At 41.3% G+C, this 61,161-nt stretch overlaps 3 protein-coding genes across 7 annotated transcripts in view; 2 read left to right on the forward strand and 1 right to left on the reverse strand.

The window, feature by feature from the left end:
* Positions 1-3,480, reverse strand: part of rhbdd3 (rhomboid domain containing 3) — a 4,198-nt gene extending 718 nt beyond the window's left edge. The window contains exons 1-4 of the mRNA XM_012863586.3: positions 2,927-3,480; positions 2,464-2,847; positions 1,817-1,943; positions 1-198 (exon numbers count right to left, since the gene is read on the reverse strand). The exon at positions 1-198 is cut by the window's left edge and continues 60 nt beyond it. Coding sequence (XP_012719040.2) covers positions 1-198; positions 1,817-1,943; positions 2,464-2,847; positions 2,927-3,092 — 875 coding nt within the window. The 5' untranslated portion in view covers positions 3,093-3,480. The remainder of the gene's footprint in view (positions 199-1,816; positions 1,944-2,463; positions 2,848-2,926) is intronic.
* Positions 3,481-5,601: 2,121 nt separating this feature from the next.
* Positions 5,602-16,527, forward strand: ewsr1b (EWS RNA-binding protein 1b). Of its 5 annotated transcripts, none has more exons than XM_036143689.1 (15): positions 5,602-5,706; positions 6,178-6,214; positions 6,798-6,849; positions 6,998-7,145; positions 7,381-7,579; positions 7,669-7,922; positions 8,011-8,167; positions 12,704-12,741; positions 13,297-13,326; positions 13,728-13,843; positions 15,009-15,138; positions 15,251-15,358; positions 15,478-15,604; positions 15,685-16,038; positions 16,157-16,527. In XM_036143689.1, exons 1-15 carry the CDS (start codon positions 5,691-5,693, stop codon positions 16,191-16,193), a joined length of 1,803 nt encoding a protein of 600 aa, XP_035999582.1. In that variant the 5' UTR covers positions 5,602-5,690; the 3' UTR covers positions 16,194-16,527. The 5 variants fall into 5 exon arrangements, with proteins under 5 accessions (XP_035999582.1, XP_035999583.1, XP_035999584.1 ...); XM_036143690.1 differs by having other exon boundaries at positions 12,707-12,741; XM_036143691.1 differs by having other exon boundaries at positions 7,001-7,145.
* A 4,613-nt stretch (positions 16,528-21,140) lies between these two features.
* gas2l1 (growth arrest-specific 2 like 1) lies at positions 21,141-60,369 on the forward strand. Its single transcript, XM_012863534.3, has 5 exons — positions 21,141-22,457; positions 37,561-37,668; positions 46,815-46,911; positions 50,435-50,756; positions 55,074-60,369. The coding sequence occupies exons 1-5, from the start codon at positions 21,756-21,758 to the stop codon at positions 57,070-57,072; spliced, it is 3,228 nt and encodes a 1,075-aa protein (XP_012718988.2). The 5' UTR covers positions 21,141-21,755; the 3' UTR covers positions 57,073-60,369.
* Positions 60,370-61,161: the final 792 nt, after the last annotated feature.

Here is a 61,161-nt window from a genome sequence, read left to right on the forward strand (position 1 = left end):
GCGTCCTGTAAGGAGGCCAGTATCCCCGCTCGTAGCATCTGCTCCTCCAACACTTCTGCCTCAGACACAGCAGCAGCCGACTGCGCCCCCATTGCCCAGGGAAGGGATGGCTCCATCCATGGGTTAGGGTTGTAAGCTGTGGGGCCCCTCACTGGCGGAGGAGTTGCACGATCAGCCACCATGAACTCAGGAAATGGTCTAAAAAAAAAAAAAAAACAATTGACAAATTGTAAAATTTTCTTGAGGGTACATTATAATATTTTCACATTTGTTCACATCAAGACTGCAATCTTCGATGTATTTAAATGGGGTGTTTGGTAAACCTGCACAAAATACCATGATGTTGCATAGTAGCAAGAAAAGGAAACATGGCTTTGTTTTTGAGTGATGTAAAAGTTTAAAGAAGAGTTAGATAGGGAAGATGGTGGAAGCAGAGAGAGCGATGTTTGGCTGATCCACCACCTAAACAGTGGCAGAAATGAGCACATAAACTTCTTTAACAATCATACAATTACTAATATGTAGATAAGATAAACTTTATCATCCCCAAAGAAGGAAATTGATTAGTTTCAGCCCCCCAATGGGTTAAAGATGTTGCTCTAGTAACATAATTTTATTGAGGATAAATACATATTAGGAAAAATATTGAATAATCATGAATAAAAAGAGGAGGATTTACAAAGAATATATATAAAAAAGAGGGGAGAACATATTTTCTATATTGCATGATAATATCAGTAGCCTAAAAGATCATCTAGAAACGTGCTTGTGGGATGCCATCTCCTCGCTTTTGATTGCTGCAGCGGTTCTCACTTTCCAGGCAAGACATGCAGAGAAAAGATGCAATGTTCTGCGGCAACACGCTTCATTAACCAAGGACCAATTTACCTTTCAAGAGTCTATTCTCCTCCTAGAAATGTGTGGATGTGCGCTGCTGTTCGGTTTTGTTCTCCATTTTATGTTGGCTGTTTTGCCAAATCCAACCACTTTATAAAAGCAGCTGATCTCAGTAAAATGCTGACAGGTGAGTCCGCATTAATATCAAATAGATGAAGTAGTAAAATGCCTGGCAAGAAAAAATAAATAAGAAAATCAAAATAACGACGAGGACGTAATAATAACTCCTGGGTAGGAATTGTTAGGTTAAAATAAGAGCACTCTGAGAATCTTTGTGGATACAGGCAGAGATGTTTATAAAAGACGGGAGAGAAGACAAGAGCTGTAGAATGAAAGCCAAAAGAAGAGTCGTTTGTAGTCCGACTCAAGCGATGTAGAGGGCACACTGCGCATAGCCTTGAGCACACTGTCCCCATGTTGAAACATGGTAGGGGCAGCAATGCAAGGTAGGGAGGCTTTTCTTCAGCGGAGGCAGAGAACCTAGTCAGAAAAAGGCAGGAAGATAGATGGAGCTTAATCTAAGGCAATCCTGGATGAAAGCGTGTAGGGTACATAAAAGGTTTGATGAAGGGTGGAGCGTTGGCTTCCACCAGGAGAACAATCCTAAGTTTACAGCCAGAGCTACATATCAAAGCATGTTCATGTGTCAGATAGGCCAAATACAGATCTAAATTCTAAAATTTAAATCAGAGATTGTTGCCAAAGAAAATAAGACTTCGGCCTCTACATGTGTAAAGCTGATAGAGACATACTCCAAAATACCTGCACCTGAAGGTGGTTCTACAAGGTATTGACTTGGGGAATCATTACACACAGAACAATTCTTACACTTTTATTTGTAAAAAGAATAAATTGTGCATCATTTTCCTTTCACTTCAATTATGTGGGGTGGTCAGATGTTGAATGTAATTTACAATACCTCTGTATGGTTGCAAAAGTTGGCAATCTGAACCTGGTTGAAGTGGGAACATACATCCAATTAGGAATGAAATCAAAGACCCCGGTCTCTTCCAGTTCCTGCAACGTCCCAATAAAGGGCTGATGATCTGAATGTTACATTAAGGAGCTAGGGGATCACTTGACAGAGACAAACCATCACCAAACCTTAATTTTTTTTTTTTTACAGATTAGCCATTAACACACCTGTGCCAGGGACACTTTCTTCTTGACCTGATCATGCTGTAATATGGGGTGCATAGATACATTGGACTCACACCTGCCCAACTGTAAGAATCAATATCTGGATTAATGAGCATGGCAACCCTGTCCTCGGTTGGCCATAAAGTTTGCCTGACCTAAACCCCATCAAGAGAGAGTCAGAGTGAAGCAAAACAACTTTCCAAATGAACTCGGCCCCTCAGCGGTGCCACAGGCTGGTCGTCTTTTCTAAGGAACTGGAGATAATCTCTACCAATATTTCCCTGTGTATAATCAATCTACACAATTTGAGTTTAACTTTTTTGAAATACTACTAAAATAAATGAACTTTTTGTTGCTGTTTTACATTGCTGAGATGCACCAGCAGCGTGACAAACATCCGCAGGCCATAGACGGCGGAAAGGATACAGTTGTGCCCGATGCATATCGCACAGAGATGAAGCAGGGCTGGTGTGTCTGGCAGCAGCAGCAAACCAGCCAGCAGAAAGAGCCATGGCAGGAACCAGACCGGTAAACACCTCAGCAGCCTCCTTTGTGTGGCCTGTCGACACTGAGCCGTAAACAGGGCGAGCTGGGTGGCAGAGAAGCCACAGATCCGACTCGCCTCACCTCCGACCACAAACAGCACCAGCGTGTAAATGAAGGACAGCAGGGCCATGGTGAGGATGGACAGGAGCAGGAAGGCCACTGATCCCCAGCGGCGCTCCTGACACGATCCCAGCAGCAACAGGAGAACCACGCTGATCAGCAGGGAGGGCGAGTCATCATGACTGAGAGCATACAGAAACACATCTGAGGAGAAACAGTTCACATGCTTATTTCACATGGTTCAGAAGCGACGTCCACTAGAATGATCTAAAAGCCTCCTTACCTCTGAACCTCGGGAAGTATCCTCCCGGACCTACGCTCAGACTTGCCTGGATGCCCCCAGCATACATCAGCAGCATCAGCGTTATCAGCGCCAACGTTACCACGCAGAATCCAGGACGACCTGCGCCGAACAAGGACCTGACTGACAGGACGAGGCCTGCCATCATTTCACGTCAGCTGCAGCTTCTCCCCTTCGCTTTCACGACATTAATCCATTTGATGGCGCTCATCATAGGAGAAATACATCCGATGAAAGACTTAAAATGTGTATACAGAAATGTTTCGCCCTAGAGTAGGGCTCTTAAGTCGCTAAAGGAAACGACTAGGATTCATTCTTGTTTTAAAATCAACGACACTGTAGATAATTAACGACAGCCTATAAATATCCCAATTTATCACACGATAAACGTGACTAAAGTGGGTAAAAAACGATGTAAGTAAGGTTAGCTTAGCCCTGGAAATTCCACAGATAACAAACTTCCGCAAACATCTTCTTCTTCGTTCTGATATTCTACGTTTTACCGCCACGCCCCCTACAGGTCATCCAGGGTTCGTGTTTTCTCTGCTCGAGGACGATTTACAATAATTTTGCTTTTAGATTAACTCTTTTTGGTATCAGATCGTTCTTTATCTGAATTGCTTGTTAACACAAGATTGTCATTTTAAAATATCTTGAAAGGACCAATTTAGCCTAGTTGCAAGTGACATGTTTTATTTTGTTGATTTTTTCCCCCAGATAATCTATTCTGCGTCATTGCTAGCTACTGTGATTTGGAAACGTTTTTTTCCCCCCAACTTTTTTAATCATTGTATTGATTAGATTTTTTTGATCTGTTACAATAACGAACTTAATTTTTTAGTGTAAGTGGGAAGAAATGTTTTTATTAATTTCAAGTGTTTCAAGCATATTTTTTATATCTTCAGTACAACATATTAATATTTCAATATTTTAACAAACTCTTGCTTTGAGTAACTTGAAGTTACAAATTGTTAAATTTTTTTTAAAAAAAGATCTACAAGAATTCAATTGCATCACACAAATTCTTAATGAAGACGAGGCTACCTGAATATATTTATGTTTTCCATTCATGTTATATTTTCCATAACTGCAGGTAAATGATCTCTCAATTTTGGATGCTATCATAGAATACACTAATAAATATTATGGATATGATAACTATATACAGATGTGTCAAAGAATATAGTGGATCAGATCAGCATAGCATACATTCTTCCTGCATTTAGAGTGAGAGTAGGGAAGAGGATAAATAATACACAGGAAAAATGGTAGCAATACTATGAGCTATTCAGTGGATTGAAGATAATCAGCCATGAAGATCAATAGTTTATTAAAATTCTAGTTCATGATTACTTACTATCAAAAACAGTTGTTCAGGAAGGAGACCAGATATCTTGATAGAAATTGTTTAAAAAATGATGGCATTAACTGTTATATTTACATCGATACCAGCTCATATTGGCATTAGAGGAAATTAAATGAAGAGATGCGCCAATCCAATACCCGAATCGGATATTGGCCCCTTTTTTAAATTTTATTTTATTTTATTAATATCATACACAGCAATACAGTTACCATGATCTAGTCCCTTCTATTCTGTTTTTGCAATGGCAATTGGCTGCACAGAGCACCCACAGCAGCGAGAGATGAGGGAACACAGAGCAACATGGAGCAAGTACGGGATCGAGCCATGTCTGCTATTTGGCAACATTTCAAACTTGATATGCCAACAAGTCTGATTGCAACATGCAATATCTGTAATGTGTAAGTTGTGAAGGGGGTGATAAGGTTGGTAGCATCACAAACTCAAATAAGCACCTCCAAAAGCACCAAGCTAAAGAACATGTAGAACTTTTTTTTAATGATGTTTATTTCAAGCCTGATAACCTCACTCACATGGAAAGGTATACGGTTTATTCATTCCACATTGGATCGGTATCGGCCGATACGCTTAACCCAGGTATTGGTGTTGGATAGGATAATAAAAACGGGATCAGTGCATCTCTAATTTAAGGTCAGAGAAAGCTGCAAAGAAGGACACATATTTGTTGAAATAGATATCCAGTTCGGTTAAGGAGAAGTAAAACACTCCATAAAGAAGAGGAGGGAAAGATGGCAAAAACAGTTGGAAGAAGAAAGAAAGGGCAAATATTTTTTTTATAGAGTTCAGTGGACAGAGGGAGAAATGAGGAGTGTTGAAAGGAACAGAAGGGAAGAAATAATAGTATGTCTTAGATTTTAAAAGCACCTTAATTATAGCACCTTATTAATTATTCATAATAGGGAAACATAATACAGGTAAATGGGATTATTGTGGAGAAGGTGAAACTGTAGAACATATTTTGTTGTACTGACAGAAATACAGAAATGAAAGAATACATACAGCTGATTAATAGCTGTCTTTCAAAAAATGAAAATAAGGTTAAATCTCGTTGTTCAATATCTGATAGGCTCAAGCTTTGATAAAGTATCTTAAACATACTCGTTTATTTGACAGTATGTGAGTAATTTTTTATTTTTTTGAGCGTCGTCTCAGTCCACACGCCATACCATCAAAACTATACGTATAATAAATGTCTATGCTCCATACCAGTTGATGGCAGTAATGCACACGCCGTTAGTCTTTTGCCTATCGTCATGTAAAGGAAAATTATCTCGCGAGACTTCGTTGAGGTTCTTTAGCGCGAAGAGGAACCTCCCCTTCTTCAGTTAGCAGCGTCTTGTCGGCTTGCACGGAATTACTAAAATGGCGTCTGCTCCCGGTGAGTAAAAAAAAAAAAAAAAACTTTGCTGCTGTATTAATGCTCTTATAACTGTAGTTCGCTCGTTAACTTCGTCAAGTTATCGTTATTGGAAGAGTAACTGTTTTGATGTAGCTAAACATTTTTAGTTTTTGATTGAATATTGTTGTACAATGAGCGTGCCCCACGCTGCGTGGAAGGCCTAGTGTTAGCTCGTCGAGTTGACCTTTTTATTTAATACAATGACGGTTAAACTAAACTAATATTTTTTTTTATTGATAGCGTTCTAAATCTTTTTGATAGTGCACCTAATGTGCGCTTGGCAGCTTTGAACCGTCGTGTAAGGTTTCCTTTGCTTGCTAGTTTTGCGGGTTTTTCAGTGAAGGCCCAACGACAGGCCTGTTTAATAGCGCGTGCGATTGCCGCGCGCGAAGAACGTTTTGTTGAAAAGACAAACCGTTATAACTGATTTCGCCCTTTTTCTGTTTGCAGATTACAGCTCCTACAACCAGAGTGGTGCTCAGCAAGGGTAAGGATTTTAAATCAACCCAATATTTACAGTACTGTTTAGGATTTGGGTTCAAAATGCCAATTAGGACCGAGGAATCCTATGCAAGACTGAAAATACATGTATGCAGATTTATTTATTTTTTCTTCAAGAAATTGAGTCATTTTAATATATACAGACAAGTTGTAGTAGATGCATACACTCAGTTTAAACGCAGTGGAACCTTACGATAAGCTATATTGTATCTTGAAATGTGCACGTTGAAACTTTTCTCCCCGTTAAAAGTAGATAATTATTTCTCTCTGCCCTCCCCAACGCATAAATCACAGACGGTACTCTAAATTTAATCATTTACAAGTGAATAGGCAGTAATCCTTTGCAATACAACACATTTTTTTTGTTTTAGAAATGCTATTGAGACAAATTGGTAAAAAATTATTAGTTTTCAAGGAACACAAATCTTTTTGAGGTTTGTGTGACAAACAGCCTTGGGGGGTCTCGGTTCTCTACACCAAGCTTGTCTTTAGTGGGGATGCAACCAGGCTATCAGAAAATCATTCATGTGCAAAAATTGAATCAATACTTTTGTTTTGTTTCCTTGCAGGTATGCATCCTATGCTGCCCAGCCATCACAGAATTATGCCCAGTCGGCACAGGTGAGTTTAAGCAAAACTTGTCTGTTGGAGTTTATCATTTGGGATACTTGATGTATTCTATCAACATACTAGATTTTTTTGTTGTTGTTGTTGCATATAGTAGACCTAGAATGTTTCTTTTTTGATGTGTGTGTGTATTTTTTTTAAGCAGGGTTATGGCCAACAGAATTATGGATCATACACTCAACCTGCTGCGGCTGCTGCTGACAGCAGTTACACCCAGACAACCCCTGCAGCTGGAGGATATCCTCAGCAGCAAACACAATATGGATCAACATATGCCCAGCAACCAGCAAGTCAGTATTTTACCCTCTAAGTATTATAGCATAATGTCTTATATTGGTCTGTAGGGCTTTTGCTTGAAATCAGTTTAAAGGGTATAAGGGAATGATGCCTAAAAACTGTTTAACCAGTAGACTTCATACAGATGACGATCCTGGAAAACGACAAACATTACACAGCTTACCATGTCTGCACAGTAAATATACCACTTCATGACCAGCGTTCTGATGGGTCTTTTTCTTTCTACAGCTGGGTATCCTCCTGCCCAGTCTACTGCTCATGGCTATTCACAGTCAGCCCAGGGTTATGGAACCACTGGTTATGATAGCACTCCTGCTACTGCTGCTGCTCCAGCTGCCTCCCAGTCTTATGGCTCTCAGCCAGGGTACACTGCCCAATCTGCTTACCCTGGGTATGGTCAACAGGCTGCACCTACAACACCTCAGAGGTATGTTTTGTGTGCTGCCAATAGTAATGTAAATTAACAACTTTTGAGATTTTTCTTTTTAAAGTTTTCTTAACCTTTTCTGGGTGCAGTGCTAATAGCCAGCCGGCTAGCTACGGCCAAAGCTCCTACTCCCAGCCAGCATCTTATGGACAGCAACAGCCTGGATACCAGGGTCAGCAGGCTGGCTACAACCAGCAGCAAGGTTACCAACAGTCGACAACACAGCAGCAGCAAGCTCCTCCTGCTTACCCTCCTCAGGGTGCTGGTTCCTATGGCCAAGCAGCTGCCAGTCAATACAACCAGCAAGGTGGACCACCAAGTTACAACCAGTCTGGCCCCTACAGTAAGTTTATCTTTGTGTCTGTGGATTGTCACTTTGATGTGTCTGCAATAGTTTTGGGCTGTAATGTTCTTGTATTGTTCTTCAATAGATAACTACAGACAGGATGGCCAAGGTGGAGGTTCTGGCTATCCAGGCTCTGAGTCTGGAAGGTACCCTGGGGGTGGAGACAACAGGGGCCCAGGAAGGGATGGCTTTGACCGAGGTGGAATGATGCATCGTGGGCGAGGCATGGGCCGTGGAATGGGGTAAGTGTGTTTCCTTAATATGTAATCTCATTTTCATTTTGATTATAGGTGCTGTTGCCATTTTGGGCAGGGCTGAGACATTCTGGGTTATTCTCGAAGGATCTCCAACTTTATTCTTCGAGCATCTGCCTTGCATCTTTTAGGTCCATTCATAATCCAGTCCACCCTGAGTTGCTGATTAGTTGATTCAGCAGGTTGATTCGGGTGTGCTACATAAGGGATTCATCTGAAAGTTGCAGGATGGTTGCTTGGAGGCCTGGAATTGGAGACCTCCGTTCTAAAGTAATACCCAAATGTTTTTTTAATTTGCTTCCTGAAATTGTCGTAATTTATTAGCGGTCAGTGCTAATATATTATGATTATCAAAGGAAGAATTTCTTGGCTGGTGTAAACAATGGAAATGGCACCATTGCAGCTGTATTCCAGTTTCTCTCAGCTCTGACCATTTTGGCTAAAGGTAAGTTGGGTGTCCCTTTTTCATATACAATAACCTGAAAGAACAACCTGTGCTAAAACTTTAGGTTAATTAGCTGACTTCCAAAAACTTAGCGCTTATGAGCCAAAACCATGTTAAGTATAGTTGGGGAAGTTGGAGAGTTTGAGATTTTTAGAGGAAGTGTCTTTTTTTCCTTCCGAGATGTCAGGATTTTATTAGAAAAGGTTTCCAGACGTTGCAAAATTGGGATGATGCAAGTAGAAATTAAGTTTTCGTTCTTTTAAACTGAACACCATGTGCTTAAGGTGTACGTCAAACAGGCTTTTTTAAGTAATATATCCCGTTTTTGTGCTGTGTTTTCGGTACTTTCTCAAATGCACGTTGGTGCTGCCTCATGACCGTTTGGTACAGTGTAATGCCTTTGAGACCTCTTTCACCGGCTCATTGGTATTTTAGGGTATAACTTTCTGATGTTATCCAGAGTGTTATCACAAAGATTAGTTTAAACCAAAATCAGATATCTTTTATTTATAAAACATGTTCAGGTACAAGTTGAAGTTCTTTGCCATTGTAGAAAGTGTACAACAAAAAACAATGTCATAAATTACTATTAAAACAGATGGCAGATAAAAATCCACCACAGAGGTAAAAAGAAAACAACAAAAGGATAATACCAACTCTAACTGTGCCTAAATACACTGGGAAACAATGTTTTTAAAACATGAGGTGAAGATGACTTATTTAAAGACAACTTGGTCCAAAGTTTGGTTTAAAAGGCTTCCTTTTAGCTTTGTCCTAGCTGTATTACCAAAGTCAACTGATCTAATGGCCAACAAACAAATGGTGATGAACCAAAGTGGGCAAGGTGGGTGTGTAATGTGCATTTACAACTAGATACAGTTTTTATTGGAGCTCAGAAAACACTGAGCCATCCTGGTAGGAGCTGCCTGGAGCTTGATGAAAAATATTCATGCCTCTGGCAGATTTATTTTACGTAATCGTTGAATTAATCACCATGGGTTTTTTTTTTTTCTGGGAGTGATATTAATGTTTTGAAGTGGCCTGACTAAAGTCCTGTAACCTGTGTAGAGGATAAGGGTGACGGCCAGGAGGCCTTCAATCCTCAAAGACTTGGAGGTCACCACCAAATATAAATCTGCAATCATATAAGGGTTTTACTTCAAGGCCAAAAAAGATTTTAGAAGGGTGTGATTGTTGATATTCCACTCATGTTCTTCAGAGTTTAACAAAAATACCATTCTGGTACCCTATAAAAACTTCTTGGTTGAGTGAAAATAACTCTAATAACAAATATCCTTTGTGTGAACAATATTTAGATCTATAGGAAATCTGCGTAGCAGTGGAAAGAGATGCTGCGGTTTCACAGTAAACCCCAAAGGGGGCGGGTACAGAAAGCGTCCCTGAGAAATTTCCCATGGGTAGCTAATATTTAGGACATTTTTAAGATTAATGGATATAAATGTAAGCATTTTTCTTTTAACTACTTGTTTTGAGGAAATTAAATAAAAGGGTAAGACCTACAAATTTTATTCCAAAGAATAATGTAGTAAAAACTGCAGTCCCAAACAAGTCAATGTTGTTAGTAAAGGGTTCTCACCAGCTGATTTCAGCGTGTCTGGTTGTGACGCTGTCAACATTATGCTGTAATTGGGCCGTCAGGCCAACGGTCAACAGCTCTCTGATTGCCATCTGGGCTCCCTTTTGACTGGTTTTCCCCATTGACTCATTCACGTTTTCCCAAGTTGTCGCACTCCTGGTAGCATCACGCAGGCGGCCTGTCTCCTCCGTGCAGCAAAAGGAAACATGAGGCCCTCTTCATTGACCGACTGAAATACAAAAGGCTTGTTTGGAGAATCACTGAACGTCTGTCTGGGCAGACGGATAACAAACTCAAAAAGCTGATTGGTGCTACATGCTAAGCTAACAGTACCACATGGGTGTTTGAGAGCTGCATAAAAAGGTCAGTAAAGCTCCTGTATCTGCGAAAGTGAAGATGTAAACCTACAGGACAACATAAGCTAATGTTGGCTGCTATTAGCTTGGAGAGGGGGTCTTAGGTGGTTGAATGAACGAATATTGAAACAACAAACCAGTGCCCGTCCCATATTTAATGTTACGCTTTAAAAAAATAAAACATCCCAGTGAGAACCCTGTAGTAGCTTGTTTTCTCCATTTTAGCTGTAAAGCTAATTGATTCCTAAATTCCAACCATTTATTGTAGCAATACTGTTTGGTACTAAATGGGGTTTGAAGTCTCTTTTAAATGGGTTTCAATGTGATCATGGTGCTCCAATGTGATCATGGTGCTCCTGTCTCTGCACTCAAATACTAAACCTTGCACTGGCTTATTGAAAACTGTCATGTTCAGACTGGTAAAGTGGATATTTGACTTTTTTTTTTTTGTTTTAAGTCCACTAAAAGTTGGTATAGTTTCCTCCAATACAGACTCAGAGCCTAATCTTTAAATTTTTACCAATAGAGCTACACAAAATCTCAGTTTTCTTCCCAGTATCAATGCGTGCTTTTATCATGGTCACAGAGGAGTGCATTATCTGGTATTATTTTGCACGTCGAGAACATTTTTGACCCGGTGGAAAGACTTCCATCAGTTTCGTTTCCCACGCCATGTAAATCTTAAAGCTGCAAAGATGCTAAATCTTATGTAGAAAGGTGGGGCCATTATGAAGAACAACAGTATGGGTCACTCAAAAATCCCTGCAATAGGATCACGGTCGCAGATTTCTAGTGCTTCTACAATGTTCTCCCTCCTAAACACAAAGTAAACACAGCTGGGTAGGTTTAAGCTCTGCAGTCCTCACTGACGGCAGCAGGAGAGGGTTATGAGGCGTAGCAGGAGGATTATGGTCATCACAGGTATTTTTTGTTTGGACTGTTCGGTGAAAAAAATAGGCATCTTCTAAATTACTGGTTGTTTTGGTTCGTCGGGATTTGTTCTCTGTTCCTGGAATTTCAGAAAGCAAACTGGTTGGTCGGTCGCTGTTAGGTGTTTAGGTGTTGACTGTCGGATCTGCTGAAACTATTCAGGACGAATTCTCTACAAATCTTTTTAAAGCAACAATATACACAAACTCATAGGTACATTTTAAATTATAAAACACACATGGCTTTTACAAGTGAACACCCATTAAATAGTGTTATAGGGCAATGTTTAGTTAATTTTGGGCTTATTCACAATTTAGCTTTGCACAGGTGTTTGTGTTCTGGGGTGGGGGTGGGGGGGGGCTACTGTATTTTTTGACATGTTTGGAATACAAATGTTGTTTCTTTTGAGCGCCTTTTTAACATGCTTTGTCACATTTATACCGTACAGGTAACAGTGAGAGCCATTTAAAACCATCTTTTCTCTATAAAGTATCTGTACTCTGTACAGACTCTCCAGCTTAAGCAGCAGGAAGGAGCTTAAACAAAGATTCGAAGAACTGAGGATGGTCTTGTTTTTTTTGTTTTTCGGAGCATGCTGGGTATACTTCAAGCTAAAGTCACGTGTTTTATTTAAATTTAACATATCCCTGGTAAATACTGTATTTGTTTTGGTGTTCTAAAAAAAACATGTAATTGTCCTTATTTTGGTGAATGTAATGATGGATTTGCTTTTGTGAAATTTCAGATGCATTGTTTCAATCTTTTTATTTTAATTTATTTATTTAGGGTTTTTTGTTTTAACTGTATAAGTAATTCGTAGCTGAAAAATGTAGAGGTGATGGTACCCGGTGTGTGCCATTGATGCATCTGAAATACTTCTACCTGTGTACGTTTGTTTTAGGTATGATCATATTTTAAAGGCCATCAAAAAAAACAATGTTTTTTTTTTTTTTTTTGTTTAAACGAATGTATTCACTCTTTCAATGTCATTGGATGTTATGCTAAGCTAAGGAGTGACACATAGTTAATATTTTCTCAATGAATTGTGCTTTTCATAGTTTTCTGGGGAGTTAAGTGAACTTGCTGTCCAGTTAGTTAGAATGTTTTGATTACTCCCCCAATCAAGCCACTTTGCTCGATCCGTGGAAGTGGCTGTAAAAGGGAACGCCTTCATATCTCCATTTATTCCCCCATAGCAGCGCTGGAGACAGAGGTGGCTTCAGTAAGCCTGGTGGTAAGTTACTGAGTATTACACTGGTTAGTCCTTTCAAAACCGTAACACTTTTTGGGTAAATAATGCTTTTCAACAATGATATCAATTGTGGTTTGCAAAGTTTATTTACAAAAACACATCAAATATATTGGATTTTTTTCTTTTTCTTATGCCTGAGACCATTTCCTCTGGGGTATTTTCCTATAATTCAATCACTGGTTATGGTTTGACAATCTTTTAGATTGGTTCATAAGAAAAGTGTTTGCTGCTGCTCTGACAAATCTGAGCCGAATTGTTTTTATTTTTATTTTTTGGAAGATTTCGCTCTGGTCTTAAAGGCTTTTCCAAAGAGTTATTTGCCAAAGGGTCTGAGGTGTTCAATTTTTCTATTCAATTTATCATTTGTGGACATTTTGTACCACAAGGTACCATATTTTTCAACTTCCCGATATCAGTCAAGTTTAAAAGCGTCTGGTTTATTGTTTGTAGTTAACAGGTTGTAGTCTACTGGATTTGTGTTGCACACACTGACTTTTCTCCATATGTTTCTTTACTTTTTGACTGGATGGACTACAGGACCCATGGGCGGCGATGATCGTGAAATGGGTAAGCTGAATCCTTAACCTGATACTCTAGTCTTTGAGGGAAACTGTCCTGCAGCCCATAGATGGATACTTGCTCCAACACAACTGACTCAAATGGCTGACTTATCGCTTCAGTGTGTCGTGCAAGGTTGCAGGAAACTGCTGCAGGACAGTGGCCCTCACTTATAAGTACCCCCTCTCACAGCTCCATTCTCCTATTTGTTGTGCCAAAGAAAGGCAACCTGCTGCTGCTTGTGTGCATCAATACAATTAAGCCAGATTAACAAGTAAAAATTGCCGACAGTGGGCACATATGAAGGCATGTCTGGTCTTATTCAGTAACATGTGAGAAAGAGGCTGTTGCACGGCTTACCAGCTATGAAGCGTCACTAGTAACGATTGTAATCCATGTTTTCCTTGTAGGACGGCCAGAAGAGCAGGATGACTCTGAGAACAGCACCATTTACATCACTGGGTTGACTGAGAAGGCCAACATAGAGGAAATGGCTGAATTTTTCAAGCACGTTGGGCCAATAAGGGTAAGAATAGTGTTTGAACTCTTTTTAGATCGGCTCTGCTCTGGGAATTCAACCAAGGACCCCCAATACAGTAACCCGGCCAATCAAATTGATCATGTGTAGCCCTCTACGTTCTGCACATCAACAATCTGTGAAAAGAGCAGAACTCTGAATGCTGATTGGGTGGAGCGATGGCCCGCGTACCAAAGGTTGTGTTTTAGCCAATCGCGATGTCAAATTAAAACTTGAGCAGCAAGACCACAAGACAATCAGCTAGTCAAGGCACTTCTCGTGCGTCCTCCTGCGCCTCCATGTTTATGTTGGTTCAGCTGTGGGCTCAGCAGCTCTTGCTGCACCAGTATGTCCCGCCTTAAACCTCAATACTGCAACGTGATTGGCCCAAACCGTTTTGGTTCGGACACAAGCGGTTTAGGCCGGAGTGCCACAAGATGGATTCTCGTGTGTTTGTGACCGCGAAAGCCCAAGTCTCACAACTTGGACCTTTTTGTAAGACTTGAGTTTTCTCTTGTGGGATACCTCCTACATCCACACTCTGATTAGTGCTGAAAAATAAAACTACTTCTGAATGTGAAGATGTTTTGCTTCCCATCCAGTAAGCTTTCTCTGATCATGACCTGGATGACAAAGCATCTTCACCAACATATGTGATTAGTTTTGTCTCTCCATCCACAGTCGGTTACCGATCCAAATAGATTCAGGTCTATAAATGAGAAGCTGTGCCGGTTTTTGCATGACTATTTGCAGCACATTTTATTAAACATCGTCTATATCAGTGAATGATAGAAAGGCACACAGAACAAGGTAAGTTTGTTGCTGCTGTGCTGACTACAGCGTGTGTTCCTCAGTCCAGTCGTGCCGCTTACAGCTCAGTGGTTATGGGTTTATGATGAACTCCCACGCTGGGTCTAGTTGACCTGCAGTTTCCGCGTTGCCACCTTTCAGTTTATCGTGAGCCTTAAATGTGTAGATACTGTAATGAAAAGAGGATCTAAAAGGGAACTTAAGTCCAGTTTTTAGTTTGGGGCTACACCAGATCCATCCTAGAAAATCCCCTTATCTCACAGGAAGACTTTGTAGCGTTTCAGTGGGCAACTAAAGACAAGTTAAGATGGTTTATAATTCACCACAACTGTTGTCAAAGCAAACTTCTGCTTTCTGTGTGAAGATGAATCGCAGACTGGGTCAGCCTGCTATCAACATCTACACAGACAAGGACTCTGGAAAGCCCAAAGGAGACGCCACCCTGTCTTATGAGGAGCCCATCTGTGCTAAAGCAGCCGTGGAGCATTTTGATGGTACGTTTTACAAAGAGCTACTTTTTATTTCCAATGTATCACTTTGTCATTTAACCTATGGAGTGTACTTACTGTCCGGGGTGACTGAAAACTGCTCGTATCTTCATTACAGGAAAAGAGTTTCAAGGTCGAAGACTGAAGGTGTCCATGGCACGCCGAAAGCCCATGATGGGTGGAATGAGGGGAGGCATGCCCATGCGTGACGGCATGATGCGGGGAGGTAAGTGTAATTAAGTCTGCTAGTTTCTATGTAATGAAGTGAGCTCAATGGGGCGGGGCTTGTTTGACGTCAGCGTGGCGTGTTGGGTCTGATGGTGTGATTTTTCACGTCACTGTTAGGTATGATGGGACGAGGAGGAGACCGTGGTGGCTTTGGACCACGAGGTGGCCCCCGTGGAATGGGCAGAGGTGGACCCACAGGAGGCAACATGCAGCAAAGAGCTGGGGACTGGGAGTGTCCTAATCCGTATGTACAGCTACCTCCTGCATCACTTCATGCCTTTTTATTGGCTTGTTCTCTAATTGTACGTTGGTATGTCTTCACAGGGGCTGTGGTAACCAAAACTTTGCCTGGAGGATGGAGTGTAACCAGTGCAAAGCTCCCAAACCTGAGGCCCTAGGTGGCGGTCCTCCCTTCCCCCCTGGTGGTGACAGAGGCAGAGGTGGACCAGGAATGCGTGGGGGCAGAGGTATGGACCGCGGTGGACCAGCAGGAGTCGGAGGCCCAGGCGGACCCGGAGGTTTCCGTGGTGGTTGGGGAGGTGATCGCGGTGGATTCAGGGGGCGTGGAGGAATGGACAGGGGAGGTTTCCGTGGAGCCGGGCGTGGAGGACCGCCCATGGACCGGATGGGTGGCCGAGGCGGAAGAGGAATGGGACCACCTGGCAAGATGGACATGAGGTAGGATTTTCCATTCAGGTGTGAGACAGTTAAAGAAAATTACAGTTTTAAAGACAGTTCTGGTCTTTTGTTAAAAAAAAACAGCTGATAAAACGGTTTATTCTGTTTTCTCCTCTAGGGACCATCGCCAGGAGCGCAGAGACCGACCCTACTGAAGGAAAACTTCTTGATTGTTCCTCTTCTGGAATTTGATTTTTAAAAAGAAGTTTTAATTTATGATTCCATATTTTGATGGTTAGAGAACTGCTTTCATACAACCTGTGCAGTTTGTCCACTCTGGTTCTTTTTTTAATTTTCTTTTTTTAGTTGGTGTTTACACTGCATCGTGTATTGTGCATGTTTTCGTTTGTTTTTAAATATGAACATTAGGTTTGACATTGTATCGTGAATGCGATCTTTTTCATTGGTTGATGTAACTGCCCCCCCTCCCTTCCCAGATCTTAGTTGTATGATGACAAACTTGGGGAAAATAAACTTTTGCGAATTTCACCTTCTGATTGTGGACATACTATATTTAAACTGAACGAAGGCTGGAACAAACATTAAATGACTCACTACTTTATTTTAGTCTGAGAATATGGATGCAAAAGCCCAGATCAAATTAAAAACACTAAAGAACGCGTTTATTCGGAGAAAGTGTCCTTGGCATCTGCCAGATAAAATCTGAGTATCAAGTCTAGAAGCATTATTTCCACATGGAGAGGTTTGTGGAGCAGCTTTTGTGGTTTACGTAAAGTTGGGCAGTGCCTGCTACTCCTATTCTGGCCAATAGGTGGCACTAATGAAAGCCTTTAGCTTTCACTATATGGTGATGTAAAATTACAAGACTAGAAATGAAGGATGTGACTTGCAGTTTAAATATAACTGCAGACCATAAATAATTTGGCAAAATGTTTAGGGTCAGTTTAAGATCATATTTTTACAGGAAATATTTAGACTTCACACCATGCCCTTAAAAATCTGATTTATTAAATGGTAAATATTTAAGGCTATTGGTAGATATACCTTATTTCTTGTAAAGGTTATTCCTATTCTCTCGTTTAACTTGGTAGTCGTCTTTCAGAATCTAAGCATTATTGAAGATTTTTGGTTTCTTTTGAAAACTTTCCCGTATTCAAATCATTTTCTCACAGAGCCCAGGAAGGTGAACCTAAATTGAAATGGTTCACACTTGATTTGGCTGCCTGTGCTGCACGCGCCTGCTCTGCTGACAGAAAAGCTGATTCATCCAGGCCCAGAAAATGATCTCATCAGCCCCTTCACGCTCCTCCTCCTGGTTCTCCCTGTCAGACATCCCCTCTTTTTAAATGAAAACAAGCTCCCCTTGCTCACGTTGGCCATGCTCCTAATTTCAGCAGGCACAGAGGAAGAGCGCGCAAGAGGCTGTCCAATCACGAGCGGGCCAGGATTTCAAAAACCCTTTCCAATAAAACTGCTGTTGGAACATTTTGAACCTTCCAAACTTCAGATTTTTTTTTTAAACTTATAAGTTAAATCAAGATGGTGTAAAAACAATAGAGGGAGTTCAGACTTATTTTAGCTTTAGAAAGTATTAAAGGACAAAAAGACATTGAAGCTAGAAAAGCATCTCTGTTCCTTTACAATTTATTTAACCTTAGACTGAATAGACATTTTTAAGTGCTTTATAGAACCAGTCATGGTTACTGATTAGATCTGCAAGAAGCCTGAGCCCAGCAGCCTAAATTAATGAAAAGGAAGAGCATCCAGTTTATTAGAACAGTTTAAAATTGAGCATCTAGAAATTTGTGAAAGCGTAACTGGATCTACGCCAGCGCTGGACTAGTTGGAGTCATTTAAGTCTTTCCTGACCAGAGATTTCTCATAGCGCTGCTCCTCAGTCACCTGTTGCTGCTCACTGCCTGTCAGCCGACTGAAAGACGACTACTGGACTTTTCCCGTACAAGAAGCAAGTGTGAATGTTTTGAAATGTCTTCAGGCCTAAAGAATACAGGCTTTAGACCCACTCTGCCAATATTGACTTGATAAAGTTAATGGGATCCTACAGTCTGGAAAAACATTTGTATTTCCCAGCTCTTTTCTCTGTACCAATGTTTAAAATGCCTTTCTAACTCATTTGTTCTTTCTTCCCCATCATCCCTCCTTTCCTTCCTCCCTCGTTGACCTTTTTCCATCTAAGTGGCCTACTTCTCTCATTCCTTTCTTCAATGTGTCCTTCCGTCCTTGGCTGCCATTTGTCCTTTCAGGACTTATCCTTGTGCCCTACCTTCCTTCCTTTTGCCTTCCATCTTCTCTTTGTCCTTGTGTTCTCCTTCCCTTCTACACTTGTGTGAATGAAAGTCTTCACTTCTTTCTTCCACTTTGTAACTCTTCCTCACTTGTGTCTTTTCTCCCATGTGCCCTACCTCCTCTCCTCCCTTGTGTTCTAACTTCCTTCTTTGCTCCCTTCTGTATTATTTCCTCTCTCGAACTTTCCCCTTTTCCTCCCTTGTGTCCCTCCTTTACTCGTTTCCTTTCCCCCTTCTTTGCAGTCTTCCTTCTTTCCTCCTCTGCGTCCTTCCAGTTTTTATATCTATAGGTTTTCATAGAAACGCCATGAAATCTCCATTTCTACTGAAGGTTTCCATCCAGGTCCTAGAGCATCACATGCTGTCGCTCTAGTGACTTCTTTAAAACATTTTTTTTTTTTTAAGTCTGACATTGATTGCTGTACTGCAACGTGTCTGTAGCGAGAGAGTTGGAGGTCTGCTGACCTGGCTGAACCGGGCAAGTTGTTTTGCTGAAAGCGTTGAATTGAATTGAGAAAGCTTTCTGGATGGGAAGCCAAACGTCTTCAACCTTCGGGAAAAAAAGTCCAGTTTTGTTTTTTTACTTTTTTGGAATGTCCCAAAGGCCCCAAACTTCTGGCTTAGCTGCAACACAATAAGTTGCAATTACAAAAACGTTTGGTTTATAGAGGGTTTAAATCTGCCTCCATCTGCAATGACTGTGGTAAACAAGCCCATTCTGGATACGCTGCACTGAAGCCAGGCTGTTGTTCCTTCATCAATACCGTTGTAGATGATTTTCTCTGAACTTCAATCAACAAATCAAGCTAAAGGAGCATTAAGGTCATCTCATGTAAGACCTGCGTGGCGTTTCTTTTTACCTTCCTACGTTACTGTTGCTATTAAATCTTCAACCGAGCAGTCAGGTGCTGAAGTCTGCTCTGCGTTTATTGGCAGCAAAGCTGTTCTGCTGTAAATGAATAACAAAAATCTTATCCTCCACGCAGAAGATCATGTGCTCAGATCATTGTAGATTTTGTTTTGTACTTTACCAGCCTGAGTAACTCTTAAATACTAGATTACTTATCTCATCAGTCGTCCTCTGTGCTAGAGTAAGAAAAGTATTGTAAGATCTTGCAATAGATTGTCCAGCTGTAACAAGCTGACAAACATTCAATCGCCCGGATAAGGTCGTCAGTATTCCACTCTTAATCAGCGATAAGACAATAAAGCGAAGTGCAGATCTGAGCCGATACTGTGCCCTGCAGAAGAATTCACATCCCTTTAGCTTTTCATACATTTTAGCATTGCAACCAAAAGCGTTGCATGTGAAGCACAAATAAAACAATCCAGTTTTCTTTTTTCTTAATATGAAAAAGAGGTGTGTATTGTATATTCAGCACTAATACGTTTAATTCTTCCCGCACTGCTGTTAGAGCTGAAAGTCTTTTAAAGGGTACGTGTATCTACCAGTTTTGTACATCTTTATACTGCATAAAAACTTTTTATTTTCTAATATAAAAAATAGCAGCAGCTCAGCTCAGGCGAGGAGTGTCTAAACAGCAGTTCTCAAGTTAATTCTAGACTTTGACTAGGCCGTTCTAGCACATGAAACATGCCTTGCTGTAAACCGTGTCACTGTTCCTTCCAGCTTAATGTTGTACGGTCGTCATCTTGCAGGAAGACGAAGAGTTTTAATTCCCCCTCTAACAAAGTTTCTTCCAGGATTGTTTTGCATTTAGTGCAAGCTGGTCTCCCATCAGCTTTGACCATCTTCCCTGTGTCTGCTAAAGGAAAGCAACTCCCCACAGCATGAGAGACCGACGTCACAAAGTTTAACCATTGCGGTGTGGTTCAGGGTGATGTGCGGTGTTGGCTCTCCTTAACACACTGCATTTTGCACACAGACCAAAAATAGAAAAAAAAAAACGTTTCATTTTGTTCCCGTCTGATCAGAGCAGATTCTCTCGCATGTCTGCCACGACTTGTGACAAATTACCAATGGGACTTCCTATGGCTTTCTTCTTGCTGCTGTGCCACGAAGGCCAGATTTGAGGACTGCACAAGTCACAGTGCTCATGTCAACTGATTCTCCGAGCTGAGCCGTGAACATCTGCAGCTCCTCCAGAGTTATTGTTAGCCTCTTGGCTGACTAATGGTCCCCTTGCAGGGCCGGTGAGTTCAGGTGGACGGCCCTGTCTTGATAGCTTGGCAGTCGTCCTGTACGCTTTCCTTTTTGTTTGGAGAGGGGTTGAACTGTGCTCTGTAAAAATGTTCAAAGCTTTGGTTTATTTTTTATGAGCTAACTTTACTTTAGGCTTCTCTACAACTCCTTGATCTGTCTGCTGCGACCCCGAAGCTGTTTGTTCTCTGATGCTCTAAGACCAACCTCTGAGGCCTTCATAGAACAGCTGCATTTACACTGAGATTAAGTCACTCGCAGATGGACTGTTTATGTAATTAGGTGTCTTCTGAAGGCAGGAGGCTGTGGCAGATGTAGCGGAGAGGGATCTGAATAAAGGGGCCTTTAGATTTAGATTTTTATTTGTGGGGGGGGAAAAGGAATTCCCCCAATAATCTCAATAAAATAAAGCTTGTTTCTGGAACGTGACAAAATCTGTCTTAAGTCACTTTAACACTGTTATAAATTGGTAATTATTCAAAATGAATGCAGTTCTCACATTTACATCCATAAGGGTATTCCCAGGGATGGCTTTCTATTATATATCAACCCGTGACTTATACCGATTGAACATTTCTGGACACGATTCAATACTTTTTCTGGCATGTTTTTGCTGATCCACACCAGCCACTTTCTGTGCCGCGCTGGCTCGGTGAACACAGGGTTAAGTTTTCCTCTTCCATCGCTTATCCCCCATAATGGGATGTGGCTCCGAGTCGCTCTGCTGGTTTAAGCTGCAGCAGGTCAACATATTCAGCTGCGGGAGGCGGCGCGACATGGGCTGAGCCTATTTGCAGGGAAATGAGCTGCGGACTGGGCGCCGCGCAGAGGTCGTGATTTCTCCCGACGAGGAGCTTGAGGAACGGGCGGGCGGGCCTCGGACAGACACGGCGACACGTGGAGATGCGTGGCCAGCGGGAACCAGCGGTCGTCGGGCGGATTAACCGGGGATCGGGTTAGCGCCGCCCGGACCAGGACTGGTCCATTTTTTTTCTCCGCGCACACTCCTTGGAAACCTTGCGATGCGCGCCGTAGAGGAAGCGGGTTTCGCAGACATCCGGAAAACGCATCCATGCGCCGCGGCCGCCCCGCATCCCGATATGCTCCCGACCACACAAAAGCCTGGCTTCAATTAGCTCCGGAACGGAACCGCACACGCGCACCGGCATGGGTGCGTCGACACGGTCACTGCGCTTCTTTTTGCGGTCGAGGCTCGTGCGTGCAGTTCTACAATGAGGCCGTCGGGGATGATCAAGTGAGACTTTTTAATTGATACATAACCTGCCAATATGGCTGATCAGAGCAACATTCAGTCCGCCGCCTCCAAGAGCATCCGGCCCTTTAAATCCAGCGAGGAATACCTGTACGCCATGAAGGAGGACCTGGCTGAATGGCTCAAGGCGCTCTACGACCTGGACGTCACTGCGGACACCTTCATGGATGCGCTGGAGACGGGCTGCGCCCTGTGTCGGCACGCCAACACCGTCAACCGCACCGCGCAGGAATTCCAGCTGGAGAACCCGGAGGCTGCCAAGTCCATGAAGGTGCCGTCTAAGGACGTGGTCTTCCAATCGCGAAACGTCATCCCCGGCTCGTTCCTGGCGCGGGATAACGTGTCCAACTTCATTACGTGGTGCCGACAGGAGCTCTGGATCAAGGACGTCCTCATGTTCGAGACCAACGACCTGGTGGAGAGGTGCAACGAGAAGAACTTCATCCTGTGCCTGCTGGAGGTGGCGCGCCGGGGCTCCAAGTTCGGCATGCTGGCCCCCATGCTGATCCAGCTGGAGGAGGAGATCGAAGAGGAGATCCGGGATCAGGAGAGCCTGCGGGCCGAGGGAGTGGAGCCGGCCGCAGAGAGCCCACCCAGCAGGAGTTACAGTCGGAAGGAGAGCTGTCAGAGTGTGGAGGACGAAGGGGAACCAGACCCAGAACCGTACGTCTGGCCGCAGAAGAGAGTTTTGTGTGACATGCGTAATTTGGATGAGCTGGTGAGTTGTTGGATGAAACCAAGATCTTTATGTACATTGTTTTCGGATATTGATAAAGGTGCATCTCTATATATAATAGCATGACAAAAAAGTTAAACTAGTACATTTTATAGATTCGTTACACATATATTGTCTGATGATAATGGCTTACAGCTAAAATTCAATTTGTCAGAAAATCATCCAACACAGAAACTGTAAGTTATGGACACGTTATGACCCATACAATCACAGGAAGATTGCTGACCAGGCAGTTTTCCAGAACGCAACCAATGACGCCCTCCATACAGAGAGTAAGCCCCAAAAAGTCATTGTTAAAGAAGCCAGCATATTATTGGAAAGTTGATTGGATGGAAAAAGTGTGGTAGAAAAAAAAAATGCACAAGCAACATAAAAAACCACAATCCTGAGAAGACTGTGAAGTAAAACCCCTTCAGGAGTTTGGAGAAGACTGACCTGGTGTGCTGTGGCCAGAGGTCAGAAGCCTCCAGAGTAAAAGTTTCCCCAGTAAGCTGCAGTAGGTTCACTTTATATCGAGCCTACAGTCAACACAGGAATCTACCAGGAAACGGTTGAGCACTTCATGCTCCTCTCTGCAGACAAACGTTATGAAGATGCTGATTTTATTTTCCAGCAGGACTTGGCACCTGCCCACGCTGCCGAAAGTGCCACTGCTTCCTATGAGACCCATGCTGTCAATGCGCTTGATTGGAAAAGCAAACTGGCCTGACCTAACCCCCACAACAAATAGTATTGTCAAGAGGAAAATAATAAACACCAGAGCCAACAATGGAGGTGAGCTGAAGGTTGCTAATAAAGTAACCTGGGCTTCTTTAACACCTCACACCCACTGATCACCTCTATGCAACACAGCATTGATGCTGAAAGAGCCCCCAGCAAGTATTAATACCACATACTGAGTAGTACTTAAACATACTTCTAAGTAAGTAGGCGTTTATGTATTAAAAATGCTTTTTTCTTTTGTTGGTCGTATGTAATATCGAAATTTTCTGAGACGCTAAATGTTATGTTTTCATTAGCTGTAAGCCGTAATCATCAGAAATAAACGCTTGAAATGTGTCACTTTGTATCCGTTGAAGCCAAGATATGAAGTTTCCTCCTGGAATTAAGTTGCTGAAATAAATTAACTTCTCAATGCTATTCTAATTTAATGAGATAGACCTGTATATTTCCCCCCACAGGCAAGCAAAATGTGTCATAACTGCTTTATGAGATGATCTCACTGCTCACATGCTTAGGCAGATAGTTGATTTGCTGGGAAGCATTCCCTCAGGATGAAAGAATACACTTTCCCAGAGAAATCTTCCCTGCTGCCTTGGCCCAAAGTAAATGCAATCCAGCGTATTCTGTCCCATACTTTGGCTTTAGCTGCTGGAAATCCTGATTTCTGCCAAGGTAAAACACAAGAAAAGCAGTAAGCAGTCTGTGTGAAAGTGTCATATCAGTGTGGTCGATTGCCTGTGGTGCGAGAGAGACCGTCCACATACGAGTAAATTCCTTTTCAACCAAGAGGTCAGGAAGCCAAATTCTTGCTTTTCCTCGCAGTCGACCTCTGAGATGTTAAGAGCAAATGCCTTTTGAGCCTCTTTCAGTCAGCCTGTCTGCATAGAATAATTAATATAAAGCTGTGCAAATTGAAGATTATTAACGTTCTGCAGCAGCGGCCCAACACGCCCTTTTTACTGCTTTGTCTTTTTTTTTTTTCTTTTCCCTAATCCGTTCTAGAAGTGGTTGGTCTTTATTAGAAGTTGCTGGACCTCAGCAGACCAGAACAAAGCTAATGAGCGAGCAGACACCCAGGCAGAACACATGCTTTTGTGGGGCGGCGTGAATAGTGGTGGAGTTAATATTTTCATGCTGATGAGAGGAACAGTGGCCGTCTTTGACACCGATGATCTGCCGGCCAGCAGAGCTGGAGGAGAGGAGACGGAGGTCAGGCACGCTCAGTCTTGTCAGGCAGCAGAGCCGAGCGCTTTTTCTGTGACCTCTGCAGACAGAGACAGGAGGGCGCACGCTGTTCTCATCCAGCGTCTGACTCCACGCACTCCCGCTCATATGACCGAGGATTATACAAGCGCCACGCATTTTAGGGACGGAACGATCAGAGGAGAGCTGCTGATGCGTATGCCCGTCTCTTCCTCCTCCGTCACCATCCCTCTGCCCCTGAGCGGCCGCAGTGTCATGTGTCAGACTCAGAGAGAGAGATGTCCCGGCTGGAGAGCGTCAGACTGATATTGGGAGCGACCTTCTCGGTTATCATCTCTCTGTTGAGTTCAGCCTCCTACTTCTTTGAAAATTGCGTTTTAGCTGCAAAGAGCAGAGAGAACAATGCAATGAGGCAATTAAAACAAGAAGCTGCGTTGGTTATTAGGCAGGAGGCTGGATTGAAGTAGTTCACTATTATCAGGGGTACTTTTAAGTGTCTGACTGAGATATTTAAGCAATCTCTGCGGATCCTATTTGTCACAGTTTACGCTGCAAATTCATTCTACTATTTAGCATATCTGCCGTAATGATCTTATTAACGCGGGTTCATAAAAATCTCACTGACTTATCGCCCCCACATGTTAAAATATACGCTATAGTGTCACTAATGATACCCGCTCCTATTTAATTACATGCTCTTCACTTTACATGCATGTATAAAAGATGTTCCTGCGGACAAAAATGCTTCAAACTTTAAGCCTTGTTTTTTAGGACACGTGCATCATTATGAATATTCACAGGAATCCAATTTAAATTTCGAGCAAAAAAAAAAAAAAAGTGAGCTGTTCTGTTAATCCGTGTGCAGCTTCTCGTTGCAAGAAAGCTCAAACTGGACTGACGCCCAGCGGTACAATCGCTCTGTTGGAGAAAGTCCTGGGTTCAAATCCCAGCCACGCCCTTTCTGCATGGAGTTTGCGTGTTCTGGCTCTGCAAGTGTGGGGTCTTCCCAGCAGCTGCAGCCTTCTTTCACAGTCCAAATATATGTGTGGTGTTGATTATGCATCGGTTAATTGGTCACTCTAAATTTCCCTTAGCTCTGTGTGCATGGTTATTTGTCCAGTTTGTCTCCTTTTTGACTGGTGACCCGTGCGTCCGACCGTTAACGTTGTGCACAAACCCGTCAGCAACCCTCCAAGGATAAGCAGCTGCAAAAAAAATAGATTGCTGGATGTTCTGTAGCTATCCTACATCAACAGCCACTTAAAATGCTAGGATGTGTTGCTATATTCTCTTATAAATTGATTTATTTTTTCACAGTCAGTAATCCTGTGCTTAAGGTTAGGAATTAATGGAGTTGAATGCGATTATTCAAGATGACTCAGAATGTGTCTTGACAGAACGCTAAAAGTTCAGCTTCCTCTTTGGACCCCTTGCATTTTAGTAATTACATGATAGTTATTGTATTGTCTTAAAATAATACAACACCTGTTACATTTTTAAAACGCTTCTGCAACCGTTAGGCGACTCAGTAAACTCTTGGTGTGTTACGTCCACACCCTGCTGGATCCAATAAGGATTAGCTGTTGACTTTCCAGGTTGCACACTTTCTTGTCAACAGCCCCAGCCTCCGTTTCTTCCTCTGATCTGCTGCTGCTCCCTCGTCTCATATTGGGACGCATGTCCGCTTTGGAGCTTGGAAAGTGGCTGTAGGTGTCAGTTCACAGCAAATGTATCAAGCTGAAGGCACTTTTAAAGGAAGGAATTTTTTTTTTATATCCAGTTATACCAAATCTAATTCAGTCCAAATTAAATGGAGATTACTCTGATTCAATTCTGTCATGTGGTCAGAATCAGATCCAATTACAAACAGCCCAATGAAATTAGGTTTATCCTTTAATGGCAGTTGGTCAAAACATTATTTATTTAAGTAAACCCATTGATTGCATTAAATTGTTGACTACTTTCTGAGCAAGCATGCGGGGACAGTGGAAAGGAACCGGCCATCATATTTGTTATTTTTTGTTATTTATTTATTTTCACAACAAAACATAAAAACAGAATCATGTTTCGTTAAAAAAAATGTGATGGATAACTGCTAAAAAACCCTCAAGGGGCTTAATGAGTGGCAGTCTCCATAATAACAAATATGTTTCAAAAACAACAACATTTCAATATATAAAACAGTTAAAAATATAATTTAGACCATAAATCCATATGGAAAGTTCAGACAACTAAGTAGCAGCAATTTTACTCTCCGTTTAAATTGTTCTTTAGAAAGATCTGTCAATGATGTGGGAAGACTGTTCCATATCTTTGATCCTCTGTATAATACACTAAACTGCATATAAGCATGATGCCGGGTTAAATATGAGAGACCATATTCTATAAGCAGCTGGAAGTGAGAGACCTAATAAACACAGAAGGACTGCTCCAGGGGCACGTTTGATAGGAAAGAAAAACAAAATGGAGCAAAAAGTCAATAGGAGCATTAGTTGATAATACTGTCCTATAAAAAGACATATCATGTCAGGGGTACTTTCTATGGAAAATATAACTAGAGAGTATAGACATTTATCAGCAATAGCACCTTGATTAGTTCTGTCTACAACAGAGACAGTTAAACACAGAAGCCCTTAGGAATCCTTTCTGTGAGGTAGAAAAACAAAGAGTATTGATGGTTAATGGCACCAATTGCATCGTCAACAGTTCTGCCTAGCAAAGAGCCTCGGCTCAACACAGAGGCACCGAGGCAGCAGTACCCGCTTTGAAAAGAACGACTGTAAGGATGACGCACATTTTACTAAATGCCTTCAGTCAGGTTCTCTTCTTCTTCCCGCTCACCCATATGAACTGCTTCATGTCTTTTCTCACCTTATGTTTCGCATTCCTCCTTGGTTTAGACATGTGAGCAGTCACTCCCATCCCCCCACCCCTCTCTCCACTGGAGACGACAGAGCGAAGGGTGGGAAACCGTATGTCTTGTTGGTTTTATTTGAAGGTAGCAAATGAATAGGGGGCCGCTGTCGGCAGGGAGGCAATCCAAAGCTGACGTCTCCATCTTTCAATGAGGACACCTCCAGAGGAAAGGCGTGATGGAAAGAAGGAGGAATCTGTCTTATCAACCCTGCTCTATTAAGCCTGTGGCTCAAGACGTGCATTCATGGAAGGAAAAAGGGGGTGCAGACAACAGACATCACGCCTTGAGTGGCTTCACTGTACACTCTGTTAAACCCGACTGCAGTGGATGCTACTCTGGGAGGCACAGTAGGGAGAGTGAAGGGGAAAAGTAGGTCATCCTGCTCTCAGATGCTTTGCTGAGAGAGCGTGGCGGCCCTCGGTGTCGCAGGCATTGTGGTGTCTTTAGTGGCGCAGTGTTTTAAAGGTTATTCTGCGCCGTAACCGTCGCTCCTTCACCTCCTCTTTGTGTTCAGGGAAGCAGGCCTGACTCCTCGCTTTGCATAGTACTCACTTTATGCCTTTATTGGAGCGTTTGATGCCATCAGCTGATCATTTGCATGATCACCATTCAATCGGTTGTCTGTCGGGTCAGTGTTTATGAACTGTTGCTCAGCCGGTGTTTTCCACAACGTCCCGACGGCAGGCGGACACACAACATGAATTCCCCTAACTTTGCTCTTTGCAAGGAGAGCGCTGAGTGCTGCTCAGCTCTTTCAACACATATTGGCAAACAGGTTAGACTCTGGACTGATATTTAACTTCCCCATATGATGGATTACATTGTTGTTTGACTGCAGAAGACAAACAAGAGATTTATAGCACTTATAGCACTTGATGTCCATCAGTTTCATTTATCTGGCCTGGACCCGACGGGCCGTTTTGCCATGTTGTCAAGAAGGCAAGTATTGATTTGCGGAGAATAGTTCTCCTTGTAACGCACCGAGCATGCTGTGGAGCAAGTATGATTACATTTCAGCAGTGTTACCTGGAGCCACACACGAAGCATGAAGCAACAGAAAAGCCTTCTTCAGATGACATGATTCTTTATCTGACAGTCACCGCTCAGGTGCCCTCACGAATGCCATGTTTTTTGTCAGAAAAGATAAAGCTAGATACCGGGTTTTACACTTAGGTTTCTGTATGGATAAAAACAAACTTCTGTTTGCAAAAGAAAACCCTTGAAATGATGGTTATCTTCTACTTTTGTTGAGACACACTTTGCACCTGTGTTTACTTGCTTTGGCCAAGGAGCTGCTGGCTGTTACATAGATGAGATTAGCTTTTTTTTTTCTTTGGCTATTTTACAAATCTGAACAGTAAACCCTTAACTCCGATAGCCTTGAAAACCACCCAGTACAACCGTTTCTTTTCAGGAGGCTCGAACATTAGTGAACACACTGCACCACAGAGACCATCGAACAGCACAGGGGGTTGTAGAGAAAGACCATGTTTCACACTGTGAACCACTGATCTCTATTTATTCACTGGAGTGCTGATTTGCCCAAAAAACTAAAGTCACTGGCCGCCATCTTGCTACTCCCTACTCTCACAGAATCCCATAGGATTTGGTTGCAACAACAAGCAGTTTTCTGGCTGCATGAAAATGATTTACATGTAATCCTACAGTCAGTGGAGGTACTAACACTATCAACTACTAGGAAATTAGGTGCTGAAATATTTTGCATGTTATTTATATTATATATACATATGTGTATATGTATATATATTTTTTTGTATATTGTTATTTATATATTTATAAATGTTATATATATATATATATATATATATATATATATATATATATATATATATATATATATATATAAATAAATAACATGCAAAATATTTCAGCACATGACTTTCTCAGTACTTGTTACTGTTAGTACATAACATAAAAGTATATGGCATTTCACATTTTAAAAGTCTTAAGCCCCCCCTGACCATGAGAAAATCCTCGTTATTCGATGCAGTAGTGCATATTCCCTAGTTACTGGAGGAAAATAGGGAGTACCAATATGGCGGCTGGTGGCTTCACAGCGACTCATTCTAACAGCGGGCTATTAGCACTCCAGTGAATAAGTAGAGATCAGTGCTGTGAACATCCCAAAGAGCACTATTCAAAAGAAAGCATCAGACCCAACAATAAACCTACCAAATTGTCACTGTCCACTTAAACTTCCAGACCAGGAAAGTAGAGCGCTGATCAGAGAAACAAGAGGGCCGTGGTAACTCTGGGAGAGCTGCAGAGATTCACAGCTCAGGTAGGAGCACCTGGTAATTGCATCCTATTAGTTAGCTATTAGCAGGCCACAAGTCTGGCCTGAAGGAAGCTTTTGTTGAAACAAAGTTCTATGAAATCTAGTTGCAGATTATGACACGCCTTTTAGGGAACACAGCAAACATGTGCAAGAAGGTGCTTTGGTCAGATGGGACTAAAAATGTCCACTATAAAGCATGGTGCTGGCCCGAATCATGTTGTGGGGATGCTCGTTTATAACAGGAACAGGGAAGAGTTAAAGGAGACGTATCAAGCAAATTCCACTTTTTTTTTTTACCCCTAAATATGTACTTGGAGTCTCTAGGAATGCAGAAATGTTGAATGTAATCTGTCCAGGTGCTGTGTAGACATCTTTCAGTTTCAGTTCAGTTTTCTCTGTTTTCTATTGCGTTTTTTGTACAACAACTGCTAAACAAGGTCATGGACTTCAGACCAAGTCACTGTTTTTATTTCTCTGAATGAGTTTGTAGTCCAAGCTCAAGGATGCCGAAGCTACAAGTGGATAAGTGAACATTTTGGGCCTATTAGTCTTACAGAATGCATTACACTGTCACCCAGCATCCTACAAAAATGACCAAACTGGGTGGAGTGGCTCTGCGACCTGGAGGGGGACGGGGTGGGAAGTGCCTCCTTTAGATTTAAAGAGACTGTTCCAAAACTAGGTGCTCTAAGACGCACCTCAGAACAGGTGGAAAAGAGGGGCTTGTGAGCTACAATAATAAGGAATTCAGACCAAAGCGTTGTAATATAGACCATGACTGGATGATTTAAATATACAAAAGAAGGCATTAAGAAACATATGTACCCTTCAGCAAGAACATGGATGAGGCTGAAAACCTGCTAGAACCAGCAAAAGAGGGAAGACTGAGGTGGAGGTTCACCTTGCAGCTGGACAAACAGCCATCATTGTGAAAAAATATGAAGGAAAATATTTAGAGTAGGTAAGAGTGAGGAAAATAGATTCATATTGATGAAGAATAAACATTTAAAATGAGATGTTGCAAATATGTTTTCTTGTATGATTAAAAAACAACAGCAGTGTCTGGCATCAGAATATTTATGGCAATCTGTTTATGTTTTACTGGGGTCCATCCTCGAACGTTTCGATCAGGCTTTTATTGAAGCATGAATAAACTTCCATGTCGGAGATTTTCTCTCGCTTAGGCAACCTTCATTACACAGTAATAGCGACACTTATCACCATAACTGTTGCCCCTGAGCTCTTTCAAAATGTGTATAATCTATTTCTCCTCCCCTTGTGGGTGTTTTCGCCGACCAGAAGCGTTCATCCATCTGTTTTTCTGTCACTTTCCTGCTGATTGGACCTGTTACCCGCATCGCACTAACTCTGTGTTTCAGCTCCGTCCCTCAGGCTCCAGCTTTAATATAATTAGACAACATTATTGTCATTCATGGTGTAATTTTGCACCTCCCTGCACCCCATGCTAGTTACAAAGTTAATTTGTTCAGAGGCTGCATGGCGTTTATGGGCAACAGTATATGAGCTGTTTATTCTGGTGTCTGTGGGGTAGAGCTCAATATGTAGGTAGGACCCCCTTCCTGCTGGGCGGTGGTCCAAAAACCTTCAAAGATTTTTGTTCTGCCAAGCAGGCGACCTCATTGGCCTGCTTCTCTCTCCTGCCTCTGCTTATCTGATGTTTTTTTTTGTTTCCTCCTCTGGGAAATTTCCAGGCTTCAGGCCATGGAGACGAGCTGAAAGAACAGTCTTGTTCTATCATTTAAAACAACAAAATGGCTTCAAATTCTCTGTGTTGTGCTTTATAACATTTTTAGAATATCTCAATCCTTATATTGCTCCACTAAAAGGAAAGAGACGTGGTAGAAATTCTCCTGGAGTGAGTTGCAATGCTTGTTCTTTATCGTCGGCGTGTAGCAGTAGTTGTGTTCCCATAAAATGAGCGAACGAGCACACCTAAGGTTGATGAAAGCTCTTGAGCAAAGTGTGCGGTCCTACGGTGAGTCATGAGTGGAGCAAAACTGGAAATGGGCTTCTCAAAGTGGCGCTGAGCCTCCAGGCGAGATCCCTGCATTGATAACGCAAGAAAACCCTGACAAGGTTTAAAGTGTGATTAAAAACAAAAAGGTTATCATTATATCCCGTGCCTCATAAATGTGTTCTTACCCCATTCATTTTCAAAACACGTGTTACGACAACAAACGTCAAGTAATTTTATTGGGATTTTATGTTATAGGACTAGCAAAGTAGTGCATGACTGAAAAGAGTGCCTCATCACGGGGATGACTCGTTAAGGACTGTGAATTTTTAATGGTCTGGGATGTTCGAAGCTTGTGAAATGGTTTAATGAACTACCTGTGCTGTCGACTTCTCCACAACAGAGAGACAGATGGACTGTTCAAAACTTTGAGGGTTTGAAATGCCTTTGCAAAGCCTTCCTAATACAGATGAACTCTGTAGAATACTACAGGCTGCTTTGCTTGGTCATAAATTTATTTTATCTGGTAATGTGAAATGTCTAATCTATATCTGAATCAATAAAGAAAATGGATAGTAAACCTGAAACAGCTTCTTATCTCCCCCCCTGTCCCGTTTCCTGTGCCCCACCCCAAGACTCTGTCTGCCTATCTGTTTCGTGAATGGACCCCTTACGAGCTTTGCAGGTCAGGAAGGAAATGAATTAAGAGATTGTTGACTCACGCTGGGCAGATATGACGTGATCGGAGCAGAGGCATTTTCACAGGAATCTTAATTGTATCTAAAACAGACTGAGGACAAACGCAGGGGCTGAGCTTAAAGGGAACGTCAGATGTTTCTCTTTCTGTTCTCGCCGAAAACATGTCCGCATTCCTTATCTTAAGATAGACACAGCAGATTCTAATGGAGGGTCGGGGGGGTGGTGTAGGTCCTTGATTCAGTCGCTCTTTTCTCTTCCAACATCTGCAGCTCTTGCTGAATGTTTCTCTCATCTGGGTCATCTAGATCTGTAATTCGTCCTTCAGCTTTTCTCAGAAGTCCTGCTCACTTCTGCATCTTTTCTTTATGACCTTTTCACACTCATCCTGCGTGCGTGTGTGTGTGAATATGTGTTTTGGTTTCTGTGTCTCCAGCCCTGTTGATACAGTGAAGACACGTCACACCAAGCGGTCCTCCATTTAAACCCTTTAACTGTCAGGGTGGGCTTCGATTAGGTTATTATTCAGAGACTCTGTTGTTCACTTTCCTGCTCTCTGCCTCATATGAGACGCTGTGTGGGTTGTGGCGCTCCTCCCTTGAGAAAAACTCATGACCTCAGTTGAGGTGAGGGCTAACTGCACAGTGAAAAAGGGAAGAGTGGGACTATGTGTGTGTCTGTGTGTTGGTTGTTATAGCAATCTTTCCATTAACTCACCGGCTGGGGTTTTTCCAAAGTGGGCTGGTCATTTTATAGACTGAATAATAGAAAAGGGTAGCAAGCAAACAACAAAAATACTATATATATATATATATATATATATATATATATATATATATATATATCAAGAGAGAGAGAGATTCAGTTGTCAGCTCCTCGTTTACTGTTCAGTTGCTCAGTCTTGTAACTCACGATAGTTATGTTCATGTCTATGACTGAAACAGGGAAATATGTAAAAACGTGTGAAGAAGAACACAAGGCAGCTGAGAAAGCAGCTGAAAGCTGTAAAAAAGTAATAAAAATCGATGACGTTATGTTTGGAACCCCAAACTCGTGCATGAGAATTAAGACAAAGTCCACCCAAGACAAAAGTAGTGATAAGAAAATCTGTAGTTTTAACTGAAGTTCATGAAGTGAAGATTTACATGGTCATGTATCCATTGAGGAGAAGTCAGGAAAACATTTCTAAGAGCAGCAGTTTGGAGTCCTAAAGAACCGTCGTCCTATGGTGGGATGTCAAAGTACCCTGAAGTGAGCCGACCCTGCCTGTAATTAACCACGGAGCTGAATAACCACTTTTAACATTAACCTAATTTAAAACACAACAATGCTGCCAGTATTTACACAGACTTAATTTTTGCTCCTATTCTGACCAGCATTGTTTCTCTGATGTGCAGGGAAGAAAGGTTACATTTGGTTAGAAAAGATCTCGTACTACAGTTTGGCTAAAGAAACTAGATAAGGCACAAGGAACATTACAGGGTAATAAACACAAAGTTAAGTGTAAATCAGCAGTAAAAAAAAATATAAAAAAAATACAGAGATTGAAGGACATTTGTATTTTGTTTTGTAGTCAGCAGCCTTCAACCTCTCCACCTCTTTACATTATCCAGCCATGCTTTGTGCAAGTCTCACATTTTTATATAATCAGTCCTCCTGTGCGTTTTGTAACATTACAGTAATGTAGCTATTTAAACATTATTCCAGGTCCATCCTCTATCACACCACACTGTCATTCTGCAGTTATTCATCATTAAAACATCTTATTTGGCTCTAAAGAGTCACTTCCAGCTATTGCTGCTCTTTAGGAATTTTATTAGAAGGAAATTAATCTAGACAGTGTGGTATGTAGATGTCTCGATATTTTTTTTATATACATTTAAATATTTTTTTTTAAATGTAGTTTTTATTAAAAGTCTAGACAAAGACTTGTGATATCAGAGGTTGTCTAGTATAAAGAGTGGACAGAGCAGGGCTTAAACTAAGGACCTATTGATCGCTGACATAGTGCCTTTACTAGCTGAGCCATGTAACGCTACACCTCCCTGTGCACGACATGTAAGACCAGGATTTTTCACGTTTGTCAGTTATGGTTTTATGGTCATTGCAATACCAATAATGCCTTTAAAGAATCAAATTAATTTCAGATTTTCTTCTGCTTCCGAGGGATCCTCTCAGCGCTGCTTAATCTGTATGTGAGGTGGGACCCAGTCATCAAGGTGCTGCCACTGCATGACTGGAAATTATCATTCATGCTGACCTGACCGAATTCTTTCGCTTATGAAAACAAACTGGTGATATCTAGAAAGGGATCTTGCTATCAATGTTAGTTAAATACTACTAATAATATTTATGCTCGTTGAATTCGCCAGTGCAGTACAAATATCTCAATATGTCATCACATTACCAGTGGTGATATAATATGATAGTGGTGATTTACCACTATTCAAATTTACCTTTAACCAGAAACACTCTCCTTTTTAATATTGATATCAACACCACAATATCAGAGCTATACATTTTTTTTTATTTGCATTATTTACAGAGCTTTTTGTGGTCTGTAAATAAGTCTAATGTAGATGACTTTTAGAGAAAATAGTTTTCCTTGATGAAAACATAGATGAAATATCTACGTCCAAACCAGAACTACATGTAGATTTAGCATTGATTCATCTCTAAATGAGGTCTAGAAATAGCCTCAATGTTGAAGTCAGGTCTTTTGCTCAGTGGGTACACATGGAGCAGATGGAAAGGAAGGTGAAATACTGACACAACAATCAGACTGCTGTTAAACGCTGTTTCATTTGGCTCAGGCACAGGGAAAACACAGTCACAGCTGATTAATAATAATACATGCAATACATATAATAATACAGCTGATTAATAATAATACATGCAATACATATAATAATACAGCTGATTAATAATTTGCTAAACATGTTAGAGGGATGTTTAGATATCGGTCCTTGATTAAAATTTTTCCTGCGGACATCATCAGATGTTTTGAATGGACAGGTCACATAAAACAGCTTAAAAAAAAAACGTAGTTTATTTTTAGCCAATAAACCTCATGCTTACAAACAATAGCTTTGGTCGCCTCTATAGCTACGCCCAGCTCAAGCTATCTATAAAAGCCAAAGCATAAATTGTGTTGTATCCTCTATCCTCAGTTTTCACTTGTTCCTGAACATAAAACAGTTTTTTTTGAGCCTGAGGAAAAAAACTATGCTCTTGTTGTTTACCTTCGAGGAATTGACCCACAATTTTTCTTTTCTGTTTAGGAAAATTACCTTTAGAGTTATCTACCTGCTTTCAAGGGCAACGGAATAGCCGAGTGGGATTTATTTGTGTTTCATACTTTCAATAGTTTTATGTTGCTTTGGCTTTAAAATGTAACAATGTATGCACTTTATGTGTAATGTTGACCCAATGCCCCTTGGTTTTCTCCTTGCATCTGCTTACCCTTGGTTCAATCAGCTATGCGGATGACTCCCAGGATTACTTCCCTCTTAAAAAAAACCTGATTAGATTCACTGTTCAAATGTCTTGATAGAAAGTCCTGCATGGCTTCAAACTTCTTAGATTTGAACAAACAAAAAACAGAGGTGATTGGTTCTCTGGCTCGATATGTTAGGCCGATCATCACAAATCTGGGAGCTAAAATAGATGCAGATTTTCAACTTGAAAGCCAGATTAGGGTGGTTGTAAAATCAAGCTTTGTTCATCTGAGGCAGTTAGCCGAAGTAAAGCCATTTATAACAAGGCAGCTTTTTTGGAATAGTGATTCATGCATTTGTTACATCTAGGCTGGATTACTGTGCCTTGCTCTATCTTTGGTTAGTGATGCATCCATCAGGCGCCTGCAGGTTGTGCAAAATGCTGCAGCACGACACAACAAAAGGTTCTGAGCACATTACCCCAATCTGAAGTCGCTTTATTGGTTGCCCGTATATTTCAGGATCCGTTTTAAAGTTCTCCTGTTTGCTTTTAAATCTCTTAATGTGTTTTACTTGTCCGTGTATTTTTATTCCACTGCTATTTTCGTATGCACAGCACTTTGTTGACCTCCGTTATTATAAAGTGCTTCATAAATACAGGCGGTACGGTTTGGTAACCAAGTAGCAAAAGAGAAACACAGATGAAAGAGCAAGCAGAAGCTTTACTGCAGCAGGTGAAACGGAGAACGTTGGGTGCAGGTGAGATGCAGAGGCTTAGTGCTTAGGGTTGCCCCTCTTTAATTAGCATGGGATTGAAGAAGGATGCCATTTTGAGAAAATAGCAAGGTGCTACATGCCAAAAGCAAAATATATCCCTCCAGCCTGATGTACTTGATGGCAGGTGGTGTAAACATCTAAGGTTTTCAAGCTCCTAACCCACAATCTCCCTCTAACATGTCATTTGATTACTTCAGTGTACCTTAGTCCTGCTGTGCTCGCACACAAAGCTAAGAGGCGTTTACTGCTCCACTCCTCCTGTGCTCTGCGCCCCCTTTTTTTTTTTTTTTTTTCCGTGCTCCACTTTCTCTGCCTCCTCGCCGACAAGTGTGCACACGCCTTTGTCTGAGAGAGAGACGCCAAGGCAAACATCGGGGCTGTCCAATCCAGACAGCGCTCAGGCATGTGCAGCAGAGGGCTGGTCTCACTCCACCCTGCAGTTGTGTCTGACTCCTCGTTGCCTAATAAGCACCCCCCTTCAACCGCAGCATAGGGCGCCGGCTCTGACTCCCAATTCAGATCTCAGCTGGCAACGCAGGCCTGCTTACATCATCGTCGTCGTCAGTCGGCTCCCTCTGAGCTTTTTAACCCTTTAGGTTCATGGTGTGACGAGCAGAGAATATGTTTGAGTTAGAGCGCTTTCATTAGTAACCACAGATATGTGTTTTTTGAGAGATGTTTTGTGTTAAGCTCAAAATAGGTTTAGGTGAGGGAAGCTTTTATTATGGTAAGCCCGTCAGGCACAGCATTATATCACCCAGGAGGTGCTTTGGAGAGGAGATTTGGCAGGAAGATGGCTCTCCCACATCCTTTTACTCTCTGGCAGCAAAGCGACTGGTCATTTCCCGCACAGTAAAGCAGAGTCATTGTATTGCTGTAGCACTCTTGTCTGGCGGCGCTTTAATCCCCAGTTACACAGCGTTATGACTAAAGAAGAACTCCTTAAAGAACAGGAAGTCATTTCAGTCAGGTTCCTCCTCATCTCTGAGTCAGATTTGTGAGCCCTTGTTGTGAAAATAATGTGCGTTGTTTTTTTTGTTTTTTTTTGTTCTCATCAGGTACGCGAGATCCTTGGCCAGTGTTCCTGTCCAGCTCAGTTTCCCATGATTAAGGTTTCCGAGGGGAAGTACAAAGTAGGAGACTCCAGCGCGCTGATCTTCATCAGGGTAGGTCTGATCTATTGGAGTTATTTTTCATTAACAGGCTGCTTTATGTTTTATTTTTCTACTTGAATGTGCAACACTTGTTGGTGTTTTTTTTTAAACATATACTGTATGTATGTATGAAAAGTTTACCTGAATAGTTACTTAGGTAGATGCATTCTTCTCGTTATAAGATAATATGTAACGCCACAATTAAACGTTTTCTTTTGAGTTTGAAACCTGGTTTAGTTTCTTCGATTTTACAGACAAACAAGCAAACTGAAACAGCAACGTGCACGTCTGCCTTTTGATAAGGGCCGAGTTAAACTGGTTAACCTTTGGACAGGGCTCCGCTAACAAATGGCGTCCAGCTCCACTCTCTTAATCTGGAAAATTTCATAAATCTTTTTCCAGATTGCTTCTGATTACAGTCTCACGAAAGAAGGCTATCAGATTTAAACCAGACTTGCAGATGTTGTAGGAGCAGAAAAATAATGTTCGGATTTCAGAACCACCGCCTTTGGGAAGTTTAGGGTCCAGTTTATGCTTTCTGCCCCGGCTGGCGGCCCATTTTTCCACAAGAGTTGCATTGAAAGAAATTCCAAAATCGAATGAAAATGTTCGTTCGGATAAAAGCCGACAAAGTAAAGCCTCGCTATTCATACTCGGCATTATACATGCAGATCAACGAATACTTAGCATCATCAGTGAATTGGCCTGCCAGCGGATGTTTGGCTGAAAAGCACAAACACATTTGGCAGGATTTTAGGTCCAGATCCATTACCTCATGGTTGTTCTCTTTCGATTTTCTTCCAGGCCGTTTTTGCAGAGAATTTCCTCTTCATGGCTGTATGAAATATTGTGCAATATTGCAACTCTTGCAGATGTCTTTGTTTCGAGCCTTGTCTGTACACGCACTGTGCTGCTGAGGTTCACAAATTGTTTACAGCCCCAGCTGAGCATATGTGGGAGTTATGCGCTTCAGCGAAACAGTAGGGCAACCTCGAGTGACCTCGTTGTGTCCTGACGTCTAGCTGGAAAGGGAACGTGGGACAGAAGTACAGAAGTAGCTCCTGCGGTTTAAAAGTGAATAGACAGAAGCAGCGTGTTTCTTAAAAAGCTTAGAGGTACGTGGAGGTATGGTGAAGGAAGCAATCTGTGAGCTATACTCCAAAATGTGCTCCTCATTGCAGTAAAGTTTTATTTATTTGAAAAAGTATTTACCGTTTTATACGTATTCCTGGCCTTTCATACTGACAGCTATCAGAAGTATGAAGGAGTTTTAGGGTCTGAATGAAAAAAAAACCCAGAATGGTAGATTTGTTTCTTCTTCTCTGTTACAGACTAAAGTTGAAAAATTGAAAATAAAGTTGAAATGGTAAGCAAAGCATGTTCTGGTTTGGGATTAAAGGCAAGGTATTGACATTAAAGTGAAAATAATATCGTAAAGAAAAGGCGCCACGCTTTGTTTCCTCCAAGTAGGTTTGTATGCTGATTAGGAGTTTGAATTCACAGGATGGACCTAAGCTGAAAAATAACATGTTTTTCTTGATAAATCCAGTTTAAACTCATTTACTGATGACAAGATTGTCACCGGTTTTTGCAATAAGTGTTATTTCAACCTTACTCTTGATTTCCGTTTCCCTCTTCTGTACCACTTTTTTTATTATTAGTAAACCTTTCTCCACTTTTTTTCTTCTTCATTTTAACTTTCATCTTAAAACGGACAAGCGACCAAAAAAATCAACAAAAAAAAATCTCTCCTCTTCAATTTTCTTCCTTCTCCAAGTGACCCCAACCGTACTGAAGTAGAGTTTCCGACAGAAACCAAGCGAAACATTAAAACTAAAGCGCCGCTCTTAAATTTGGCTCCTGTGTTGTTGGTTACAGTCATTCTGCTGCTATATTTGGCCCCGAAGAGGTGCAGTAATTGAGCGGAGCCATATGTTGCCTCCATATGGCTTCTGTGTCATTCCAAGGGTTATGAAGCAACAGATATACAACACTCAGCTGCTTGACTGAATCAGACCACTTTAAAGAGCGCCACAAGCTTTCATGTAGCAGCTCTGTGATTTCTTTGTCTTGTTTTTTTTTTTTTTTTACAAGCTGCGTTTTTCTGGCCCACACCCAGGAAGGAACATTTTTCTATGCAGACACAAATAGAGTTTTAAGTAATTTCCTGCGTTCTCCTTATCTCGGCTGCAACTGGATTCCTGCCGGACGGTTGTTGTTTTTTTTCCCAGTTTGGGAGGCGATGCGTACCCTTACCAGGCCTCGGGGGGATATTACGGGAAGGCCGCTTCAGAAGAGATCGATTCGGTCTCTCCTGAAGCCGTATTAATGGACTCTTTGGATGGTTTTCCAGTTCCCCTGTATTTAAATTACACCACCAGACTCTCTGACTGCAGCCCTGAGTGTCGTGTCTGGTGGCCCCGTTTGGTCTTTGTCTTCAGATAGAATATTCAGGGCGCTACTTTTTATTTTACATACTATACTGTTGTAAAATACCGCTCTTCACATAAAAAGGTTGATGAAAGTAGACTATAAGCGGTGGATTCGGTTTTAGGCTTTGACTAAATAAAGACGTAAGAGTCTTTACCAGCACTGATGATGGCACACTGCTGCCTGTAACTTTCCGCCATTCATGGTGTGAAATGTTTGCAGGTTTCTGGTAATTAATGATCTAACTCAGATAATGTGTTTCACTGTTTGCTCATGTCAACATGAAGTGTTGTCAATTTTATTATTTTCTAACCATCTGTCAGATATGTTTTATATAAAACCTTTTAAATAAATTAATAAAATAAAGAGACTCTACAGGTTAAAATGAATATTTACATAGACCGTATTTAAAGAGACAAAACCTTATTTTTTGTCATTGCCATTAAATCAGTTTTAGATTTGGATTATATTAGGGCTAAATTATTTCTATTTGCTAAATGCAACAAGGGAGATGTTTTAGATTTATTAACTTTGGCCGCAGCAATGATCTAAACAACATGATGTCCATCTGAAGCGTGCAAATGTCTCTTCTGTCTTCCAAGTGCTCATCAGACCACATGTCTCCAGCAATAAAGTGTTTGTCCCTGTACGCGTTGGTAAATTACAGGCTTGCTTTTTTTTTGTTGCTTTAAGTAAAGGATTCTTCCTCTTTGAGTGGCCTTTCAGCCAATGTTGCTGCCGGACTTGTTTCTCTGTGGTTTATGACACCTGCTTACCTGTTTAAGGGAGCGTCTTCAGAAGGTGTTTTGCTTTTGTTCTGGGACTGAATAGTTTTGCACCAAACCGCAATGATTTCCTGGACATGGAACCCGTCTTCTTAGTAAAAGCAGAATGATGGCTAGAGATTCCCACAAAGTTTGTTATCGCAAATAATTGTTATAACAAATGGCATCTAGGCTTCTGGAAATTGTATCCAAGGATGAAGCAGGCATGTAGAGGTCCACCATTCTCTTCCTGATACCGTTGGTATTTTCTTTTAGGTTTCCCATGACATCACACATGGAAGATGTTAGTCTTAGATGTCACTATAAAAAAACATCTAGATTTGTGCCTCCAATTAACTCTAATGTTGTAAATTAACCAAAACCATATATTCATAGTGTTTGTAAACTTCTGAATTTGAAGAAAGCTAAAATAAAATCTCATATTCTGGCATTTAACAAATGGAAATAACAGAAAACATTTAGCCACGTGAGATTAGAAAAGGGTCAGGTGTCTATTGTACAGTAAATGTAAATATCTAGTTCAAGAGGATTTAACATTTGAATAGGACATTTATCCATCCATCATCACAGTAGAAATATTTTTCAATAAATTCATTATGAATTTTTGCATGTCTTTGAAGAACTGACTAAATATTGATTGAAAAAAGTTTGATGTTTTGACCTAATAATGTGTAAATACTCTATTCTTCAAAATAAAACAGCTAATTGTGTGCCCATCTTTCATAAGTCACTATATCATTTTTTTCTGAAGGATATGTGAGTAGTAACCCCAGTAGTAACTGCAAATGTTCACGCTACAGAACTGCTATTTGGTGACATTTGGTGTTTATTCAAACCACTCAGCTGTCATATTACGTGTTGTCTGTGTCACTGAAATCTGTTCAAGATTTTGGTCTTTCAAAAATCTTTTAGAGTTTTCTCTGGATGTCTCTATATTTCCTTTGCTACAATTCTTCCTAGCCTTCTGTCCATCCATCAGTTGTCTATACCCACATATCCATGCAGGGTTGTAGGGTAGCTTTTGCCTATTTCCAGCGGTCATTAAGTGAGTGGCGGGGTTCACCCTGAACAGCTCATCAGTCTATCACAGGGCAATGCAGAGACAACCAGCCAAGCACACACACACTCAAACCTAAGAGGTGTTTACAGAGACCAATCAACCTAACAGCCATGTTTTGAGATAAGGAGAACATGCAAACTCCACGCAGGAAGACCCCAGGCTGTGATTTGAACCGAGGACCAGCGCTACCACCCATAGAAACCTATAAGATTAATTTTAAAATAAGTTTTTGACCTTGCAGTTCTTTTCATACAAAGAAACCTGTGCTCCCCTTATATACATAAAGCTCTTCATCTTTTTAATCGGGGTCCATTAATTATTCTGACAAAACTAGCAACGACCACTATATTCAGCATGAACAATAAAAATTGATAATATAGAGATGAAAAAAATCAATAATGAAATATCCTTACTTTAACCCTTTTCAATAATCTCTATTGGCATTACGGCAATTAAACCCTCCTAGTAGTTGCTCGGGAGCTTTTTGCATGTTTCCGCTGGTATTTTAATGGCATTTATTTGGTGTTGAGCTCCAACTCGTTAAGGCTGGATGGGCTCCTTGTCATCACCTTCATCTTTAGCTCCTAACTCAGATTAAGTATTAGATTAAACTCTGAAATATTACTTACAGTCAGAAGAAACATGTCTGTACAGCTAAATAATTTAAAACCTAAATCAGCCAAGGCTATTAATAATTTTGGGATTAAGGTACAATAAAATGAGCAAAACAATTTTTTTGTGTGGATAATCCTTGAGTATAATTTGCTTTTGAGTGTCTCTGTTTGTACCTGGTAATGTTTCAGATGAATACATAGGAAAGATAAGTATCTGGCTAAAATTCTGACAGCTGTGTTCAAGAACAACAACTAAGAGGACGAGGAACCAGGCAGATCCAGCCACTCAGAGCCAGTGAACTATAATTGTTGTGGAAATCCACATGATAGGAAAACTGACTTGTATAATAACACTTCTGAGCACCCAAATAGAGGACAAACAAAAGAAATAGACTACATTAGGAAGTCCAGCAACACCGAGGACAGAAAGGCTGCATGAACTCAGGCATCTTAGAGACCCAGTAAACAGCATCTCTCATAATGTTCATTATCTGATTATGTTGGTGTCAGCTGAAAAATAGTAAAAAGTAAAGGTACAGTAATAGAAATAAACCCCAAAAATGAACAAGGAATGCAGTGCTTAAAAAGGTGCTAATTATCTGAGTCATTATCTTGTTTTATTGGGAAACAATATGCAATTTCAATATTGTTAAATTATAGAATGAAGATTGATGAAGTTGCAGTACACCCATGTTCTGTGTTTTCAGCACTCTGGGCACAATAATTTAGATTCTCTATGATCTATTATAATATGGGCATTTACATCAGTGAGACTCCCATCCAACAGGTCTGATATTATAGTGGCATGCAAAGCTTGAATACATGACACCAAAACTGCGAGACGACTATTATTAAATTGTCCATAGTAGAATTTTTTTCAGTTTCCACGACGTATCATAGCACATTGATCATTTAATCATACTAAAATCTTTCTCAAAGATATTCCCACCAGAATCTCACCATCAGTAATAATAATTAATATTTCCTTGTCCTCCGTTGTCTGCTGCTCGTCTCTTTCTTTTTCAAACATTTAGTCTCCTTTAGTCTTTGTTCATCTTCAGGAGCTCTAGAGCAGGGGGTCCCAAAGTGGGGGTTGCAAATGCACTTCAGCATTTGATTCTGATGTGCTAAAAATATTTAGTTTTTCCTTATCTGCGAAACTGATACCAAAGTATGACTTTACAAGATGCTCAACATTCCTCATTTCAACGCAGAGTCATGAAATTATTCTCACAATTTCATGACTTTATTCCCATAATATTATGACTTTATTCTGGTAATCCCACCATTCTCATTGCCCCCATCTCTAAATGCCACCTGCTAAAAGGGGGTCACCAGTCTCTGGCTCCGTTATTTTGCGGGTTGCAAGCTGAACGGTTTGGGAACCGCAGCGTTAGACGGTAGAAACGCTCTCTTTAACTGTCTCACTGAAAGGGTTTTCTTTGAATCTTTTTCTCCTGGACATCTATTATAGACATAATTGTTTTTGTTTGAATTTCACATGTTTTTCTTATGCTCTGAGCAAAGTAAAGGGAACATTTGTGACGGTTTAAGAAACAAACCTGCTGCGCAGTCCGCTTTTACCTCAAAATAAATCCTATTCCTCCTTGTATTCCCCGACATCTGTCTATCTCTCATAAAGCTCTTTAAGTCACGCTGTGAATTGTTTGTTTGGTGTTTGCCTCTTTAAGGGAGTCATTTCAGTCCAACAGCGATGCCTCAGACGGCCTTGGACTTGTCAGACGGGCTCCCTTCATGCCTCTTCCTCCCTCTGCTGATTCACTGCTGGGGGATGACAGTGATTATGCACTTGCCTAAGCAGCTACAAGCGCACCCAACACACTTCCTTTATTCTACCTCCTGGGAGGTAAAAGGCTTTAGCAGCCCACAAACTCCCATTCAGCGACAAAAGCTGCGACAAGGATCTCACACTGAAACAGGATGAAGTCATGAAAGCGGACTGCGCCCTGTGGGCGGAGGGGGGCGGTGGGTAATGGGACGGTTTTGGCCTGGGGGGCGCGCGTTACTTGTCGGTGGGAGGAGAGGCTCCGGTCATCGGGAACAACAGCTGAAATGAACCACGAGTTTAATATGAGGACAGTGGTTGAACACGCCTCGGCAATAATGACAAGCAGTCTCTGTTCACTGTTCCCATAGAAACAGGGATTGGGTCTCAGTGGTCTTGAAAAGCCAGTGAAGCCCCCCACATCAGGAGTCTGTAACGCAGGCAGCTGAGCCTCGGCTTTAAAGTGGAAGACGATTCTTTAAATATGTAGTCAGCCGGGGGGGGGGGAAACTCCTCAGTGTTGCTGATGCATCATAATGAGCAGAGGGAGAGAGTCGTTGCGTGAGGAGACAAGTGAAGCACAAAGACGAGGATTTAGTCCGTTTGTCTCACCTTAAATACCCGCTGTCTGATGCTGCTGCGGTTATTCCCCCAGATATGCTTACAGTGGCATGGATGATTATTAAGAAAACCTTAGCTGGTTCAGGATTTGTCACCTCACAACCACAATCTCCAAAGTATTATGTTGGGATTTCATTGAACAAGCTAGCAAAGGAAAATAGATATGTGGTTTTCACATTTCTTTCACAAATAAAGGTCAGAGTTTTGCCTCACGTTTGTATTCAGTGACCCTAAACGCTGCGTTGAACCAGCTGTCCCTGCAGTCAGAACTGTACATCTTTTAGGATCATCTTCTGCCCGTTCCTCTTCGTAAAAACGCTCAGGATCCGTCAGACTGGACGGGGAATGTCTGTAAACAGTACATTTTAAGTCTCGCCACACTGAATCAGGACTTTGCCCGTGCTTACAGATAAACAGGCTTTTTTCCGTCTCATTGCAGCTCTGGCTTTATGTTTTGGGTCGTTGTCCTGCCGGGGAACGTTTACCTCGGCTCCGCCCCAGACTCAAGTCTTTTGAAGCCCTGTATTTAGCTTCGTCCATCTTCCCATTAGCTCTGACCTGCCTCCCTGTCCCTGCTTATCATGACGCTGCCCCCTCCACATCAGGGTGATGCTCAGTATCACTTTTCCATCACAAATCGCCTTTTACATGTCCACTTGAAGGCTCAGCTCTGGTCTCATCATTTGGGATGACTTTCTGTGTCTAATGTTCATTACAAAGTCATCCATAGCACAGAGATTTATTCTCCAGGGAAATGAGAACAATGTGGTAGGCACGCCAGTGAAGCCTTAGTTTGTATTGCCAGCTCCTCTGTGCTGAAACAGCGACAAACAATTTAGATTGAAGCATTAAAAATAAATAAAGCAAATATGAGAATGAGCAAGAAAGCTCGTCTTGTCCATGTCTGACTGCAGAGATGTTTGAAATATGGCGATATGTTTAAAGACCACGTGCATCAGGCTTTGCACTGCTGGCATCGCTCAGACAGTAAACCTGTTACTGGCATCAGGTCAGAGCGGTGGCCAGTAAGCAGTTTACAGCCCTCGGTTTGATCGAGATAAGCAGATGAGCTGTTTTGACGGATTTGATGCGGAAGGGCACCAAGGCAGATGAAACATATTCGCAGCAGCCGGTCATAGAAAAGCTGGGGGGGTCAGGCAGGAGGGTGCGTCTGTTGTCACCGTTTGATCGTGGTCATGCTGATAAGACGCAGGGCCACGTGTGTGAACGGGGATCAAATAAACCGCGTGCCGGCTCGCTCAGATTTAACAATATGGATTGCCTCGGATGCCCTGGCATTCAGGGGGGCAGAGCAGCGTTTGAAACATGTGGCTGGCAGACTGCGTTACACAACCCAAGGGAGCGGGGCGCGTCCACGGACCTGTCACATCAAGGAAAAAAATGCTCCGTTTCAACGAAGGCGGCCCCTGCACGGAGGGAGAGAGGCTGCCCGGGTCTGATCTTGTGGATGTGTTCGTTCCTGCTGCCATGTGAAACCACAAGAAAGCCAGCTGAAAAGCAAGGCAGCAATCCCAAACGCAGAATAAGATGTGGCTTTTTATTATGCTACCTCACTTTGTGTAATCATCAGTCGGCATAGTAATGAACAGCCCTCCTAACGGCAGCAGCGGGGGGCTGATGTGGGGAGGAAGGAGGAGGAGTGGTGGGCAAGTGAGAGGAAGGGGTGAATCCAGACGTTATGTAACTCCGAGGTTCAGCCTGCCTTCAACAAACGGCCCCGCTTGTAAAATCTCCATATCTATGGAGTCCATTGCTTAGAAGGGTTTATTTATATTTAAATGTGCATGGCTGTTGCATTCACTTTAACTATTGAAGCCTTGTTTTCTCGTCCCTTCCCTCAGGTCCTGCGGACTCATGTGATGGTGCGTGTTGGAGGGGGCTGGGACACATTGGAGCACTATTTGGACAAGCATGATCCGTGCCGCTGCTCCGCGTTCGGTGAGGTCACTTCCTGCTCTCCGTTTGGGCCCTTACACAACTGTTTTATTGTTTATGTGTCGCAGTAATTAATCAAACTCATGAGATTTTTTTTTTTAGGCCTAACCGTAAAAGTCAGACAAGTTTGATAAACTTTATGATTTCATTAATCCCGCAATTCAATTGGACTGATTTAAAGAGCTGATGTCGTTTAGCCAGTTTTAATACTTTAATACTAAGTACTTTATGATGAAAAAAAAAAAACACGTTGGTTTGGTAAATGTTGCAAAACTACAATTTGAACTATTTAGCTGCTCTGAGTCCTCTGCTGTCCACACAAACCCATAATACACACGTGCATCGTGAGTCCTGGTAACCCTGTCATTCACAGACTTGTTTGCCCACAAAGCGCACTCTCTTTTAAAAAGCAGCCTTTAGATGTAAAACCATGGCAAATAAAGTTATTTATATGTTGCATAGACACTGTACTACCTTAAATAAAGCAAAAATACCTGTATTGTTCAAGAGTATACAGTAAAAGACAGGTTTATTGGCACCCCTCATAAAGATGAGTGAAAAGCCTCATGATAAATAATTGTTTCTTACAATACATCCTCCAAACTATTTCAAATAAATGTAACTAAAGACTTTTTGTTTTAACTTGATCAGAGTTCCTAAGAATTTCTCATTTGTAGTCCATAACTTTCTGTAACCTGGAGGATAAAAACAGGGTGCCACATATGCCTGTTTTTGTTTGCCTCTGGCCGCTAGGTTTGGTGAGGGCCTATATTTATCTTGCACAAAGGGAGAAGATAGTAAGGGAGGTTTAAAACAAAGAGTGGCATCGTGGGGTCACCAAGCCTTCACAGCAACCATTAGACACCATCTAGACTCCAGTGGCTTGTTTCGGAGGCATGCAAACAAAAGCCTTTTCTGCTCTCCCATCAGAAATGTTTCTGTGGAGTTTCTTAAACGTTTCTGTGGCTTTACCTGAAGCTGTGAGCTTTGGTGGGATGTAACTAAGTTTGAGCTTTTCAGCAGCAAATATTGCAGGTCGGTCTGGCTTTAGATGAAGGATGATGAATATGTGAGAAACTATGTCCACTATTGAGTATGGTGGAGGGTCTATAATGCCTAGAAGGGTCTGTTTCCCTTCTAAAGGCACTCAGGACTTTGTTAGGGTGCAAAGCATAATAAAATCTAAGAACATTTTAAATCTGTTGGGATTCTTCCAGAAAACAGGTTGTTACTGGATCTTTCGGCAGGATAATTATCAGAGACATATGGCGAAATCAACACTAGATGCAAATTCAGTCTTTCTTCGTGGCTATCTCAGTCCTCTGACAAAATCCTATAGAAAACCTTTGGACTGAGCTGAAGAGAACAGAGTTTAAGGGAAGACTCAGAACACAGATGTTATATAAGACGAAATGGTAAATCCTTTACTGTCCCACAATGCGGAAATTCAGGCATGACAGTAGCAAAGACACAGACAGTCACATAGTTTATAGAAATAAAAAAAACTAAGCTAATCTAAAGTTTGTTCTAAAGCAACACTGGATGAATTTGTCAGAAACGCCAATAATAAAAGTAAAATAAAAATTGCACAATTATCAATGGATCAGTGGTGTCCAAAGTTACTCTTTAAGAGTGGGTGTCCTGCATGTTTGTAACGTTTCCCTGGTTCACCACACCCTGATCAAATGTATGAGTTGCTAGCAGGCTGCTGCAGGACCTGATGGCGCACTGAGGAGCTTATTCAGCCGTTCAAATCAGCGAAGAGCAATGGTCAAACATTTCCATCTCCGTGTGCCCTAATCTTATGAAATGTGATACAGGAACACTAAGTGCTTTTTTGGCATGAGGCATTTGTGCAAAGTATTTATTTACAGCAAATATGCCAGCAATTTTCCCCACCTGTCGTTTTTGTTTAACATTCCTCATTGAACAACTCAAATTATGGTCTGATTTGTCCACGTGTTCAGTGTGACATTATGGTTTTGCTGTAAAAGATGATTTCTTTTAAGACGTTTTGCAAATCTTTACCAAAAGATGCGGCCAGTGCGCATGTTCCAGACGTTTGGAAAGGGCTGGAAATGTTTTTGTAACACGGCAGGATGCACATAATAAAAGCATCCCATCAAGTAATTAGGACGACTGTAAACAGCAACATGACTGGGTTAGAAAGAGGACCTCAGACTGAAAGGGTCTTTCAGAAAAGGAGAAAAAACAGGGATGGCTTTGCCAAGCTGTGATATTTGCACAAGAATATAGAAATACTACATCAATCTACGTAAAGGAGCTAAATTTATACGTTTCAAATAACTTCAGAGGAACCTACAAGCAAAAGTGGGAGTGCAGAAAAAGGCAGCTGTTTTGAAAACATACCAATTCATCTTTGATTATAAAAGGTATATAGCATTTTACATAGAGATATAACATTTAGATATTTTAAATTGCATATTGTCATAATTCATAAATGTTACTTGAAGTGGGCAGCTGCAAAGGGACACATGCACATAACACTAGTGGGTGAGACGTGCCATCTGAAACCAAACTGCTGGTAAAGAGTCAGCAGACCGGTGTCTTTATAGCTGACTCCGACGAAGGGAAGCATGTGGGACATTCTAAAACGCTTAACATGAAAAAGCTTAACGTGGCTTAAGGTAGGAAAACAACGAGGAATCATCACAAAATTTCGCATGGCCATATCTTGTCATGAAGACTTAAGCCTGTCAAAAAATAAAATAAACCGAAATCCAACGATTATAGAAGATATCTCACATTAACGTTTTCTTCTTCATTGGCGCCTATGGCGAGAAAAAGGCTTAACGTGGTTAAATGTACCTAATCAACGATCAATGATCACCAAATTTCTCTTTCATATTGCTCCTAATAAGCACTTAAAACTGTCAAAAAATCTAACCCAAAGTCCAATTATTATGGACGTTATCTAACATTAAGCGTTTCTGCTTTCAGCCTCTATGCCTATGAAATATTTAATGTCATATAACGTCCATAATAATTGGACTTTGGGTTCGATTTTTTGACAGTTTTAAGTGGTTATGATAAGCAATATATAAGAGAAATTTGGTGATCAATGAGCATTGTTTAAGTACATTAAACCACGTTAAGCCTTTTTCTCGCTATAGGCGCCAATGAAGAAGAAAACGTTAATGTGAGATATCTTCTATAATCGTTGGATTTCGGTTTATTTTTTTTTGACAGGCTTAAGTCTTCATGACAAGATATGGCCATGCGAAATTTGGTGATGATTCCTCGTTGTTTTCCTACCTTAAGCCACGTTAAGCTTTTTCACGTTAAGCGTTTTAGAATGTCCCAAGCATGTTTGTCTTGCATTGTGACCGTCTTGTTAAACTCGTCGAACTGCTTTGGCTGACTAGCGTGTCAAGCAGCAACTTCATTTAATAAAGTGCTGCTCAGATCTTAATGCCATGTGGTGTTCTTCTTGACCACAGTCTTAAATGTAAAAGCTCTCAGCCGGTGCTGCTGGTTAAACGCTTCTTGTGTCTTCCCCACACAGCACACCGCTACCACCAGGCTAAAGCAAGCGGCCAAGGTCAGGGAGCCCAGAGCAAGTCCTCCAGCGCCCACTCCTCCCGCTCCACCAGCCCAGGCCCACACTGGAGGAATGAGGGCATCTCCACTTACAAACCCACAGACAGACGCTCCTTGGAGCCTCTCTCTGCTCCGAGCGCATCCTCCTCCTCCTCCTCTTCCTCCACACGGCCGGGTCGATCCCAAAACGCCTCCGTCCGGACGGAGGTGGACGGCGCGGGAGCTCGAACTCTGCTCCCGAAACTGCCAAGAGATCGCTCAGAGCCACGCCACTTTAATCCCTTAAGGTGAGTGGGTCCACCTCAGAGCAGGGGAGAAGATAAGTGTGATCCGAGTTTCTTACAGGTGTCCTGACTGGGCATGCTCACTCAGCCTCTGCCGCCCGCTCTGTGGTGCACACAGATACACAAACAGACACACCGAGAGTGAGACTCACACACAGGGCACAAACATGCCAGGAAGCCACAGATTAGACCAGAGCAGATTTATCTAATCTCAGGTGACATTGCCTTGATAGACCCGCCTCTGTCGCACCCTGCAGCACCCCCTTGTGGATAAAAAGTAGACAACACAATACGCAACTCTCTTCTCTCTTATTTTACCCTCCACATTCATTCTTATAATTATCGTACATTAGAAATAACGTGAGATTGGAAGTTTCTCACTTTTTTCTTGGTAGACTGTTTCAGACAGTTAGCAGAAAACTGGGGTGTGTCTGTGTCTGGTTTATTTTTCTTTTATTGGATAATTTAGGCCTGAGTCGCTGCAACAAGACGTTCAAATAAACTCTCTGTATGAGAGACAGATCCCATGTTCCAGCATATACAATACAGTGAAGAGCAATTCAAATAAATAAAGGCAATAACAGATAACTGGTACAGTAGATTAAAGGTGAGTCCAGACCAGGCAAACTGGTTCAGTTCAGCTACTGATAACAGTATTTAAACTTGTATTGCAGCTGCTCTAAACATTCATAAAAATGATGTAAACAAGAAAAAAGGTTAGCATTAAAATCAATTTTCCAGTATACCTTAAGTATACTTTAAACTAGTATACTAAGTAGTATACTTAGGTAAATACATAATAATAAATAATATATTTCTATAATATAGAGTCAACTCACAACAAATGTCATTTTAAGGCACTTTAGAAGGCAAACAATCAAATTCAATGACATACATTCCTATTTGATCCGGGTAATAATACAATGCAGTAAAAATCTATAAATAATGCAAACTGCTAAAACGTTTTCTATCACAGGGAATCCAACAGAGTCATTGGCTTTACAGCAATTGCTCCTCCTCAGCGAACATGAGGCGACAGAAGATTGTTTGCATTCATTTACTTTGCGTCATTTTCTAACGCTTTTACAAACAATAGTGATTATGATGTCTCCATAGTAGAAGCCCTTAAAAAGAACAATAAAAGACTTGTTTTTTGCACTCTGTTTCACTTATTGTTTCTAATCCCAAAGAAACGCAGCCGATCAGGATTTTTTTTATTGTCCCTGATAGCGATCTGAGGTATTTAAGAATGTTATTTGCGGATACAGAGTATCAGTCTGGCACTTTGACAAAGTCAGTGGCATGCATAGGCTTGAAAGCTCCGTCCTTTTAAAGTGCATTACCAATGTGCATTTGAACGAAATTTCGTTGTAAGGCTGTGAGTAAAAACGGAAGTCATTTGTCAGCAATGTAGTGGCAAACCTAAAAAAATACATTTACACGGTCTACAGTAGTAATGGGGTTGTGCACCCTATTTACTCAATCATCATGGACGTTCTAGATGTTGTAATATTCGTTTTTCTCAATGCCAACAAATATTTGTCTAAAATAACAGACATATATCTAACTTGACAAACACAGATTATTTAATAAACTCACAAATAGTGCTAAAATGTTGAAATATTAACTCCCAGTTTATTTCAGTCATTAAATTCCTAAAATGTAATTAATGAGTGTTTCAGCTGTTTCCTACCCCAACATCTATCTGCTGTCACATGGATGTCACATGAAACACGCACGCAGGTATTCACAGCAGCCAATAAAGTCTCTCTTTCACTGAGGTCATAAAACAGGACAAAGGTGATTCGTAAAGCCCTGCGCATAAAAACAGTGTGTGATTTTTTTAAAATAGGTATTGGGAGTCAGGAACACCGACAACAGTGATTTAGAAATGGCTTGACCGGGACACCATGCTCATCCTATGGATTAGATTGAGTAATTTATTTCTAACACTAAACATTCTTATCATTTAATAGTATCATTTAACAAATTGACGTATTGTTTTTTTCAATCTAGTCTTATTATTGCAGGCACGGTGGGAATTTTCAGTCAAGCAAATAACACCGCCTCTGTTCAATCGGATCACTATGTGGTTATCGTAGTTTCTCCTTTCAAAAATCTGAGGAATGATGACAATCAGAATCCTAATGATAAGCTGATAAACCCGATGGCCCTCTAGATGCATGAGAACAAAGTAGTTTCTGTTTGTAGAAACGGTAATGGTATATGTTAGACTTGAAAATCTGTGAAACCTCTAATCCTGCCCCCAGTTGCTCTCATCTTCCCTGTAATCCCCCTCGATGTCACGACTGTCTGTTGCGAGACACACATGAGCCTGAGGTCAGAAACACTGTGTGAATCCAGGATCCTCCTCAATGCACGCCACATCATAGATTGAAGGAAAATACCCATATTGGTGTTCTAAGAGCTGCACCAGAAGTTGTTTGTTGGTTTTACACATATATTGAAATACAGTTTTGTTTTAATTCTCTTTTGTCCCAATTGCTTTACTGACACGCCTAATACCATTTTCAGCTGATTTTGCTTATGAAGCACTTTGTGCAGCATGAATTGTTGGAAATATGCTATATAAATAAATTTGACCTTGACCTAAAGTGCCTTGCAAAAGTCTTCACGTCTCTTGAACTTGTTAAAAGTTTGTGTCACTGAACAAGGCAAACCTGACCACAGTTCTCACATGGAAGGGATATGATACATGGTTTTCAATTTTTAGATTTACAAACAAATATCTCAAAGGTTTGGTCCTTGTTTTCAGCCTCATTCACTCAATACCTACAAAAAAAACAGTACAACCAATTAGCTTTATAATTAATCTAACAAATTAATGTCATGCTCTGTAATTTAATCTCCATATAAATCCAGCTCTTCTGTGATGGCTCTAAAGGTTTATTAGAGAACAAACAGCATCACAAAGACCAAAAGATCACACCAGGCAGGTCAGCACGGATGAAGCTCTGAAGAGGTTTAAAGCACAGTTAGGTTCCATCCATCCATTTTCTAACACGCTTATCCTTCATGGGGTCACGGGGGGTAGCTGGTGCTTATCTTCAGCTATCAATGGACGAGAGGCAGGGTACACCTTGGACAGGTCGCCAGTCAATCGCAGGGCAACACAGTTAGGTCATAGAACAATATCCCAAGATTTAGACATGTTTGGACAGCATTGGTCAGTCTATAATCCAAAAAGGGAAAGCGTTTGGCAAAGCTGCAAACCAGCATAGACAATGCCGTCTGTCATACTTTGATTGTTGTGTGTTGGACCAAGGTGCAGACAAGAGCCTGGGAGACGCATGATGAACTGAATAACAATTTATCATGAACAAATGCAACAATTTACAGGCAGGGCAGTCGAAGACAACAACCAGGAATACAATAAGATGCTGACCAGAACAAAGGTAGCATGACAAAGGGACAAAAGCTGGTTAAATAGGGGAGGAAACAGAAGGAAACACAGGTGGGATCAATTAGCACAGGTGAATGACATGATGTTAATGAGCTAAAGTGCAATGAAATGACAGAGACAGGAAGAAAATAGAATCCTATAATAATATAAACATTGCAATAAATAAGCATAAATAAAATAAAACTCACTAACTAAACGGATGACAGGCAGGCAGGGAAGTGAGGATCTAACAACAACAACAGTAAACTAACTAAATCCATAATGAACAGAATACTAAATAATGAGAAGAATCAAAAAGGAATGAACATAATCTACAGATTAGATAAACCCCACAAACAGGCGGAAAAAGATCTTTGGTCAGACCAGACCAAAAACTTTACTTTTAGATCTACATGCAAAACACTATGCAACAGAAAACGTAACACTGCATCCCCACAGTGAAACATGGTGCTGGCAGCTTCATGTTGTGGGTATGCTTCTCTTCAGAAGGGTTAGGGAAGCTAGTTAAGAATCCACTGAAATGAGATAAATTCAGGGAAATACTCGAAGAAAACGTTTCAGAGGCTGCAAAAGACTCAAGGCTGGGGTGGAGTTTCACCTCCTAACAGGAAAGCGACTCCAAACATACAACCAGAGCTACAAGTGATTAGTTAAGACCAAAGTATAGACCTAAATCTAGTTTAGAATACTATATGTGCTACTCTGTCGGTCTATGACATAAAATAACAGGAAAACACATTTACATTTTTTGGTTGTAGGGTAACAGAATGTGAAGTTGTATGAATTATTTTCAAGGCACTGTGGAAGTAAAAACTGAAAATTGAGATAGAAATTTCATGGACTTGAGCTGCATGCCGTCATTTTATTTTCAACCACTGTCTCTGCTTTATGTGCAGGAATAAAGAAACGCTGACAAGACGTCTCTCTGGAGACAGTGACTCTTCTACAGCCTCCTCTAAAGGAGGAGGAGGAGGAGGGCGGCAGTCACTTGGTGGACCTTCACGGCGCTCTGGTGAAAAGGTGGTACTGATTGTCAACCGCAAGGAAGGGAAGCATATGATCGAGAGGGGGGGAACAGGCAATCAAACTCCATCCACAAGTTCCTCAACGCCCCGGGCACGCAGCCAGTCACGGGAGCGTTCCTCACTTCCACCCACCCTCAAACCCAACCCACCGACGGGATCTTCTGATGGTACACGGACGTCTCGCACCGACAGAGGGCGCTCTGTTGGTAACGAGGGCCCGAGGAGGCTCCATGTTCCTCGTTCTCACAGCCAGAGTAAGTTAACTAGTAGCGCTCTGTCGAGTGACGGCAGCCCTTCGCACAATTCCTCTCCTAGGACCGCCCATCCTCCACCATCAGAAAGACAAGTGGATCTGCCTAAACAGGTAGCCCCGTCATCTCCCAGAGGGGGTGTTGGTTTCAATAAGAAGCAATCTTTGTCTTGCACGAACTCGCCTGTTAAAGGAGTCCAAAGCAACAACAACAGCCCCATCAAGAAGACTGTCACTACTCCTAGACCCCAAGCACCCCATTCACCATCTACAGGAAGAAGCAAACTACTACCGCCTGTCTCCTCTGGAGGGCGACGTCCGCCACACTCATCTCCTCGCAACTCTAACAACTACGCCATTCGCTCGCCTCGGCTGCCACAGTCTCCCCGGTCGGCTGGGCGAGGCCAGCCTAAAAATAGCTCTCATCTGGAGACCCAGGTGGCTGGAGACGAGGGGCTTGGGTCAGGCTACCAGATACTGCCACCATTGGACCCCCAGAAAGAACAGGACCTCTATCGCAGCTTTGAGGCTGAGTTTTTGGCCAACACCCAGCAGGTCAGGGAAAATTTTACTGGTAAGGCTGTAGGAAGAGCAACCCCACAGGTAGTACCTGCACTGACTGAGCCTGCTGTATCCGATTCTGCTTCCTCTTCCTCTAACTCCTCCACCTCTTCTGTGAACGTGGGTGCAAAGACTGGACCTCTGCCTGACCTCAAGAAAACCACGAGGACTAACCCCCGACATTTCCCACCAGAGGACCCTTTAAATATTCTTTACGGACAAAATCTTGGAGAACTTGATGGTTTGGGTCAAGCCGAGCGTGACCTCTGGGGGGAACGTAAAGGGTGTCTCAAGAAGCTCCCGGCAATTTCTAGTTTAGTACAGGAAAGGGAAGCGCCAACTTCTTTGCCTGGGCTTGGAGTGACTGAGTCCGATGAGCTGATGAATCACATCCCGTCTCTACCTGCTATGGATAGCAGGAATATGAATGGAGAACATGAGTGTTCTCCTACAGGGGGGCTCTCGGGTCAACAACGTCCTCTTGCCTTGAGCTCAGTGACAGAAGGAGATGTTTCACTAGAAAATCACCAGCCAAATCTACCTTATGATCTTGAAAATGGAGACAGCAGTGATTACGTGCTGCCTCCAGAGGGTTGTCAATTACCTGTACCGCTTGCCCACTCTGAGGACTGCTCTTTCCAGGATTCTTCAAGTGAAAACTCCTCAATGTCCTTCAGCTTGAGTGAATCCCGCTCTGGATCTCCTCCACCGTCAGTAAAAATAACCAATGGAGAAAAGGGACAAAGCGATGAAGTCTCGATCTCTGAGCACAAACTGGGTGTCAAGTTAAGGCCTCACGCTGACAATAGGCTGCAGAACACCCCCTCACGAATCCCCACACCTGTCAGACACAAAAATGTTCACACTAATAAAACTCTGTCACCTTGCAACACGCCGCCACTGTCTCGTAAGAGCTCCCATCCTGCTTCATGCAAGAACTTGCACCAAAAGTTCACAGACATGATCCATCCTCAGTCTCACTCCCCAGCCGTAGGCAACAAAGACTGCTCCTACCCTGCACAGGGGAGCCTTGACACTGAAGCTATAGCACAAAACTGACTGCTGCAGCAGGTTGTTTGACTACTGTGTGATAAAAAGGCTTAAATTTGAGCTAAAGTGTTGGTCATTGCATGTTAAACATACCTTTTCATTTAGCTTTTTCTAGAGATGCGCCAATGAGAAATCTGTGGCCGATTAGAAATCTTGGACCTACTGATACTGATTTTAGTTGACAGCAGTTTTTCTTGAAGAACTCTGAAAAACAATGTTCAAAATACAGCAGTTGCCTTAAAACAGGGATTTACTAATTTGAAACCAAGACATTTTAAAGAGTTGTAGACTGTCTTTAGTATGTTAGATTAGCATTTAGCATGGTTAGTAAAGTTAGCGTTATTAGCTGTAAGCAGCATTCCCTGTGTGTTGTCCCTAGAAAATGTAGATGCTAACCCTAATGTTAAGCTTTGAAAAAGGTTTTCCAAAATGCCAAAATCCTTTCCAGATCCGTTATTTTCCATGACTAGCCGAGGTTGGAGACTCAAAAACACGAGCCGGTGTAACTTTGCTACCGGCTGTTTAGCCTTTCTGTTATCTACCGAAGTCACCTCTGGTATAAGTTTAGTTTAGTTTTTCTTTGCCAAATCTGCTAAAAAGTCCACAAGCCATGAGTTGGGATCCTGTGGCAGAAACCTCATTTTTGTAATTTAATCTTTTGGATACAAAGTGGCCAAAAGACTAAATTACAAAATGAGCAGAACCTGCGGAAGTCTGGCAGCCTGCATTAGCAGCTGACATCCCTGTGGGAGGACTTTCCCGTCTGGAAGCTTGTTAAACATTTTGTGCTGCCTTTTACTACTTTGTCTAAAACTTCCCTGGCATTAAAATACATTCTTCTTCACTCGGTAACAACTTCAGCACTAAAGAGTGTTGTGGTTTAGGGCAACCTTGTAATGCTTTGTATCGTTCGGAAAAAACATCCAAATTTTGAGTTTCTCACCAGCCGGTCGCACTGTTAATCATCTGATCCCAGTCACTAACCTATTTCCAGGCGCATCTGCATCCTTTCCCTGCGGGGTGGTCTACTTTGCTTTTTTTGCACTCAAGCCAAATTTTTTTATTACCAAAGGAATGGTCTTTATTTTTGTTATGACATTGTTTGCATGGAGCTCTTTTTGCCAATCATATAGCGTTTTTGTTTTTTTTTATCTTTTTCTCCTAGCAGCACACATTATTACAACTGACATCCAGAGATAGAAAGAGCATCTGTGCTGCCATGTGCTGCACCATGGGGCATGGTAAAGTGCCAGGTATTTTAAGCTTCACCTTTATAAAACTGCACTAACACTAAACTATAGTCAAATGAACCCTTTTCTGTTGTGGTTGGTCGTCGTCTCTCAGCTTACTTTAGTAATACTGGTACTAAAACTTTTAGATTATACACAGTAGTTGTCTTGATCTGGGGTTTAGTATATACATACATATATATATATATATATATATACATTTTAATAAGTGTAATACACATACTCTGCAATCTAGATTCAGCTGACCTCTAGACACATACATTACCAACTAATTTCTGTACAGCAGTCAGTCATTGTAGTCGAGGTTAATGATATTTATTTAATAATTACATTTTGTCTAATCGGGTTGTTTTAACGCAGTGTTTTAATTTATGGATTATTTGTGGAAAAAAATATAAAGAGCATTGAAATTTGTGTTATTTGCGTCATTGTCACTGAAACTGAAAAGTTGAGTGCTCCGTCTCTGACCAAACGGTCACTCCGGTGTTTTAACAAATACGGGGAGCAGGAATCACACGCTGACCAGAATGAATGTGTAAATACGTGGTGGGAGGGTTTGTTTTTGTAAATAGAAGGCATGGAATATACAGTTTTAATGTACATACTTTGCTGAAATAAGGCCTGTGCTGCCTTAGCTATGCAATTCATACATGGTGTTGGAAAATGCCTTGACAACTGCCTTTGCCTTAAAACGTTTTGTCATGAATTTGTTTTTTTTTAATGTTTTTTTTATTTTGCTTGAATTTGGTAACACTACATTACCATAATTTATTCTTTATTGTAAAAGAAATGGAAAGTATTGAGTGTGAATGTCGGGAAAAATTGAAGAACATTGACAGTTTTTTTAATTGTACAATAAATTTGATGTTGAATCCCAGTCCTTGAGAGACATACTAATGTATTCCATCCAGACTGTGGTGGAGATTAGACAACCTGGTGGGGACATCTAGTGGCTAAAACAGACATTTTTGCTGTAATTCATTCCTGCCTGTTTATATTGTAAAGCCCTGGTTGCTGATTAGAACCAGCACCAACGGAATGACCTAATGGAAATGGATGGATGAAGCAAGACTGTAACTTGAGTTTGAGCAAAGGTCTTGAATAATTCATGCTGTAACTGGATATTAAGTTTTTTTTCTTCTTGTGTTTTATTCCTGAAGCTGCTGTTGTCATCAGTGCAAGAGACCAGAGTCCAGTTACAGACCATGACAGTACTGTTTTATGGAACTAATGGGTGCAGAATATGTAAAAAGAATTTTATAAGTTGAAGAGTTTTTGCTGAAACTTCAAAAACATCTTAGAACGAGGGGGTTTAGTGGGAATACTGTGGATTGTATGCATGTTTTTTGCAGCACACTGTAAGTGAATGGGCTAAAAAAGAAGGTCTAGAGATTGTGAGTATGTATGTACATATGGTATTGTAACTTGTATAGAGTTGGAGTAAAGAAGGCAAGGGTGTTGATCTAATTTATTTATTTATGGTATCAGCTCTCAATGGACTCAAAAGACTTCTGCATCCAGTGGACCGTCGGTGAATGGGGATTTGGAGGATCCAGTAATTTGAGGGAATTTGTTCAAATATTGCCACCTAAGAATTGAAAATATCAAATAAAAATATGAGTATTTGGTCTTGTCTCCAACTTTTGAAGATGTTCATAGCTACAAATATTTGATTCTTGGTTAGTCTTGTTGGAGCCATTGGTTTTTACTTGAATAAACCCGTGTTTTGAATTTATTTTGGCGCATTCAATTTTGATTCACTGGTAGTTTAAATCTACCAGCTATGTAAACTGTGACATCGAGAAAACATGTGAAAATATTTTAACAGTTATAAAATTAGTTATTTAATTGAAACATTTTTAAATGTCATAAGATTCTCACTTTTAACCTGAATCAGTGAAATCTGAATGTTTGTGATGTGATGCCATTTTACCAAAAGATGCATAGATTGCTTGATACTGTGTAGTATGTCAGTATACAAGAGCGATGCTGAAAAAAGAAGTTTCTTTTTTTGATTCTTAAAATGCTTTCTTGTAATAAACACTTTTCTTCTGAAGTTTCGTTGCCTGTATTATCTCATGTTCTGGAGAACACTTCAGATATTATGTTTTATAAAAAACATACTGTGACACTTAAAATGCCAGAAGTTTTTATTATATTCAATGGTTGTTTTTTAATTTTTAATTTTGCATTATTTTCCTTTACACTTAAGAACAGCTTTAAATATTGGTTTAAAATGAAACCTGTGTTTTTGAAATGCAAGGCCTTCCCACAGTTGGGACAGATAATTTCTGACTCAGCTTCTGTGTACGCTCACATACAGACACTCACCCACAATGTATATAAATGGAAACAGGATCAAACACCAAATTATCTGCTGAGAAATTAAATTAAATCTTACATTTTGGATCCCATTGGCTTTGGATGCAGTAAACACATTGAAGTTGCGAGTCTGTCGCTGGTGTTTGTGCTTCACAAACAGCTGGTTCTAAGTAAATCACTTGTAAGCAGATCCAGAGTATAATTTGCTACATTTTGTTGAATATTTAATTAATGATATCATAGCTAGAACTTATTGTTGGAAGTTTTGGCCGAACAAAACCATGTTTGATTTATCTTGAGCTCACAAAAAAAAGAGAAAAGATTGAACTTGGTTCTAAAATTCAACAATTTCAAAATGTTGAATTTTAAAATGCTTATTACACAAGGTCTGAACTTTTGTTGATTCTAAATTCAGAATTCAGCTATAGCATCTGAAAAATAGTATAAGATGAACAGAAGATTACTCTGACATTTTGGTTAAATAAAAGGCCTATAACAAGCCAAAGACTGACAGTTGTTCTAACTG

This window comes from Fundulus heteroclitus, chromosome 12 (genome assembly GCF_011125445.2).
Source record: "Fundulus heteroclitus isolate FHET01 chromosome 12, MU-UCD_Fhet_4.1, whole genome shotgun sequence".
Lineage (NCBI taxonomy): Eukaryota > Metazoa > Chordata > Actinopteri > Cyprinodontiformes > Fundulidae > Fundulus > Fundulus heteroclitus.

Bases quoted from the DNA above. Each gene is read 5' to 3' on its own strand.
- gas2l1 (XM_012863534.3), top strand. From the start codon at position 21,756: ATGGCTGATCAGAGCAACATTCAGTCCGCCGCCTCCAAGAGCATCCGG. The intron at 22,458-37,560 runs GTGAGTTGTTGG...TGTTCTCATCAG, and splicing joins TGCGTAATTTGGATGAGCTG to GTACGCGAGATCCTTGGCCA. The intron at 46,912-50,434 runs GTGAGGTCACTT...TTCCCCACACAG, and splicing joins GTGCCGCTGCTCCGCGTTCG to CACACCGCTACCACCAGGCT.
- ewsr1b (XM_036143689.1), top strand. The intron at 7,923-8,010 runs GTAAGTTTATCT...GTTCTTCAATAG, and splicing joins CAACCAGTCTGGCCCCTACA to ATAACTACAGACAGGATGGC. The intron at 12,742-13,296 runs GTAAGTTACTGA...GATGGACTACAG, and splicing joins TGGCTTCAGTAAGCCTGGTG to GACCCATGGGCGGCGATGAT.